A 60,948-nucleotide genomic window follows, 5' to 3' on the forward strand; every position below is an offset into this window, starting at 1 on the left:
CAGAGAGACAATTTTTAATGAGGTTGGAGGCGATATCAGATGCATAGCAACTCTGGCAGGGTCTGCAAGATATTGCTTCCTACAAAGCGAAACCCAATAGTGTGAATGGCGGCGAAACCCGGTAGTATGAATGGCCAGATGAACTCATGCCTTCTATGCACGCTTCGAAAGGGAGAACACAACTACAGCTGTGAAGATCCCTGCTGCACCTGATGACCCTGTGATCTCTGTCTCAGAGGCCAATGTCAGAATATCTTTAAAGAGAGTGAACCCTCGCAAGGCAGAAGGTCCTGATGGAGTACCAGGTATGGCTCTGAAAACCTATGCCAACCAACTAGCAGGAATATTCAAGGACATTTTCAACCTCTCTCTGCTACGGGCAGAAGCTCCCACTTGCTTAAAAAAGGCAACAATTAGACCAGTGCCCAAGTAGAATAATGTGGGCTGCCTTAGCGACTATTACCTGGTAGCACTCACATCGACAGTGATGAAATGCTTTGAGAAGTTGGTTATTACTAGACTGAACTCCTGCCTCAGCAAGGACCTGGACGCGTTGCAATTTGCCTGTCGCTACAATAGGTCAATGGCAGATGCAATCTCAATGACTCTCCACACGGCTTTAGACCACTTGGACAACACAAACACCTATGTCAAGATGCTGTTCATCGACTATAGCTCAGCATTTAATACCATCATTCTCACAGTCCTGATTGAGAAGTTGCAGAATCTGGGCCTCTGTACCTCCCTCTGCAATTGGATCCTCGACTTCCTAACCGGAAGACCACAGTCTGTACGGATCGGTGATAAAATATCCTCCTCGCTGACAATCAACGCTGGCGCACCTCAGGGGTGTGTGCTTAGCCCACTGCTCTACTCTCTATATACACATGACTGTGTGGCTAGGCATAGCTCGAACACCATCTACAAATTTGCTGACGATACAACCATTGCTGGTAGAATCTCAGGTGGTGATGAGAGGGTGTACAGGAGTGAGATATGCCAACTAGTGGAATTGTGCCGCAGCAACAACCTGGCACTCAACGTCAGTCAGACGAAAGAGCTGATTGTGGACTTCAGGAAGGGTAAGACGAAGGACCACATACCAATCCTCACAGATGGAGCAGAAGTGAAGAGAGTGAGCAGCTTCGAGTTCCTGGGTGTCAAGATCTCTGAGGATCTAACCTGGTCCCAACACATCAATGTAATCATAAAGAAGGCAAGACAGTGGCTATACTTTACTAGGAGTTTGAAGAGATTTGACATGTCAACAAATACATTCAAAAACTTCTATAGTTGTACCGTGGAGAGTATTCTGACAGGCTGCATCACTGTCTGGTATGGAGGGGCTACTGCACAGGACCGAAAGAACCTGCAGAAGGTTGTAAACCTAGTCAGTTCCATCTTGGGAACTAGCCTACAAAGTACCCAGGACATCTTTAGGAAGCGGTGTCTCAGAAAGGCAGCGTCCATTATTAAGGACCTCCAGCACCCACGCATGCCCTTTTCTCACTGTTACAATCAGGTAGGAGGTACAGAAGCCTGAAGGCACACACTCAGTGATTCAGGAACAGCTTCTTCCCCTCTGCCATCCAATTCCTAAATGGATGTTGAAGCTTTGGACACCACCTCACTTTTTTAATATACAATATTTCTGTTTTTGCACTTTAAAAAAAATCTATTCAATATACATAATTGATTTACTTGTTTATTTATTATTATGTTTTATTTTATTTTTTTTCTCTCTCTCTGCTAGAATATGTATTGCATTGAACTGGTGCTGCTAACTAAGTTAACAAATTTCACGTCACATGCCGGTGATAATAAAGCTGCTTCTGATTCTGAAGCACAGTGCCATACATATGGACTCTTTGAGCAATATATCTGCATGTGTTCATGGGACTGTTGCAGAAGATCTAGAGCTTCAATCCACAGAGGTGGCAGGGCCTTCCTCAAAATCCTTTGCGATAGTTTCACCAAGCTTTAGTACTCCCCCTATCAAGTGTTCCTGCTACCTGGAATGTGTCAGGCATCAGCATTTACTTATCACCAAGATATGTTTTTCACAAATTGATAAGCTCCCGGAAGAACTTGAAGATTGTTTCAGTGTGCATCCCTGGGAAGAACCTGTAGACGAGAGTTCTCTGTTATGCAGCTGCTCTGGGTGAATTTTAACAAGAAGCTATGCATTATTTACCCGTCTTCCTTTGTGTAAATATCATCAACAATTTGTCCCTAATGATTCTAACCAATATAGAGAGGTACTATAGAAAGCACCCTATCTTGATATATCTTCATTTGGTTTGGCAAATGCTCTGCCAACACTGGAAAAAAAATTGCAGAGTTGTAATCAGTAGTGTTCTGCAGCAGTCAGTATAGGGACCACTTCTTTTCACATTACATGTCAATAATCTAGATGATGGAATTGATGACCTTATCGCCAAGTTTCTGATGATACAAAGGTAGGTGGAGGGGCAGGTAGTATTGAGAAATCTCAGAGTCTGTAGAAGAACTTGGATTGATTAAGAGAGTTGGCAAAAAAGTAGCAGATGGAAAACCATGTAGGGAAGTGTATGTTCATGTACTTTGATAGGAGGAATAAGGTGTAGACTATTTTCCAAACTAGTAGTGAATTCAATGACAGAAAGTGTAAACACGAGGAAATCTGCAGATGCTGGAATTTCAAGCAACACACATAAAAGTTGCTGGTGAACGCAGCAGGCCAGGCAGCATCTCTAGGAAGAGGTACAGTCAACGTTTCGGGCTGAGACCCTTCGTTTGTCTTGACGAAGGGTCTCGGCCCGAAATGTCGACTGTACCTCTTCCTAGAGATGCTGCCTGGCCTGCTGCATTCACCAGCAACTTTCATGTGTGTTAACAGAAAGTGTAAATTGGTTTGGTGGTGCTCGTGCAGGATTCCCTAAGGATAGCTTGCAGATTGAGTCGGTGGTAAGGAAGGCAAATGCAATGTAAGCATTCATTTCCAGAGGAATAGAATAGAAAAGCAAGAGTGTAATCTGAGGCATTGGTCAGTCCACACTTGGAGTATTGGAGTATTGGGCCCCTTATCTAAAAAAGGCATTGAGAGGGTCCAGAGGAGGCTCACAAGAATGACTCCAGAAATGAAAGGGTTAATAATGTATGAGGAGTGTCTGATGGCCCTGGGCCTGTGTTTGGTGAAGTTTAAAAGAATGAGGGGGGAATCTCATTGAAACGCACTGAATATTGAAAGGCCTAGAGTGGACATGGTGAAGGTGTTTCCAATAGTGGGGAGTCTAGGATCCATGGACACAGCCTCAGAATACAAACCCTTAAAGCAGAGAGGAGAAGGAATTTCTATAGCTAAACCGTGGGGAATTTGTGGAACTAATCACCACAGATGGCAATGGAGACCAAGTCATTGAGTATATGTTAAGCAGAGGTTGGTAGTTTCTTGATTAGTAAAGGCATTATCGGGGGAATAGGGTTGAGATGGATAACACATTAGCCACGATTGAATGGTGGAGCTGACTCCATGGCCTAATTCTGCTCCAGTGTCTTATGGTCTTAAGAAAGCAATTACAAGGCTTTAATTTCCCTCTTGCCAGAAGTGTGTTGGGCATTCTTAATTTTTTACCATCAGGGGAGTACTATTCTGAGGTCAGGATGCATTGGGAGTTTGACTTCAACCATGCAGGAACGATCACTGCCAGCCAAGAAATGCCTTTTCTTTTCAATTTCAACAATAAACTTTAATGATAAAAATACATATACACACAAAAGGTACTCTCTCTACAGTTGTAGTGTCATTCAGTTTGTACCTGACACTGTTTTCCAATCTCAACATAGGCAGTGTTCACACATTGTGCACAGAGCACCATTGCCACTTACATGAACTGGGATAATACAAACTTCAAATTTATTCTTTATACAAAAAGACAAAAAAAAATTTTAAATCTCAAACAAGAGAAAATTTGCAGATGCTGGAAATCCAAGCAAGACACACAAAATGTTGGAGGAACTCAGCAGGGCAGGCAGCAACTACAGTCCACACTTTGGGCCAAGACCCTTCAGCAGGACTGGAGAAAAAAAAGATGAGGAGTCAGAGTAGGAAGGTTGGGGTAGGGGAGGGAGAAACACAAGGTGATTGGTGAAACTGGGAGGAGGAGGGGTGAAGTAAAGAGCTGTGAAGTTGATTGGTGAAAGAGATACAGGTCTGGAGAAGGGGGAATCTAATAGGAAAGGACACAAAGCCATGGAAGAAAGAAAGAGTGGGAGGAATACCAGAGGAAGCAATGGGCACAGGAAAAGAGATAAGGTGAGAGAGGGAAATGGGGATGGGGAATGGAGAAGGGGGAGAAAACCATGACCGGAAGTTTGAAAAATCGCTGTTCATGCCATCAGATTGGAGGCTACCCAGATGGAATATCAGTTGTTGCTCCTCCAACTTGAATGTGGCTTCATTACAACAGGAGAGAAATGAAGCACCTTCAATTACTCCAAAAGATTGAGGTTTGGTAAAATACTGAAAGGCTTTTATTCGCTGTACAATACGACCTCCACAGTGAGTGTCTGCCCCCGGACTGAGGGGGAGGGGCAAGGTGAACACCTTTAACAGGATTCTGTGGGAGGAGCCACAGGGGCAGTCAGCAGAGGTGTGTGTCCAGACAGGTAACCGAGTTACAACATATATACATGGTTTACCACAAGAAAGTCATGGATGGACTTGTCAGAATGGGAATGGGAAGTGGAATTAAAATGGGTGGCCACTGGAAGATCCCACTTTTTCTGACTTACAGAGCATAAGTGCTCTGCAAAGCAGTCTCCTAATCTGTGTTGGGTCTCCCTGATACAGGAGGCCACACCGGGAACACTGGATGCAATAGATGACCTCCAATAGACTCACAGGTGAAGTGTCACCTCACCTGGAAGAACTGTTTGGGGCCCTGAGTGGTAGTCAGGGACACACTGCTAGCAAGGATGTACCAGGAGGGAGGGATGAATGGATCAGGGAGTCGCGTAGGAAATGACCCCTATGCAACGCAGAAAAGTGTGGGGGGGGGGAGAGAAAGATGTGCTTAATGTTGGGATACAATTGTAAAACTCTACATTTCTCGTGTCATTTAGTCAGTATGTTCAATGTATTAAAACATGGCAACATTGCCCCCCTCCACCCTCTCAATGTTTCAGAGATTTCTCTTGCACACTCGGCTCAGTAGCTGAAGGACGCCCCTACCCACACACACGCCAAACTCGGCAACTTTCCCAACAATAACGCCAGCGAAGAGCTCGTTTCGAGTTCTCAACCCCTGCCCCGTCCTCCCTCAAGTCTCGCGGGATCACAGTCCACCGGGGGCGGGGCGGGGCGGAGAAAGCGGCAGCGATCACGTGGTGCTGCCGGAAATGGCGGGCCTTAACGGTGATGATGGCTACAGGGACCGAGTTTGAGAAAATGAAAACACGCAGTACGTCGCTCTTCCGGTCGGACGCCTGATTGCGGCTCCCACCAGCCGAGGGGACAGTACGCTGCTGACCATGGAGCACATCATAACGCCAAAGGTAAAGCTGGCGGCAAGGAAATCAAAGCCGCCCATTTCCTCGATCCCTCCCCCTCTGCCCCCCTCTCCCTGATCCCGTCCTATCCCCAATCCCCTCTCCGAGTCCCATCTCATTCCCGATCTCCAGGATCTCACGTCCTATTCATTCTCCCACCCCATTCCCGCTACCGATCTCACGTCCTATTCCCCATCCCCGTAGCAATCCGGCTGATCCCGTCCTATTCCTCTCCTTCCTTCTCTCCGATCTCCCGTCCCATTCCTTCTACCGATCTCCTGTCCCGTTCCCCGTACAGATCTCCCGCCCCGTTCCCCCGCCCCATTCCCCGTACAGATCTCCCTCCCCGTTCCCCGTACCGTTCTCCCGCCCCGTTCCCCGTACAGATCTCCCTCCCCGTTCCCCGTACCGTTCTCCCGCCCCGTTCCCCGTACCGATCTCCCTCCCCGTTCCCCGTACCGTTCTCCCGTCCCGTTCCCCGTACCGATCTCCCGCCCCGTTCCCCGTACCGATCTCCCGTCCCGTTCCCCGTACCGTTCTCCGTGCCCCGTTCTCCCGCCCCGTTCCCCGTGCCCCGTTCTCCCGCCCCGTTCCCCGTACCGTTCTCCCGCCCCGTTCCCCGTACCGATCTCCCGCCCCGTTCCCCGTACCGATCTCCCGTCCCGTTCCCCGTACCGTTCTCCGTGCCCCGTTCTCCCGCCCCGTTCCCCGTGCCCCGTTCTCCCGCCCCGTTCCCCGTGCCCCGATCTCCCGCCCCGTTCCCCGATCTCCCGCCCCGTTACTCGTTCCCCGTGCCCCGATCTCCCGCCCCGTTCCCCGTGCCCCGTTCTCCCGCCCCGTTCCCTGTACCGATCTCCCACCCCATACGCACTCCCCGATCTTCCGCCCATTCCTCTCTCTGATCCCTCCCCATTTCATCTTTTGAGTCCGGTCCAAGAAGAGCTGGGTGAGCTGTCTCAGCACCTATCGCGTAGTGGCGCTCACATCGACTGCGAGGTTGGTCATGGCTATTATCAACTCCTGCTTAAGCAAGAACCTGGATTCGCTGCAATTTGCCCAAGGCCTCAATAGGTCTCCAGCGAATGCAATCTCACTTGCTCTCCACTGGTATCACCTGGTCAATAGCAGTACTGTACCTGCTGTTTATTGATTACAGCTCAACGTTCAGCACCATCATACCCTCAGTTCTAATCAACAGACACCAAATCCTGGGCCTCTGCAACTATTTCCTCACCAGGAGATCGCAGTCAATGCCAATGTGAAATAACATCTCCTGGCTGAAAATCAACACTGGCACACCACAGTGGATGGTTGTTTTGCCCACTGCTGCACTCCTTCTACCCTTACGATTGTGTGGCTAGGCGTAGTTCTAACTGCATCTATGCATCTGCCAACAACATGTTTTGTTGGATGGGGTCCAAAGGGGGAGGGTGATCAGCCAGAACTTAGTACATATTGGCCCCAATGATATAGGTAGGAAAAAGGAGGTGGTCCTGAAGAGAGAATTTAGAGATTTAGGTAGAAAGCTGAAGAGGACCTGGAGGGTAGTAATCTCTGGATCACTGCTTGTGCTAAGTGCCAGTGAGAGTAAGAATAGGATGATTTAGTACATAAATGCATGGTTGAGGAACTGGTGCAGAGGGCATGGTTTCAGATTTCCGAATCATTGGGGTCTGTCTGGGGAAGGTATAATCCAAAAGGGATGGGTTACACCTACACGAGAGAGCGTGCAGTTGCTGGAAATCCAGGCAACACGTACAGAATGCTGGAGGAACTCAGCAGGCCAGGCAGCGTCTATGGAAAAGAGTAAACGTTTGCTAGACCGGTTGGGGAGGGTTTAAAATGATTTAGTGGGGGAATGGGAACCCGAGTGATGGGGCTGACGATGGGGCAGTTGGTATACAACTGGAGGCAGTGTGCAGTGAGACTCAGGAAGGATAGGCAGATTATAGGGCAAAATTGCAGTCAGTGGCATGAATTATGGTGTAACATGGGGACAAAATCAAAAAAAGTGACAATACAAGACAAGATAGGTGATCTTGTCATGCAGTTTAGAGATTGGTAGGTATAATGTGGACATTATTGAATCATGGCTGAAAGAATATCATAGTTGGGATCTTAACATCTAAGGATACACAGTGTATCAAAAGTATAGGCAGAGGGGATGAGATGGCTTTGTTGGTAAAAAGTGAAATCAAATCCTTAGAAAGAAGTGACATGAGATCAGAAGATGTGGAATCCATTTGGGTAAACAGTCCCTAATGGGAGTTATATACAGGCCTCTGATCAGTGGGTGAGATGTGGGCTACAAATTCCAATGGGAGATAGAAGGACAATGTTACAATAGTTGTGGTGGATTTCAATATTCAGATGGATTGGAAAAATCAGGTTGGTGCTGGATTCCAAAAGAGAGAATTTGTAGAATGACTACAAGATGTCTTTTTAGAGCAGCTTGTGGTGGTTGAGCCCACTAGGGGAAAGGCAATTCTGGAATGGGTGTTGGGTAATAAAGTGGATTTGATTAGGAATGTAAGGAACCCTTAGGAGGCAGTGATCATTATATGACAGACCCCACCCTGCAATTTGAGAGGGAGAAGCTGAAGTCAGATGTATCAGTATTGCAGTGGAGTATAGGGTATAGTGGTCAGGTGGCTGTGTGACGTTGGCTTCACAAGGAGAGAGATCAAGTCAACCAGCAGGGTTGCAGCTGAGGCAGCAGAGAAAGGATCAGCATGGGTGTGGACCAAGTACGTCCAGAGGGGCATATAGCCTGACGGCGTATACATATCTTGCAAAACCTTCAGTAGTTGCATAGGCACCTGAAGAGCAGACTATCTGTTGGGTGGAAGTGACCAACAACTCTGACAGAGGCAGATGCCAAGTTTTTAAGCTCACCAGTGGGAGGTGGTGCTTTAGCACTGCTGGCCCACCACCTCGAGGGAATCTTGATCATAAGCAGGCCGAAACTCCTGAAGACAGGTGGCAGATCAACTGATGATCCCACTGGTGATAGCACAGGACAGTTAACATCTTAGTCCACGTGTTTTTTTTTTAACTTTCAACTAGAGGCATGAAAGAGGAGCTGGTCAAAGTTGAGTGGAAGTGAACATCAGCAGGGGTGATGGCAGAACGGCAATGGCCAGAGTTTGTGAGAAATTCAGAAGGTGCAAGAAATATTCTCAAGGCAAGGTGATGCAGCTGTGGTTGACAAGGGAAGTCAAAGACACCACAAATGCAAGAGAGAGTATATAATAGAACAAAAATTAGTGGGAAGGCAGAGGATTGGGAAACTTTAAGAAATTAATGGAAGGGACCTAAAAAACCGAAATGAGAGAAAAGATGAAATATGAAGGTAAGCTAACCGATAATAGCAAAGAGGTTACCAAAAAAAGCCTTTTCAGATATATCAAGAGTAAAAGAGAAAGTAGATACCAGACCACTAAAAAATGATGCTGGAGAGGTAGTAATGAGAGACAAAGAAATGGCGGATGAATTAATTAAGTATTTTGTATCTGTATTCACGTGGAATACATTAGCAGTATGCCAGAAGTTAGAGAGTGTTGTGGGGCAGAAGTGAGTGCAATTGTTATTCCTGGGGAGGAGGTGCTTGGGAAGCTGAAAGGTCAGATGACAGATAAGTCACCTGGACCAAATGGACTGCAGCCCAGGGTTCTGAAAGAGGTAGCTGAAGTGATTGTGGAGCATTGGTAATGATTTTTCAACTATTCTAGCATGGGTTTGGAGGACTGGAAAATTGCAAATGTCACTCCACTTGGTAGTCAACGAGTAGCGCTGAAGGGGATGCTTGATGTCGAAAGAACAAGTAGTAAGCATTTGGAAAGTTATGGGGTAAGATTTTCTCGAGCCCGATAGGAAACGTATAAAATTCTGAAGGGATTGGACAGTCTAGATGCAGGAAGATTGTTCCCAGTGTTGGGGAAGTCCAGAAGGAGGGGTCACAGTTTGAGGATAAAGGGGAAGCCTTTTAGGACTGAGATTAGGAAAAACTTCTTCACACAGAGAGTGGTGAATCTGTGGAATTCTCTGCCACAGGAAACGGTTGAGGCCAGTTCATTGGCTATATTTAAGAGGGAGTTAGATATGGCCCTTGTGGCTAAAGGGATCAGGGGGGTATGGAGGGAAGGCTGGTACAGTGTTCTGAGTTGGATGGTCAGCCATGATCATACTGAATGGCGGTGCAGGCTCGAAGGGCCGAATGGCCTACTCCTGCACCTATTTTCTATGTTTCTATGTAAAAAGAAGTAGCACTGGAGGAGAAGAGTCAGTTTTCTCTCCTTTTCTTGAATAGTGGGGATAGATTAGCTTTTTTATGAACTACGGGATTTTGAAAGATGTCAACCACTGTTTCTATTGCTCTCACCTTTAAACCTGAAGATGCAGCTTTTCTCTTCCTGCGGATTTATTACTTCTCAGTCTCATTAATTTTTCTTATTTAATCCTAGACTAATGCTACTTTCTTTGAACTCTTCATTCATCCTTTGTACCTCACCACTATTTCCAGAAAGATTTTTATATCTTCTGTGATGGTGGATACAGAACTTTGTTTAAATTCTCTTCATTTCCTTATCTCTGGTATAATTTATCTTTTATCAATCTGTAAAGAACCACATTAACTTCAGCTAATCTTTTTCCTTTTCACAGTTCTGCAACAGCTCTTACTGTATTTTTCAATGTTTCTCAGAGTCAGCTTCATGTATTTAGTTCTCCCTTGTAAAGGTCTTTCTATGCTGAATCTGAGATTCTCTTTTTTTTGGCAAACTTTTAAGGGCTATGTTTTTTCCTGTAATCTTTTATTTCTCTTGACAGCCGTAACTGAGCCACTTTTCCTGTTTTGATCTTAGCTTACTCTGATACTGCAAATTGCTGACTCTTTAAGGGACTAGTGACTGCAAACTGCACATCAGAAGAGGTGTTTTTCAGAAAGACCGTCATCAGTGAATTATTTAACTCATACCCCAGAAATGTGGAACATGAGAGGAAGATTGTGACTCTGCACAAAGTGCATTTAGTTATTTTAGAGCTAGGAACTAAAGTCCTGAAGTCATAGTTTACTTCTGAAAGCTCAAATTTCTGCTGGCAGCGGAGGAAACATGCTAACTTGTATCATTAGCTGTGTGACTAGATTCAGGCAAATGATAGCTGCTGTGAATTGACTTGGGGTGATTTTCCATTGGTCACTAATTGCCCTGGAAATGATCACTGGTGAGATCTAACATGGGCTAATATGAGGTGGTATAAATTTAAGGTGTTTGATGGAAAGTATAGAGGGGATGTTAGGTAGATTTTCTACACAGAATGTGGTAGGTGCATGCAATATTTTGCTAGTGGTTGTGGTAGAGGCAGATGCATTAGGGACATTTAAGAGACTTTTAGATAGACACATGGATGAAGGAAAAATGGCGAGCTATGTGGGAGGGCAGCGTTAGATTGATGTTAGGGTTGGTCAAGAGTTGGCACAATATCTCGGGCTGAAGGACCTGTTCTGTTCTATGTTCTAGATACCTTTTAGTGGGTGAGATAAAAATGATGCAAATGGCTTGATTTGAAGACACTTGATTTTAAAATGTTTCCTTTTAAAACATTTTTATAATATCTGTCTGTATAGCCTCTGATTAGGCTGCACTGAAAAGGCTGAGTTGGATAAACTATGCTGTAAGAAGAACAAGGAGGCAGTATTTAAATGGTTGGGGTCAGAACTGAAAGATTACAGCTGCAGGAACGATTGAAGGGGTAGGGGACTTGTTTTTTTATCAAGTAATAAAGGAACTAGAAGTGAACTGTAGTAGATTTTTAGAATTCAGGATCCATTGGTCAGGGTGGCAGAAGCAAGGATTGTACTGGGCCAGAAATTTTTGGTTTAGTCCGCTTGTGTAAACATGGCACCCGAGACCTTCCCAATTCGTAACTAGCTGACCCATAAGCAGACGGCTGTTTTTACTGGCCCTTAACATACAGGACCTCAGAATCAGTGGGGCTTCCAGTAATCTCTGCTTCAAAGATTCTCTGAATGTTTTGACAGCTGGCAAAACCTGACTGTTAACTTGATCAGCTCTGTTGCCTGGAAAAATTGACGTTTTTAAAAAATCTGTCAATGTCCCTTTTTCAGTAAGTTTCAAAAAATATTAAAGTTTTAAGTAAATAAAAAATACAAAGGATTTATTAAACTTTAGATTCACAGTATCTTACTTTTGGAACTGGAAATACATTGCTTTGTTTGGTAATTTAATATGCTAGTAATGAAAAAAAAATGCAAATATCACTGTTTCTTTTTGGTTGTTAATGCTTGCAAGAGTCCCTTAAACAATAAAGTTAAAATCTCTAACATAGTAATCTTTTTTTTAAACCCCAATACATTTTATTTTATTGAAATAACCTTTGTTGCTGCGCAACAATTTGTAACTTAAGTATAATACATTTACCGTGGTTAAGTACATACCATACACTTTCACTTTCATATATGTTATAAATGCACCAACAAGGGCACCATGGTAGCATAACAGTTAGTGTGAGCTATTACAGTTTGGGACATTGGAGTTCATTTCCACTGTCACCTGAAAGGAGTCTGCGTTCTCCTTGTGGAACATTTTGGGTGTTCTCCGGTCTGGGTGCTCTGGTTTGCTCCCACGGTCCAAGGACGTACTGGTTGGTACGTAAATTGTTTCATGATTAGGCGAGGGTTAAATCGGAGGTTGCTGGGTGGCGTGGCTGGAAGGGTTTATTCCATGCTGCATCCCTCGCAATCAATAAATAAATAGTGTCCTACAAATGCATCTTCTTATTTCTCAGTGGTTGTTGATTAAGAACAATTGTTCAATGCAGTGAAGTTTGTTTTAAAGTGAGAGGCTATCCATACCTGTTGCACTTATTCAAATGTTTTAGAATTTAAAATGATTGTCTGCTTGTGCTTAGTTTCTTATTGATTCTATCAAATTTCTTTGTTCTACTGTGAATGCCTGCAAGGAAATGAATCTCAGGGTAGTATATGGTAAAAATTATAAATTTACTTTGAACTCTGAACCTTGAAAACGAGTGTATCCTGAAAGTTCTTATGTAGGTAGTGTGATTTTTAAAAGTGTCAATGAACTTAAAGCATTTTTCTAATCTGTTGTTATTGTGGCATGGTATCATTGGGAGTGGGATATTAACTTGTTTCGTATTCTGATGAATTAGGAGCATGCCTAATCATTGGACGAAGAGCGATTAAAAGGAAGACAATTGCGTACATTATTTAGTTGAAAATAATTTGTTCTGATTACATGTTTGTGAAATGTTTCCTGTGACACATTTATAATATGTGACATGTTTAAAAATGTTTGTGCCTATCTACCACTATTAACACCACAATGCCTCCAGTAGTAAGTAATGTATTGCAGCATGAGAAATTTGCATCAGTTGTTTTGGATATAAATGTGAACATTAGGAATTTTGAAAGCAGTGTCATGTTAAGGCCCAGTATGGCTGTTTCATTCTACATAAATAACATTGTGTTTTTTTTCCAGCCCGGTGGCTTTTATTTGCCCTGAGTTAATCACCGTTTGACTCTGCTGTGTCTTCATCTGGTTTTCTAATGTCCCAGTGAAAGGCAAATAATTCATCTACTGTGAATATAAATATTGAGGAAATTTAATTTTCATTTGCCTTTGTATTTCCTGCAGGTGGAATATGTGAAGTTGCTTGACCGGTTTACTTCCAAGAAACCAACACTGGGAACACTTTACTTGACTGCAACACATTTGATATTTGTAGAATCTTCATCAGAGGTCCGAAAAGAGACATGGGTGTGTAATTGCATATTATTGTACACTGCGAGAGTAAAAAATGCTTATTTTGATGTTTGGGTTTTATATACCTGTTGTAGCGTGGATGAAATCACCGGAGGGATGGAGTCACTGGTAGATAAAAGCAGCTTCTTTATTCGACACAACAAGGTACAGCAGGCATCATACGGATGGAGATTCTTTCGATAGAAAGGTCTGCTAGCCCAATGTGGGCTCGATATTTATATGCTAAACACAAAGGGCAATCGCTATTACAAAGTTATAGACAATGCTTCCTTTTGAAGCTACATACAAAACATCACACCTTCTGACCTCATCCTTTCCTCCCGACGCCAACATGTCTGGGTTGGTACTCACAGCCTTTAGGAGTGCAAGTCAAATCCACAATACATTTATTTGGTATTTTACGTGCTAACATAGAGGACAATTAATATTATAAAGTATAGATAAGGCTGTCTTCGAAACTACCTGTAAACTTCCCACTTCCATCCGTAGCATCTGGCTAGTATTCCGATATTCACAGCTTTTAGGAAATGCATTGTTGTGAACTTAGTCCACAGTACTTTGTCAAACAGAAGACTGGTGGCCAGAGTCACTTAAGTGGAAATGAATCATCTACCCAAAAACTCACTCTAACAATACCTTCGACTTCAAAGAATTGCTATATTTGAAGCAGTGTAAAACTGGCCTCTGATAGAAATAAAATTAGTTTTCTTTCTTTTTAAATCTTTTTATTGAATAAGTATACAAAAAGGTAAGCCATATAAACATTAATACAATGCTAAAATATAATAAAATTACAGAAGGTATCAATACCAAAAAAGAATACTACAAATAATGTAATTTAAACATAAGAAACCAAGATAACATAATAGTATACTAAATTTTATATATATATCAATAGAAAAAAAGAAAAAAAAAACCCAAAAAAAAACCCACCGTGCAACTAACTAAAAGCAAAGCAAAGCAATGGGCTAACTTGAAACCAAACAGAGTTAAACTTAAAATCACGTCCTCAATCCCGACCTCCATTAAAAACAGTGAAAAAAAACAAGAAGGGTATATATTACATTAAATGAAAATATCGAATAAAAGATCCCCAAGTCTGTTCAAATTTAAATGAAGAATCATAAAGGTTACTTCTAATTTTCTCCAGATTCAAACATAATATCGTCTGAGAGAACCAAAAAAAGGTAGTTGGAGCATTAAGCTCTTTCCAATATTGTAAAATACATCTTTTCGCCATTAAAGTAAGAAATGCAATCATTCTACGGGCTGAAGGGGAAAGATTACTAGAAATTTTAGGTAGTCCAAAGATAGCAGTAATAGGGTGAGGAGAGATATCTATATTTAATACCTTAGAAATAATATTAAAAATGTCTCTCCAAAAAGTTTCCAAAGTAGGGCAAGACCAAAACATATGAGTTAAAGAGGCTATCTGCCCCGAACATCTATCACAAAAAGGATTAATATGCAAGTAAAAACGCGCTAACTTATCTTTGGACATATGTGCTCTATGAACAACTTTAAATTGAATTAGGGAATGTTTAGCACAAATAGAGGAAGTATTAACTAATTGTAAAATCTGCCCCCAATCATCCACAGAAATGGTAAGCCCCAATTCCTGTTCCCAATCTACCCTAATCTTATCAAATGGAGCTTTCCTAAGTTTCATAATAATATTATAACTCATAGCCGATGCACCTTTCTGACATGGACTAAGGTTAATTATCGAATCTAAAATATATGTAGGAGGAAGCATTGGAAAGGAAGAAAGTATAGTACTTAGGAAATTTCTAACTTGTAAATATCTAAAAAAATGTATTCTTGATAAGTTATATTTATTAGATAATTGTTCAAAAGACATAAGGGACCCATCTAAAAATAAATCCAAAAACCGTAAAATACCCTTAGTCTTCCAAGTTTGAAAAGCGCGATCCGTAAAAGAGGGAGGAAAAAATATGTTACCTAAAATAGGAATCGCTAACCCGAATTGATTAAGATCAAAAAATTTTCTGAATTGAAACCAAATACGCAAAGCATATTTAACTATCGGGTTAGACACTTGCTTAAGGCGTTTCGAATCAAAAGGGAGAGAGGAACCTAAAATAGAGCCAAGTGTATAGCCCTGAACAGATTGTAGTTCCAGTGCTACCCATTTAGGAATAGATAGTATATCCTGGTCAAGTAACCAAAATTTCATATGTCGAATATTAATTGCCCAATAATAGAATCTAAAGTTAGGTAATGCTAAACCTCCATCTCTCTTAGCTTTCTGTAAATGTATTTTACCCAGTCTCGGATTTTTATTCTGCCAAATAAATGAAGAAATTTTAGAGTCAACTTTATCAAAGAAAGATTTTGGAACAAAAATTGGTAATGCCTGAAACACATATAAAAATTTTGGCAAAAAAAACATCTTAACTACATTAATACGACCAATCAAAGTTAAATATAAAGGAAACCATTTAGATGAAAGTTGAGTAAGAAATAAAATTAGTGAAAAATTTTAAGCAAGTGATTAGAAAATGACAAGGTTAATACCTAAGATTTTAGTTTCTGTTTATGCCTAATTTTTCCTGGTTTTCTAGAATCTGCTGTAAGTTTGTGTGCCTGCTCGGTATCCTTAACCCAGTGAGTGATTTAAAGTGGAAGTTAGTTACTAGTGGGCGTCAGCAATATGAATTGTCTTTTGTTTCTCATTTTCACAATCTATTTGGATTCCTAGTGGGTAACATTGGTATTTTGTTTCAGTTTTCATTTGATTAGTCATAGTCATACTTCATTGATCCTGGGGGTAATTGGTTTTCGTTACAGTTGCACCATAAATAATTAAATAGTAATATGTAAATTATGCCAGGAAATAAGTCCAGGACCAGCCTATTGGCTCAGGGTGTCTGACCCTCCAAGGGAGCAGTTGTAAAGTTTGATGGCCACAGGCAGGAATGACTTCCTATGACGCTCTGTGTTGCATCTTGGTGGAATGAGTCTCTGGCTGAATGTACTCCTGTGCCCAACCAGTCCATTATGTAGTGGATGGGAGACATTGTCCAAGATGGCGTGCAACTTGGACAGCATCCTCTTTTCAGACACCACCGCCAGAGAGTCCAGTTCCATCCCTACAACATCACTGACCTTACGAATGAGTTTGTTGATTCTGTTGGTGTCTGCTACCCTCAGCCTGCTGCCCCAGCACACAACAGCAAACATGATCGCACTGGCCACCACAGACCACTACTTTATTTACAAGAGGTTTGAGAACACTGCAATTGAAACTGTTGTTGCCAAATGAAAAAATACAGAGTTCATGGCCAGAAATTGAAACTAATTTATTTTATTTCTTCTTATAGATCTTGCACCATCATATTTCAACAATAGAGAAGCTTCCCCTTACTTCTGCAGGATGTCCATTGTTAATCCATTGCAAGAACTTCAGAGTTGCACACTTTGTTATTTGCCGGGAGCGTGATTGCCATGATGTTTACAGTTCACTTCTCAGACTGTCACAGCCAGGTACAATACACCCTTTGTAAACCGCCATGTGTATTTCTTAAGTTTATTGGCATTCTCTCTTGCCTTAATTCTGTTCAATAGTTGATGCATTGTTAAGGTATCTGATCACATATTTTCAAAGTTTGCATATTATTTGTTACTTCAAAGTGATTGTTGTGAATGCCGAGCTGCTTTATGCCCAGCATAATTACAAACAGGAAATCTATGATGATGAAGCAAAATTTTCCTACTAGTTAAGTTGATTAGAAATCACTAGGGCTGTTTGATAAAACCTAAATTTAAATGGGGTAGCAGTGTTTTTGCTGGCTTTGATGATCCAGAGTGAGGTTCCTAATTGACTCGACTCCACTGTTCGTATTGTTTTTAATTCTGACAATTTCCCACAGATCAAATGAATTTGCTAAAAACAGACCATTATGTTGTTGCTTTAGAGGTTGACAGACATTGTTATCACTCCATATTGTGTCAGTGTTGGATGATAAACAGGAAATATTAGAGAAAATCACAAATTAATAAATAACTTGCATTTATTTGTCCCTCAAGCATCATAATATTTCTGGCTGCTTCATAGATACATAGGGCAAAGTTATCGGTGAATCAAAGAAAAAGATATTAAGCGTGATTAAGATCTTGGCTACAAGGAATTTCGGAGCTTGAAACAAACAAAAACATTCTAAATGCTCAACAAGTAGACATCGGAGGATGTTTCTCCTGGCTGAGAGTCTAGAATGAGGGTCACAATCTGAAAGTAAGGACTGCACCATTTAAGATCAAAATGAGGAGAAAAGTAGCGAATCTTTGAAATTCTCTGCCCCCGAAGTCTGATGGCTCAGTCATGACTACATTCAACATCAAAATTGATTGATTTTTGCTATTAGGACAATTATCAGTATGGAGATGGGTTAGGAAAATCGTGTTGAGCTTGAGGTCAACATGATTTTCCTAACCCATCTCCATACTGATAATTGTTCAGTGAGTTTCTATTGATGCAGTTTCTTCTGACCAAAGTTAACAACGACATAGCTGCCAGTTTTGCAGTGAAAAGAATCAGGATGTGAAAGAGCTTGGAGTTCAAGGGACATAGTTTTTTTTTGGAGGTTGACAGTATAGGATGTGAAAAGTTATGGTAAAAGGATAGATGATGAACATTAAGGGATTTCAGTTTTAGAAAAGGAACTTAGAATTCAAGGTCTTGAGGACTTGGGAACAGAAGTATATAAGAAAGGAGAAGACTACATGTGATTGGAACGAAGTAGCAAAGTTCTGGATAAGTTAACGTTTATGATGATAGGAGGCTGGCCACGGAAGCATTAAAATGGACCTTGTAATTGCCAAGAATATGCACAAGTATTTCAACAATATTGGCAAGAACAGGGATAAATTACTGAACTGGAATGATGGATATTTTTTGGATTGTAGAGGACGTGGGATGAGAATGTCAAGAAATCTGTTGGGATTTTGATGCTAGAATGTTGGTTCTGGAAAAAAATGGACAAGAATCTGTTTTAATTATAAAGTGAAGCAACAGGTACTTGTATACGAGTGTGTTCTTCTAGGGGCTGAATCACACACTCATTCTTTGCACGGATTTTCAAGTCTGTTTTTAGTGAATATCCAGTTGTACTTTAATGTGTCAAAAATTGAGGCAACAATTGTACTTTTATGTAGCAATTCTATGTTTGGAAATTATATACAGTGCAAGAAAAATAAGAGAACTCTATAAAGAATTGCTTTGATTCTCTCCTAATTTGCAGTGCCTTCTCACAAACTATCTTTGTTAGCTCATTTCATTATGGGGAACTTCTGTCAGCATTTTAGTTACTTTTTTAATATTTTAGAAGTTTGAAACTGCAAAATTTCCAAAGGGTGCTTACCTAAAAGGATAGCATTGTGTAGTACCGTAACATTTCGTTTGATGCAATAGAAACGATTTTGAGAAAAAGCATTTGGTTAAACACACTGCAGGCCAATTCTAGATTATGAACGGGTTCCATTTTTATAGACATCCATAAGTTGGTTTTGTCTGTAAGTCAGAAAATACACAAGAACACTCGATTAGTTAACCATTTCTCCACGGTATTTTAATGAATGATGTTGATTAGGGAAAATTAACATTTATTTGTTTAATACCTTCTCCTGCCTTCTTTCAGTGGTACAAAATCAGTGTCCCACAAAATGGCTGGTTTCATTGGGCTTGAAGTATCAGTGGCTATTGAATTGTTTAATAAAGTATCATTGTGGAAGTACCAATAGAAGCGATTGCTTCTCATTTGCCTTGGGGAAGTTGCAAGTAAGCAGGTATTTTTTCATGGTTGGTCTTTTTGAATTTAAGAATATTTATGGGAGTTCTGATGAAGAGTCTCAGCTTGAAATGTCGACCGTATATTCCCCTCCGTAGATGCTGCCTGACCAGTATCTCCAGCATTTTGTATGTGTTGCTCAAAATTTCCGGCGTCTGCAGAATCTCTTGTGTTTAATGTCATCGCTGGGATATTTTGAATGCAATATTATGGAATTACATATTTCAGGGAATCTGAGACATTGATTTCAAGGTGCTTAGTTTATGAGTCTTGTTAAACTCAGGGGTTCTGGTGCATGTGAACTGTAATCTGTATTTTTGTGGTAGTATTGAGAAGACTACTTTGATCTATTTTTTGTGGTAGTAAAGTTTGACTGCAGATTCAACTATGCTTAGAAGATTTGCATTAAGAATTACTTTCATGGTATTGATGTCTTGGACACATCTAGATGGCATTTTATTCATCTCACAAATGAGTTAGGCAAAAAAGTGTTGCTACAAGGGACAGATCTATCTGCTAAATTGTGTGTAAAACTTAATTGTCCTGAACTTAGTCTGGATTCAAATGAGTATGTGTTCCTACACAATATACAGAATATTGTTAACCAGAGACTGTCTCCTTCTTTTCTGTTAGCTGCATGGATTTAGCAAGACTTCAGTGCATCTCTGCACACTTAGGCACTGCCCCATTTGGCCTGGATCTTACAATCTGCACTAGGATGCTGTTTATTTTGTTTGTGGGATGTGTTCACTTAAGGGAACAGCATAATTTAAAAACCTCGTTGATAGTTAGGGATATCGCGCTTATAAACCTATCATGAATTTGATAATGTTCCATTCAGTAACAAACTCATTTAACAAACTCATTCGTAAGGCCAGTGATGTTGTGGGGATGGAACTGGACTTTCTCACTGTGGTGTCTGAAAAGAGGATGCTGTCTAAGTTGCATGCCATCTTGGTCAATGTCTCCCATCCACTACATAATGTACTGGGTGGGCACAGGAGTACATTCAGCCAGAGACTCATTCCTCCGAGATGCAACACAGAGTGTCATAGGAAGTCATTCCTGCCTGTGGCCATCAAACTTTACAACTCCTCCCTTGGAGGGTCAGACACCCTGAGCCGATAGGCTGGTCCTGGACTTATTTCATAATTTACTGGCATAATTTACATATTACTATTTAACTATTTATGGTTCTATTACTATTTATTATTTATGGTACAACTGTAACGAAAACCAATTTCCCCTGGGATCAATAAAGTATGACTATGACTATAGTAACATATTGGCAGATCAGGACAAATATGAAACAGAATTCAGTATTTATTATTATGGTTTATATATAGATTTTTTATTGCTGATTGTTACGGGTGTTCCTTTTATACATGGGCAGTTTTATATTTATTAACTTTGCAACATATTTGATTACATTTCAGTGGAGTATGAGGAACTCTATGCTTTCTCATACAACCCTAAACAGAAGGAAATGGAGAGAGACATTGGCTGGAAAATGATAGATTTAAGGGAAGAATTTCAGCGAATGGGAGTACCTAATGGACACTGGGAGCAGACTGATGTCAATGAAAATTACCAGGTGAGCAGTTCTTTTGTACTTTTTTATAAGCCAGGTATGCCCATTTTTTGGTGGGATCACAGTTCCCAGGTAGTTATCACAACAACTAATGATCTTAGTTTAATTGAATATAGTTTGTGAATATGAACCAGCAGATCCTTGAATTTGTGCTTAGATAAGGGTCTCTGTTAATTTAGCTGATTTTGGCCACAGCAAAGGTTTGGTTGTTATGTATGAATCTATAAAGGAGGAAAAGGGTAAACAGTGGTTACAGTTTCACTCTCTATTTCTTGTTTATTCATGCTGGAAAGTGTGCATATGAGAATCTGAAATTCTCTCTCCAGTCACTTTGTAACACTGTCCACATTGATATCTGAAAAAACTCCATTTCATTCAAGGTTCCAAAGTCAGTCTACCTAAACCCATAACAGAACAAGAATTTGCATCTCTGGAGGGACAATGGGATCATACAGATCCAAATTTCACTTGAAATATTTTTCCAGCACAGGTACAAAATAAACCCAATTCTAAATGTTACAGTATTTTCATCTCATACTTTTTATGTTGTTTTTGCCAATGTTCTGTATTCCCAGAACCTTGAATTTGAACCTGCCTTCCTTATTTATAAGAGCTGAATCAATATCCTATTTAGTTTCTTTTTTTGGTGGATTTCCAACATCACCAGCAAAGATCACTGCTGGAATTTCACTTTCCTACAGGCAGCGACAAGTTCATTTTAAGAAAACTTACACTGAGTTTGACTACCTTGTTTAAATTTACCTTGTTATTTCTGCTAATATTGACATTGAATAGGTTTCAAAAGGATAGGAATTAATTTAAATTGTCTTATAAAGTGATGGAATCTGATCTGGAGTGGGAAAAATACAGAATTAATTGCTTAGATTTTTAACAGTTTTTGCATGGAAACACTGAGGTGAATGGTCGGTTTCTATGACTAATGGCTGGATTATGTTAAAATAGACCTATCGTAAAATCTGTTTGTTATGCTTGTCAGTATACTTTGCTGGTTCACTTTCCTGAACCAGCCAAACTACTCGTTGACTCTGTGGTGAAAAATGTCTTTGAACTTTCCAGTAGGTGACATCCCTGATGTGAGAATAAAACTTTCAGAGTTCATTAGGTTGATGTATTTAGTCTTAAATACGATTATTCATGATTTCATCAAAATCTGGCCTGCTTCTAAAGTCTGAACTTCAGTTTAGTTTTCCAGGGAATATCTAGACTAAAGTTCAAAACATATCTGCAGCTTGTTAAATTTTAAGGCTTTGTAAAACATTTCTTCTATTCCTAGCATTAGTGACCAATCTTAAGTATTGCTTCATTCCTTTTGAAAAGATTTTGTAAATATGAAAAATTGCATTGCAGTGTAATCCAAAGATGAACAGAAAAATAGCTATTACTGTAGTTGGAATAATTAATTGATGTAATTATTCATGTCTGTGTAATTTTTTAGATGTCGGGAAAATAAATGTTCAAAACCTTGCCTAACAGTTCTAGTCATAGAGTGAGAACCTGGAAGCAATTCCTCTGGCCCAACGCATCTGTGGCGACCATCAGGCACTCGTTTTTACACTAACATATGCTGTTGTATAAATCCCATTTAGTAAAAGATACATTTTTAGTTGATGAAAAAGATGTTAGAAATAAAATTAATGAACTGCTTTGTTAACTCAATATTATTAAAATTGATCCAGCAGCATTTTTCATGGATTTATTAAATCATTTAGACCTTCCAGTGTTGTGAAGTGCATTGTTAAATATGAAACTCAAATGTCCATGTTAGCTGAAAGGCAACCATGCTTCTGACTTCATTGGAGTTCACTCCTACAATATTACATCAGTATGGCAGTGACAATGAAAACAGAAGGGAGCAAAGATTGTCACGCGGACAGAAATGGTTGCTGGATGTTCTGGATTTACACATTTCAAAAGTGATAGAGAGAGAGTGGCATTACTTATCAGAGATAGCATCACAGCTGCAGAAGAGATGTCTTCTGAATCAGTGTGGATGGAAGTCAAAAACAGGAAGGGAGCAATCACTTGAGAGTAATCTATGTACCCCCTCCCCCCGAATAACAACAGAATAAGAAAGTGAGGGGGATTGGAAGGAGGACAAGGTAAAGTGTGATAGGTGAAGCCACATGGGTGGGGGAGGGGGGAATGGAGTAAGAAGCTGGGAGGTGATAGGTGGAAAAGGCAAAAGACTGGAAAAGAATGAATCTGACAGGAGAAGAGAGTGGGACCATGGGAGAAAGGGAAGGAGGAGGGGAACCAGGTGATAGGCTGGTGAGGAGAAGAGGTAAGAGGCCAGAGTGGGGAATGGGGGAAGGGGGAGAAATTATCAGAAGTTGGAGAAATCAATGTTCATGCCATCGGGTTGGAGGCTATCAAGATGGAATATGAGATGTTGCTTCTCCAACCTGAGAGTGGCCTCATCATGGCAGAAGAGGATGTCATGGACTGACATGTTGGAATGGAAATAGAGATAGGAATTAAAATGGTTGGCCACTGGGAAATCCTGCTTTTTGCAGATGAACTGGAGGTGCTCGATAAAGCGGTCTCCTAATCTACGTAGTTCGTCTCTGTATCTACGTGGACCTGCTAACTTTTTGTGATTCATACATAAGAACCTAGATACAAATGAACTTAACACATTTACAGTCTGACCCTCCTCCATATCATTAATCTAAATAGTACACAGTTGAAGGCCAGCAGCTGATTGCTGGTTTCTCCACTAGTTACACACTTCTGAACTAAAAACTGTACTTATTAAAAATCTGCTTTCTTGTAATAAAATTTCAACTCTTGTTAATTTACTACTTTCTATATAATAATATTTGTATACCAGCCTTTTATGTGACATCTTATCAAATGCCTTTTGGAAATCTTAATACACCCAGTCGCCACTGTTTAGTACACTCTGTGCTTAATCAAGTAGCCACTGAATGTGTGTTTGTGGTTTTCTGCTGCTGCAGCTTATGTACTTCAAGATTTGATGAGCTGTGCATTGCATTCAGAGATGCTTTTCTTCACACCACTGTTGTAACACGTGGTTATTTGAGTTACTGTCACTTTCTCCTGTCAGCTTGAAATACTCTGGCCATACTATAACCTCTCATCAACAAGATTTTTGTCCACAGAACTGCCACTCACTGCAGGTCTTTTTTTTTGTTTTTCGCACCATTCCCAGTAAACTCTAGAGACTGTTGTGCATGAAAATCCCAGGAGATCAGTCGTTTCTAAAGTACTTAAACCTTCCCATCTGGCACCATCATTCCATGGTCAAAGTCACTTAGATCACATTTCTTCCCCATTCTGTTGTTTGGTCTGGACAACAACTGAACCGTGACCATATCTGCATGCTTTCACGCATTAAGTTGTCACATGATCGGCTAATTAGCTATTTGCATTAATGGGCAGCTGTACCTACTAAAGTGGCCACTGAGTGTACCCAACAACAATGGTTCCCACCTACCAATTCTGCTTGTTAAATCCTCAGAGATTTAAATTATCAAACATAATTTACCTTTCATGAAACTGTGTTGATACAGTTTGTCCTAATTAAGCTTTCTTTAATGATGGGTTATTTCTTCTTTAATTATTGACCCTGGTATCTTGCCAACAATAAATATCAAGCTAATTGGCGATAATTTTCAGCCACTTGTCTCTCTCATGTTAAAGTAGTTCAATAACCTTGTCAAAATAATGAGGTCATCAGCAGATTTGGAAATGACATAGCTAATAAAGTTGGTACCTCACAGAGCCAGTGATCTGGGTTTAGTTTTGACCCTTGCTGCTATCTGTCTGCCTGGAGTGCACATTTTCCCTGTGAACTGCATGGGTTTCCTTCTGGTGTTCCATTTTTCTCCCACGCCTCAGTGCATGCGAGTTGGTGGAATAATTTGTCATTGTAAATTGCTGCCAATGTGTAGATGAGTGGTAGAAAACGGGGGTTTAAGTGAGATGATTAAAATGGAATTAGTGCAGAATTAGTTTAAGTAGGTGCTTGATTGTCATGTTGACTCATTGTGTCAATGGATCTGTTTCTTTCCTCTTTAACTTCAGGTTTCTATTCACTTTTAATATTGTACACCTCAAAAACTGACTTCAGTCCAGAAACATATGTGATTTCTAAATGATGCTATATCCAAAATTAACACACTTAAGTACTAATTCAAGTTTACCCAAGACTATTTCAGTAAGTTCTTTTTAATCCTAGTTTGAAATTTAAATTAGAACATAGAAAACCTACAGCACAATACAGCACTTCAGCCCTTAAAGCTGTGCCGAACATGTCCTGTCCTGAGAAATAACCTAGGGTTACCCAGAGCCCTCTATTTTCATGAGCTCCATATACCTGTCCAGGAGTCTCTTAAAAGACCCTATCGTATCTGCCTCCACCAGCATCGCCAGCAGCCCATTCCACGCACTCACCACTCTCTGCGTAAAAAATTTACCCCTGATATCTCCTATGTACCTATTTCCAAGCACCTTAAAACTGCCCTCTCGTGCTAGCCATTTCAGCCCTGGGGAAAAGCCTCTGACTATCCACACGTTCAATGCCTCTCATCATCTTATACACCTCTATCAGGTCACCTCTCATCCTCCGTCGCTCCAAGGAGAAAAGGCCGAGTTCACTCGACTTATTCTCTTAAGGAACGCTCCCCAATCCAGGTAACATCCTTGTAAATCTCCTCTACACTCTTTCTATGGTTTCCGCATCCTTCTTATAGTGAGGAGACCAGAACTGAGCACAGTACTCCAAGTGGGGTCTGGCCAAGGTCCTATATAGCTGCAACATTACCTCTCGGCTCCTAAACTCAATCCCACGATTGATGAAGGCCAACGCAATGTATGCTTTCTTAAGCACGGAGTCAATGTGCACAGCTGCTTTGAGTGTCCTATGGACTCGGACCCTCTGATCCATATACACTACATCTACTGCTCTACCTTCATCAATGTGTTTAGTCACATCAAAAAATTCAATCAGGCTCGTAAGGCATGACATGCCTTCCACAAAGCCATGCTGACTATTCCTAATCATATTATGCCTCTCCAAATGTTCATAAATCCTGCTTCTCAGGATCTTCTCCATCAACTTACCAACCACTGAAGTAAGACTCACTGGTCTATAATTTCCTGGGCTATCCCTACTCCCTTTCTTGAATAATGGAACAACATCCGCAAGCCTCCAATCCTCCGGAACCTCTCATCATTGATGATGCAAAGATCATCGCCAGAGACAAGGCAATCTCCTCCCTCACCTCCGACAGTAGCCTGGGATACATCTCGTCTGGTCCCAGTGACTTATCCAACTTGATGCTTTCCAAAAGCTCCTGCACATCCTCTTTCTTAATATCTACATGCTCAAGCTTTTCAGTCCGCTGCAAGTCATCCCTACAATTGCTGAACATTTGCCACATTTCTGCAGTACATTTCCCTGAGAACATCTGTTTCCAATTTATGCTTCCAAGTTCCTGCCTGATAGCCTCGTAGTTCCCCTTACCTCCCATTAAATGTTTTCCTAACTTGTCTGTTCCTATCCCTCGCCAATGCTATGGTAAAGGAAATAGAGTTGTGATCACTATCTCCAAAATGCTCTCCCACTGAGAAATCTGACATCTGACCAGGTTCATTTCTGAATACCAGGTCAAGTACAGCCTCTCCTCTTGTAGGCTTATCTACATATTTTGTCAAGAAGCCTTCTTGAACACACCTAACAAACTGCACCCCATCTAAACCCCTTGCTCTAGGGACATGCCAATCGATATTTGGGAAAGTAAAATCTCTCGCCACGACAACCCTGTTATTATTGCACCTTCCAGAATCTGTCTCCCTATCTGCTCCTCGATGTCATTGTTACTATTGGGTGGTATATAAAAAACACCCAGTAGAGTTATTGACCCCTTCCCATTCCTAACTTCCACCCACAGAGACTCCGTAGACAATCCCTCCATGTCTTCCTCCTTTTCTGCAGCTGTGACACTATCTCTGATCAGCAGTGCCACGCTCCACCTCTTTTGCCTCCATCCCTGTCCTTTCTGAAACATCTAAAGCCTGGCAGTCGAAGTAACCATTCCTGCCCCTGAGCCATCCAAGTCTTTGTTACGGCCACAACATCATAGCTGCAAGTACTGATCCACGCTCTAAACTCATCTGCTTTGTTCATGATACTTATTGCATTAAAATAGACACATCTCAAACCATCGGTCTGAGCCGTCCCTTCTCGATCACCTGCCTATCCTCCCTCTTGCACTCTCTTCAAGCTTTCTCTATTTGTGAGACAATCGCCTGTTCTTCTGTCTCTTCAGTTCGGTTCCCACCCCCCAGCAATTCTAGTTTAAATTCTCCCCAATAGCCTTAGCAAACCTCCCCACCAGGATATTGGTCCCCCTCGGATTCAAGTGCCACCCGTCCTTTTTGTACAGGTCACTTCTGCCCCAAAAGAGGTCCCAATGATCCAGAAATCTGAATCCTTGACCCCTGCTCCAATCTCTCAGCCATGCATTTATCCTCCAGCTCACTCTATTTCTGTACTCACTGTTGCGAGGCACAGGCAGTAATCCGGAGATGACTACCTTTGTGGTCCTGCTTCTCAACTTCCTTCCTGAATCCCTGTAGTCTGCTCTCAGGACCTCCTCCCTTTTCCTGCCTATGTCGTTGGTACCAATGTGTACCACAACCTCTGGCTGTTCACCTTCCCACTTCAGGATATCTTGGACATGATCAGAAACATCTCTGACCCTGGCACCTGGGAGGCAAACTACCATCCGTGCTTCTTTCCTGTGTCCACAGGATCACCTGTCTGACCCCCTAACTATAGAGTCCCCTGTCACTGCTGCCATCCACTTCCTTTCCCTACCTTTCTCAGCCACAAGGCCAGACTCTGTGCCAGAGGCGCAGCCACTGTTGCTTCCCCCAGGTAGTCCCCCCGCCCCCCCAACAGTACTCAAGCAGGAGTACTTATTGTCAAGGGGTACAGCCTCAGGGGGGCTCTCTAGCCTCTGACTCCTGCCCTTCCCTCTCCTGACTGTTACCCACTTATCTGTCTCCCCAGGCCCCGGTATGACTACTTGCCTATAGTTCCTCTCTATCACCTCCTCACTCTCCCTGACCAGATGAAGGTCATCGAGCTTTATCTCCAGTTCCCTAACACCGTCCCTCAGGAGCTGCAACTCGACGCATCTGGTGCAGAAGTGGCGATCTGGGAGGCTGGGAGTCTCTGGAGTCTCCTGGACCCCCCCACATCTGACACCGAGCACAGAAGACCGGCCTCACACACATACTTCCTGTCTGTATTCTACTCAGGCAACCTACCTTGCCTCGATCCGTTAACAATGAAGCCCCGTTGAGCCAAAGCCTTCCTACTCTGTATCCCTGTCCTCTGTAGTCTGCTCCTCTGACCCCCGCTCTATAAGGTGTCTCCTTTTAAACTCTTCTCGTTGTTTTCACTGGCTGACGTCCACGCGCTTGGGCAGTCATGCCCCAATCAAACTGCTGAAGAAATAACCATCTCCCTTTAAACTCTTCTCGCTGTTCTCACTGGCTGATGTCCACGCGTTTGCGCAGTCGTGCCCCGATCAAACCGCTGAAGAAATAACCGTCTCCCTTTAAACTCTTCTCACTGTTCTCACTGGCTGACGTTCATGCGCTTGCGCAGTCGTGCCCCGATCAAACTGCTGAAGAAAAAAAATTGTCCAAAAGATTGCAGATGCTGGAATCTGAATCAACAACCCTAAGTCCTGATGCAGTGTAATTCCTTTCCTCACAGATGCTGTTCCTTCAGCAGATTGTTGCTTTAAATTGTCTAAGTGAAGTGTTGTTCAGTTTTCTTTAGTTTCATGTTTTGATAGTAAAGCACTCATTTTGTTGAATTGCTGATGAGTTTTATTAAACTAATTGGGTATAGCTCTATTTGTATTTGTCATATTTTATTATGGAATTTTGTTTTGATTTCTTCTAGACCTGTAATACTTATTCATCTATTCTCTACGTACCAAGAGAAGTCACCAAGCCAACAATAGTAGGCAGCTCAAAGTTCAGAAGTAGAGGACGATTTCCTGTTCTTTCTTACTTTTACAAGAAAAACAATGTAGGTATTTTTACCGATGAGTGTCCTTTGCTGACTTTTCTTCTTAATTCCGACCCTCTCCCTTGATAATTAAGTGTTTTATTTTTAAACAGGCTGCCATTTGCAGGTGTAGTCAGCCATTGTCAGGATTCAGTGCCAGGTGTGTGGAAGACGAACAAATGCTACAAGCCATCAGCAGGTCCAATCCTGGAAGTTCTTTTGTATATGTGGTAGATACTAGACCAAAGGTAATTTAGTTTCCCAAATGTTGAATCAAGATTACTTACAAGAGTCAGCGGGTTGAAACGCATTCTGATTTTCTGATTTTTACAATTATTTCTGAATTAAAGATCATCTAAAATATCATTTCAGAGAATGAGGGCAGGATGAAATAGATTTCATTGTTATCATAAAAGAACATATTAATTATATCATTTAACTGTGATGTATAGATTTATGCATCAGTTGTTTTTATTGATGAGTGGCCTGACATATGCATCTCAGGACTGCTCATTACACCATATGAATGCTGAGTCAGTGAGAAAACTCCTTTTAAGTGATATAGAGGCAAATAAAACAAGTTTATAGAAAATACTTGACATGTAGAGCAGCATCTGTGGGAAATGAGTTAATGCTCCTCCAGGGTTCCCAGTTAGTCACCAGTCTGAAGCATTTAACTATTTATACAATCTGCCCATTTTACTGAGTACTTCTGAGATTTTATCCATATATGAAAATTATTAAGCTGTGTGTTCTTAATATTATTTTTTGATAGCTGAATGCCATGGCAAATAGAGCTGCTGGGAAGGGGTATGAAAATGAAGATAATTACTCCAATATTAGGTTCCAGTTTGTTGGTATTGAGAACATACATGTGATGAGGAACAGTTTGCAAAAACTTTTAGAAGGTAATATACCTTTACTAGTTCTGCCTGTGTTTATTAAAAAACTAGTAACATTTGAAACTTGGTTTAAAAATTATTAAGAAAAATTAAAAATAAAATTATTGTTGGTTGATAGGCATTGGTGTTTTAACTGCTGACATACTATTGATGAAAGTTCTTGCCTCAGCATTTTCTGGTTTAGCTTAACTTTTGTGAACCCTGCACATACCTTGGGCCTTTTTGTCTGATTTTGCAATTTACTGGATGATAACTCCAGGTTGTCTGGATGATGGCAAATTTTGTCATGTTCATTTGAAAAGAACTTTAATGTGGCTATGTAATTAATTTTGCTCTCTATCTATTAGAGCAAAGTGAAAAATGATCTGATATATCATTTTTCACAGTGTGGGTGAAATGAGCCTTTAAGGGAACAGCTTTTCCTACAATGTTATAAATTCTGTACGTTGGATAGAAATAGAATAATCTTGTCTTTTAACCAGCTGCATCATTCTTCCAAAGAAATTAAATGGAAGAGGGATGGGGAAATGGCAATTTTAGCTTAAAAAATCAATGTAATGATTTGGTGCATGGATTAGAGGAGCCAAATTAATAAATTAGGGTTAACAAACATTGTACTTTCAGAAAATGGTTGATATTTTATGAGATATTTTCTCCCCATTATTAAATGTATGCAAATTACCCTGATAACAGTAATGTTTAGTGAAAAATATTCTCATTATTTAACTTTTATGTACAAATATTACCCTTGGATATTAATTTTGAAGGATTGGATTAGTTTTCATTAGAAAAGACAGGGTAAAATTGGAGGAAATATTATAAAGGAGATGAAATAGTATAGCTCTGTCAATAACACTGATGACGTGCCTTTAAGTGTGATGTCTTCAAACTTGTGTTTTCACTTGTATCAGTAGGCAAGGGAAAATAAAACAATGTTGAAATATAAATAAAGAATATTATTTTACTTTTTAGTATGTGAGTTGAAAACGCCATCAATGAGTGATTTTCTTACGGGCTTGGAAAATTCTGGCTGGCTGCGACATATCAAAGCTGTCATGGATGCTGGTTTCTTCCTATCAAAGGTAGTGGCGTGAGCATTTTTGTTTGAGAGTATTCGTCATTTTTTTGAATCCCTATTTAATGATTCAGTAACTGAGCCACATAATTCTGATAAATCTTTTTATAAAGGCTTTGATTATTGTAAAATTTCATTGTTGTAAAATTTCAGACTTTACCTCTGATTTTACAGACTGTTCTAATCACTTCACATGCAAATAGAGTTTGGTATTCAACCTCGTTTGAATCACTTCATCATTTTGTCTAAATAGTTACATTTTTCACTTAATTAATGCCTGGAGAAACTTAAACTGAATTCTAACAATTGTGAAATAACTCTCAAAGTAGTACTTCCCATACGTAGTCTCCCTCCCACCATAACTAGTATAACAAACTAATAACATTTATGATTAGTTTTCAAATTGGTCTAAAACAAAGCATTACTTTTGAAGTTATTGTTATGTAGGAAATTTTTCTATGAATGTTTATACAAAATACATATAAAGAACTTTCTGTTTAAAATAATGTTATTGTTCACAACTGCCTCTAGGCTGTGGCTGAAGAAAATGCCAGTGTATTGGTCCACTGTTCTGATGGCTGGGATCGTACTGTTCAAGTTTGCTCATTAGCTGGCGTTCTCTTGGATTCCTACTATCGAACAATAAAGGGATTTATGGTAAGAGTTTATGTGGCACATTACAGTTTCGGGATTTTGATAACTTTGTTTACAGACTCAACCAGCTGAACTTAGTTTTTATATTCTATTGAATAAAATATATTGTAATATTAATTAAAATTAGTTTGCAGGCTGAGCAGGTAAAGGCATTGGTTTAAATGGCAACACGCTCAAAATGCTGAAGGAACTCAGCAGGTCAGACAGTATCTTTGGAAATGAATAAACAGTCGATGTTTTGGGCCAGGACCCTTCAACAGGACTAATGTGGCCTGTATATTTGAGTATGTGGCAGTACGTCGTGCAGGCTAAAACTGTATAGTCAGTTCAGTCAAATTATTAGTCCACATTGTGTGGCTAGTTGCTGCTGAGATGATAAAGAAGTAATGAGACAGCAGGAGCCTACAATAAAGCCATTCCTGAAGAAGTGAAGAAGAAACATGGACTATGTATGTGCTAATATTATTTTGCATGAATTCTTCTTATACCATTGAAATAATGAGTGTTATGATAAACAAGGCATAAATTTATTTTGGTTTTATTGCTATATACCTATAATTCAAAACCTGAGCATCGCATGTTCTGAATGTTTCAGTGGCTGTGTCTCATTTTTATACTATCTGGAAGAGTAGGGCAAGTTGGTCAGCAACTTCTTAATTTCCACATCTAATTGTGCATACATCGTTGCTAGAATTTGGTTTTCTAACTCTAGTAATGGTGACTGCTTATACCGCCACTGAATCTTGCCCCCACCCCCACCCCAGTAAAATCCTGGCTAACATTTTATACATTGAGAAGATTTCTAAAATACCTAAATGTTTCAGGTGGTCTCTGTCAAAGAACCACGAAAAAGCCTCCCAACTCAAGCATTGTTGATGAAATAGAATGATGAATAAAAACAAGAAATTTCTACCTGCTCTGTATTCTGACAACCACATCCTTTTTAAAATAAAGCTTCAAATAAAATGTCAATATGCCCTGAATCAAGCAACAATTGAAATATCGTAAGAATGGAAGGATGCAGTTGGAATTATTTGTGTGAGGTAGAATTCAGATTTTGGAATGAAGAGAAGGATCTCAGAGCAGAGGCAAAACCCAGCCTTGATGCTGTTATATAACTATAGACTTCAACAATGTCTCCAGAGCGGTTCTCTAGAGAGTGAAAGGATATTCCTGACAATTGAATTATTGTGAAAGTGACTTGACCTACAATTGAACAGATTTCACAATTCTGAATAAGATCAATGGGATGATAGAAGTTGGGACCTGTGTAAATAGAACAATTTTTTTCCCGTAAAGAAAAGGAAAAGTGTTCAGTACTTCAGAAGAGTATTAGATCATGGAAATACAAAATAATGATAAAGGTTTTATTTAGATCCAAAAGGAATTGCACATTTTTCATTGCTGATGTATTAGAAATTTTTGTTTGCAAATGATGTCATAAAGTATTATTTCTAATAACTTATCCTCATGATCAAAATGTGCTGTTTTTTCAAGGTTCTTATAGAAAAAGAATGGATCTCTATGGGACACAAATTTTCCCAAAGGTAATTGTGTGCACTTCTAGGTAATTGGGGGATGCATCAAGTACACTTTATCATTGTTGCTTTCATATCCTTTTTCCCCTCTTGAATACCGCAAATGAATATATGAGCAATGACACTGGGTCCCTGAAATTTGCTCTGTCATTCAATAAGAGAATATCTGCTTAATCTCAAATCTGCATTCCCAGCTTCCTGTGGTAATTTTTCAGCTATTGCTTATTAAGTATCTGCTTTAAGATGCTCCAAAACCACAACATTTTGAGGAAGTAATTTCTGAGGGCTCAGTATGCATTGAGAGAATACATTTCATGACATAATTTTAAATAGGGACTACTTGTTCTGATTTCTTACCATTCCATCTTCTCAAGACGCCTCAAGATCTTATATGTTTCAATCATATCTAAATTCCAAATAACATAATAGCCTGTCCCTTTCCCTGATAAAGCAATCTGCTCACTCTTATGTTTTTGTTTATAAAATCTCTGTTGAACAGTTTCCAACTCTTTAACATCATTTGGGAAAGAGTGGTACTCTAGATGTTGATTCATAACCTCCCTTCTTCTGTCTTCAGTTCCCCTATCGATAAATACTTACATTCTGCTACCCTTTCTGAATTAATTGCTTTAGCTACTTGAAGCTATTTGTGAATCTTACGTGAGGACAGAAAACCAGAACAGAATGCTACAGACACTCAGTATGTCAGTTAGCCTCCTGTAAAGAACAAAAGTTAACACTTCAAATCAGACTCGTCATCATAGCTGGAGAAATGAGAAAACAAATCAGCTTTACATTATTGAGAGAGTGAGGCGAAATAGATAAGGTAAAAGGAATAATTCTGAAAGCGTGAGGACAAATTAGCTTTCATATCATACTTGATGAAGCTATTGGGTTGATAGAGCAGTTAGAGAGGAAACATACAAAGGAACCTGTAAAAGCTGTGGCATGCAGATGAATACCCTACATCAAAATTGGTCATTTCTGATACAACAGGAAAGTGAGTTACCGAGACTAGATCTGAGTACAGCAGGCTGCGATGTTACCAATTAATATATAACTAAAAGTGACTTCCAGAAAGCAGTCAAAATGTGGTTTTCTCACGGTGACTTGGGTTTCTTCCAATCTAATGTATTGCATTTTCTACTCACAAAACAGCCTTCCAAACTCTATATCAACTTCAGCAGTTTTGGGAATTTGCTGTCTCTCTGTATCAGTTTGGCCAGGTCTATGGTAACCATCTGTTCACATTTCACAACTTTTACAAGTTCCCTTGTTTGCTTTTACTCTTTTCGGGCAACGGAAAGTGACCGAATGCAAGCGCTATGCATGACATTCATTTAATATACACTTATTTTCCCCAACATGATGTACACTTCTTCCATTCTAGTATACCGCACCTGGAGGAAACTCAAGTGGTCGTACAGGGAATATGCACCAGCACCTTAGGACTGCATTGAACCCAGGTGTATGGTAGTGTAATGGGACCACTGGCAACAGCACCATTCTACCATTTATATCCTAGGGCAAGAGAAATAAAAGCAAAAACACTGCAGATACCGGCAATCTGAAATAAAAACAAAACATGCTGGGAATGATCAGTAGATAAAAAGAGAAAATAATTTAATATTGCTGATGAAAAACCCATTTTCTCATTTGGGAAATGTGTTTTTCGTGTGCAGATGGTGGTAGAATAGAGGAGGAATTGATGTTAGTGTGAGGAGAATAAACGTTAGGATTAATGTCGGATTTGTGTCAGTAAGTGTTTAACAAGGACACAGTGGGCAGAAAGGCCTGCTTACATACCGTTTGCCTCTATAGATATGGATCTCTGCATCTCAGATTAGTACAATCTTCTCATCATTTAAATAATATGCTTTTTAAATTTTCCTGCCAAAATGGACAGTTTCAGAATTCCCCACCTTCTGCCTAATAACTAAGAAGTCTCTGTTCTTTTATTCAGTTCAATGTATGCCTTTTCGTTATTTCTGCATTGATAGTTATATTTTCAGCAGCCAAGTCCTGAGATTGATTTCCTATGATTCATTCCTAAAAGCTCTTTCCCTTGCTTCAGAGCTCCTTGATGCTTAATCCTCTGAACAGATTTTTAATTACCTCTCCTTGTAACATCCTATCTGGATCTGTCCACCATAGGATGATTTATGTTAAAGTTATTATAAAAGTTGTTGGGAATAGCAAGGAAAGTAATGAAGCAGCTAGGGTCACTACTCCTGGATACATCAACATCTCTGTAAGGAAAAGTGTATGGACAGTGACAAAACATAGCTGAGCAAAATATGCAGGCCTGCATGGAAAAAAGAGCATCTGGGGCAAAATGCCTACTGGTGCCTTCAGATCAGAAATAAAGTAAATGAAGGAGATAATATTTTAAAGAAATATCATTTCAATTTAAAGTTTAGTTTTAAAGAACATTTTTATTCATTTTCTGCTTTAATTTTCACAGATGTGGCCATCTAGAAGGTGACCCCAAAGAAGTTTCACCTGTGTTTACTCAGTTTATTGAATGTATCTGGCATCTGATGGAACAGTTTCCATGTGCTTTTGAGTTTAATGAGAATTATCTGCTGGAGATCCACGACCACATATATTCTTGCCAATTTGGTAATTTTATTGGAAACTCCCAAAAAGAACGTCAAGAGTTGAAGTAAGTTTCATTTAAACATTAATGCCATGAAGGAAATAGACCAGGACCATTTGATGCTCTTTGATTATTATGTTGTATTGAATCATCTTTGAATCCTGGCATTGTATCTTTAACTATCTTGCCAGTGAAGTGTAGCTTAAGCCAAATATAACAAATGTCCTGACTAATATTAATTGTTTTGCAGTGGAAGCATAGAGACAATAATAAAAAAGGCTTTTCTGTAAACGCTGTTGTATGGAGAAGTGCTGTTGAGCTGTAGGAATCAGAACTCATAGTTTGTGTAACATTAACTGTCATCAGTCATAGCAACAAAGCAGCTGCAGATCTCCTCAGTATTGAGAAAATGAAAATCCATTCCTAAATTCTCTGAAGTTCATCACTTGTGGATTAGATCTGTGTACTACCAGGCGAGGTTGGAATTCATCATGTCTTTGATGCGCTCTGTAATTAAATTAGAGCATTTACTGAATGGCTAGTTGAATGAAATAAACAGGAAGTAATGAAAGTGCACATAACACATGTTCTTCATTGAAACTTGATCTCTTGAGAAGAGTAAAATTTGATGTAAAAGCAGTGGCAATTACTAATTCCTCATTGTTACTAGGTGTGATTTAAAAACAATTTAACCATCCCCTTGAATATTATGATTGCTTATATAATTTGGAATACTTTTCTTATAAAAATATAGAATACAAGAAAGGACTCATTCCTTGTGGCCGTTTCTATTGGGAAAGCAATATCTGTACCGGAATCCCCTGTATAAACCCAGTGCAATAAATACGGTGTTAAAGCCCAATACTGCCCCTTTTAATTTCAGGTAAGTGTGAATCTGGAAGTTGAATTCATTTTTTTTGGTTTTGGCTTGGTTATAACTCTTTTGAAAAAGTTCTGTAAAATATTTTTATGACAAGATTTCTTGATGTATAAAGTCATCAGAAATGACAGGCATCAATGCAGAGAGGGAACAGTTAATCCTCAAGATCTCTCAATAGGACTGGGAAAAGTAAAGTAAACAGGATTTTAGATGCAGGGAAGCGTGAGAGGGGAAGGGAGAACAAAGATGGAAATTAGGATAATTTACTGACTAAGGGACAGTGGTGAAAAAGGGTAGTATTGGGGTAAGCAAGTGAACAAGAGGTCTGTCTAGAGGAGGTGTAAATGGGGAAGGTGATTATTTGAAATAATCAAAACAAATTCTGATTCTGGAAATCTCAAAGTGCTGACTACTTTCCTATTTTGCTGTCTGGAAAGTTGTAATGGGCTGGTGGCGTACTTGCTATTGTGACAACAGGAAATGTTGGAAATGCCTAGCAGATCAGCCAACGTTGTAGAGAGAGCATCAGAATTAACACTTCATGTTGATGAGTGGAAGGTCTTCTCAGCAATCCAGCTTTGCTAGTATTTGTATTTCAACCATCTGTAATTTATGCTTTTTGATTAATGGCCCATGAGCTTAAATTGGCCTTTGTTAATAAAATGTTAGAAGACAAAAGCTTGAAGGGGTGGGATAGAGGATTACTCTCCAGTATCTACAAGCTTGGATCATGCTTGTTGTCTGTGTAAAGGAGACCCTGACTCTGCATTTGATCTTCTAAGTCAGGGGTCCCCAACCTTTTTTGCACTGCGGACCGGTTTAATATTGACAATATTCTTGTGGACCGGCCAACCTGGGGGGGGCGGAGGGGGGGGTGAGGTTGCAATCGGACAAGGGGGTAGCAGTCGAATACGTTGTGGTTACCAGGAAAAGACTACAATGACCATGAAGCCTTGCGTGGGCACCAGTGCGCATGCATGTACCTGCCGATTTTTTTTCTGCAAATTGTTTTTGGCGATTCTGTTCGGGGGGGGGGGCAGGTGTTAATCATGACCGGAATATAGGTGATAAGTGGCTAATACACTCAATTTCGTTTCTAAAAGGGTTTATCTAACGAATTTAATATTAAACACACAGCGCATATTTTCCTCGTGTGAATATAGTGCTAAGTCAATTATCAGGGGAGCTTGAAGTAAATGTTGAACGAACTTCCAGTGGAAGTGGTAGAGGCAGGTTTGATATTTTCATTTAAAGAAAAATTGGATAGGTATATGGACAAGAAAGGAATGGAGGGTTATGGGCTGAGTGCAGGTCGGTGGGACTGGGTGAGAGTAGCATTCGGCACAGACTAGAAGGGCCGAGATGGCCTGTTTCCGTGCTGTAATTGTTATATGGTTATATAAGTAAGTCAATAGCATCATAACATTTTAAGTAACATTTGGATAATAAACACACAGCACATATTTTCCCCGTATGAACATATAAAATCATTGGAACACACCAATATTGCTGAATTAGTGGGAGCCCTGGGCTTGTATCCCTGCAATGAGACGGTCCTATCGAGGGGTGATGGGAGACAGCAATACTCGAAGGGGGTTCCTTATGTCCAGTCTATTCCACAATTTAGTTTTCGTTGCATTCATTGCAGAAAAGCCCGCTTCGCAGCGATATGATGTTGAAAATGGAAGCAACGTTTTCAATGCTTTCGTGGCTATCTCAGGATATTTAGCCTTGACTTTGATCCAGTATGCCGGCAGAGATGTTATGTCAAACACTTTTCAGCCTGCCGTTATTTGCAAGCTCGAGGAGTTAATCTCCTTCCCGCACTGACATGGATGACGCGCGGATAATGACTTCGCATGCGTAATGTCTCAACAGTGGGCGTGACAGGGAATGTGGAAAGGTGCCGCTGAGCCCTATCGTCAAATCTTATCGTTTCCACGCGGACTGGTAGCACATGCTTTGCGGCCCGGCACCGGTCCACGGCCCGGTGGTTGGGGACCACTGTTCTAAGTGAACGGGAGCCCAGATTTTAGGTAGTTAATATCGTATATTGAAAGAAGTATAAACAAATCTCAAATAATTAATCTGCGTTTGCATGACTGCATCTCTCGCAACTTCTGCTTCCGAATTCTACCCGCCACCTTCTCTGCTATGCAGAGATGTCTGTAAGCCCAGATTCAGTCTCTGCCACAGGTCCTGGCCTCACTCTCCTCTGTCTGCCATGGACCTCTCTGACATTTCATCTCCACTGGATCCACACCTTCAACTGCTAGTTCTTCAGCTTCATTATGTCCAGGAAGGATCAGCAGATTGCCCATCTTCAGACTGCGGCCCCTGCCGACCCCCACTCGGATATTGACTTGATCGGATGTCTCCAGACTGCTGATCCCGCTGTCTCCAACTCCAGTTCTGATAGCCCTGGACGCTTCCAGATTGCAGGCACCAGCATCGGCAATTCGAGCTCCAACAAATCTGGATGCCTTCAGCAACAAATTACACAGCCTGTAGCTTTGGCTGCAGCCCCGACCTCAGCCGCCTCCACCTCCAGTCTGAGAATTCCCTCGCTCCTGTTGGGCCCCCTGGCTCCCTGTTCCCCCACCACCACTCTCCAACCCCTTCAGGCTCCTCTGTCACCACCCTGCCTTCCCTGAACACCCCAGCCCTCCCATCTCCTCTGATGTCACTATCTCTCCTCTCCCCTCCTCTTCAATCCCTGTGTATCTCTGACCTTTTCTTGGAGGCAGAACGTTTTGTCCTCAGCAAGGGCCTTGTCTTTTCCCCCTCCACCAGCACCTCAGTGAATTCCTCCCCCCTCCCCCGCCCCCCCCCCCACCATGACACCAAGTTCTTCTGTTGCCTCTGTCTCTGAGCCCACTTCTTTGACAAGAATTCCCCACCCCACACCAATGATCCCTTCTGGCTTCAATCCTCCCTCTTCTTGAACACATTGCTCTGGTCCTCTGCCTGCTCTGGAACCGTTCATCTCCAATTGCCAATGGGACATCAATGGGCACAACTTCATTTCCGCAGAAACGCCAACCTCACCATTAAACCTGCAGATAAAGAGGGTGCTGTTGTAGTGTGGCAGACTGACCTCTACCTTGCTGAGGCCAGATGGCAACTCTCAGGCACCTCCTCTTACTTAACCCTTGAGAAGGACCCCACTCTAGACCATCAGGCCACTGTCTGCTGCACCATCATTAACCTTATCAACTCTGGAAATCTCCAGTCCGCTGCCACCAACCCCATAGTTCCCTTACCCTGCATTGTTCATTTCTACTTCCTACTCAAGATCCACAAACCGAACTGTCCGGATGGGTCCATTGTTCCTGCCTGCTCCTGCCCCACTGAACTCATGTCTGCATACCCCATGTCCTTTCCATCCCCGTGGTTCAGTCCCCTCCCACCTATATTGGCAAAACTTCATATGCTCTTGATCTCTTTAACAAATTTACTGGTCCTGATCACGTCATTTTCACCATGGATGTCCAGTCCCATTATATTCCCTATCAAGAAAGCCTTAAATCTCTCCAATTCTTTCTCGACTACAGAACTAACTAGTGCTCCTCCACCACCCTCCTTTGTATGACGGATCTGATCCTCACCCTCAACAATTTCTCCTTTGGCTCCTCCCACTTTCCCAAAATTCAAGAGGTAGCCATGGGTATCTGCATGGCCTCAAGCGATGCCTGCTTTTTTGTAGGCTACGTGGAACAGTTCATGTTCCAAGCCTTCTCTGGTAAAGTTCCCCAACTATTTCTGCGCTACATTGATAACTGAGTAGTGCTGTTTCATGCACCCATGCTGAGCTCATCAGTTTCATCAACTTTGCTTCCAACTTCCACCCTGCCCTAAATTCACTTCCAATTCTGACACCTGTCTTTCTTTTCTCAATCTCTCTGTCACCATCTCTAGAGACAAGCTGTCAACCAAAAGGTTTTATAACGTACTATTTCCCATGCATCTTGACTATACATCTTTCCAATCTGTCTCCTGTAAAATTGCTATTCCCTTTTTTTAAGTTCCTTCGTTTCTGCTGCATTTCTTCCCGGGATGAGGCTTTCCAGGACTTCAGAAATTTTGACTTCTTCCACTCTAAGAAGGGAGGGAAACAAAAGAGAGGAAATTATAGGCCAGTTAGCCTGACCTCAGTAGTTGGGAAAGCACTGGAGTCTGTTATTAAAGATGGGGTTTTGAGGTACTTGGAGACTAATGATAAAATAAATCAAAGTGAGCATGGTTTCTGTAACGGAAAATCCAGCCTAACAGACCTGTTAGAATTCTTCGAGGAAGTAACAAGCAGGGTGGACAAAGGAGAGGCAATGGGTGTCAATTACTTAGATTTTCAGGAGACATTTGATAAGGTGTCTCACAGGAGGCTTCTTAACAAGATAAAATCCTGTGGTGTTACAGGAAAGATACTGGCATGGATAGAGGAATGGCTGACAGGCAAGAGGTAGCGAGTGGGAATAAAGGGGCCCTTTTCTGGTTGGATGCCAGTAACTAGTGCTGTTCCTCAGAGGTCAGTATTGGGACTGCTACTTTTCACATTGTTTGTCAATGATTTAGATAATGGAATTGATGGCTTTGTGGCAAAGTTTGCAGGTACAAAGATAGGTGGAGGAATAGGCAGTGCTGAGGAAGTGATTGAGCAGGACTTAAACAAGTTGGAAAAATAGACAAAAAAGTGGCAGACGGAATGCACAATAATACATTTTGGTAAAAGGAACAATAGTATGGACTATTATCTAAATGGGGAGAAGGTTCAAACATCAGAGGTGCAGAGGGACCAAGTAGTCTTCGTGCAAGACTCCCAGAAGGTTAATTTACATGCTGAGTCTGTGGTAAAGAAGGCAAATGCACTGTTGGCATTTATTTCAAGGGAATAGAATATAAAAACAAGGAGATAATGCTGAAGCTTTATAAAACACTAGTCAGGCTGCACTTAGAATATTGTCATCAGTTTTGGGTCCCATATCTCAGAAAGGATGTATTGTCATTGGAGAGAGTCCAAAGGAGATTCTCGAGGATTATTTTGGGAATGAAGGGGGTTAACATATGAGGAGCATTTGGCAGCTTTGGGCCTGTACTCACTGGAATTTAGAAGAATGTGTGGGGATCACATTGAAACTTACCGAATGTTGGAAGGACTAGATAAGCTGGATATGGAGAGGATGTTCCCTCTGGTGGGGGTATCCAGATCTAGAGGGCACAGCCTCAATACTGAGGGACGACCTTTTAGAACAGAAGTAAGGAGGAATTTTATTCAGCAAAGAGTGGTGAATCTGTGGAATACTCTGCCACAGACTGCAGAGGAGGCGAAGTCCGTGGGTATATTCAAAGCGGAAGAACGTCCTGCAGAAGGTTCTTGGCCCGGAATGTCAACTGTACTTTTTTCCATAGATGCTGCCTGGCTTGCTGAGTTAGTCCAGCATTCTGTGTGTGTTGCTTGGATTTCCAGCATCTGCAAGTTTTCTTTTGTTGTTGATAGATTCAGGATTGGTTGGGGCATCAAGGGAGATGGTGAGAGGGCAGGTGTATGGGGTTGAATGGGATCCGGGAATAGCCATGATTAAATAGCAGAGCGGACTTGATGAGCTGAATGGCATAATCCTGCTCCAGTGTCTTATGGTCTTGTATCCTCCTTCAAAGAACAGGTATTCCCCCTCCTCACCATTGACGCTGACCTCACTCACATCTCCTCCCATTTCCTGGTCATCCGTGCTCACCTCATCTCCCCACTGCCTTAATAGGGATAGAGTTCCTCTTGTCCGTACCTACCACCCCATGATCCTCCACATCCAACGCATTGTTCTCTGCAATTTTCGCCATCTTCAACAGAATTCCACCACCAAACACATCTTTACTTCTCCCCCACAGTCTGCTTTCTGCAAGGATTGCTCCCTGCATGATTCCCTTGGCCAATCATCCCTCCCCATTTATCTCCCTTCTGGCACCTGCCCATTCACCTCCACTCAAGGCCCCAAACAGTCCTTCCAGGTGAGGCAACACTTCACCTGTGAATCTGTTGGCATTGTCTGCTATATCCGGTGCCCACAATGCGGCCCCTTCTACACAGGGGACTGCTCTGTTGAGTACCTCCATTCCATCTGCAAAAATTTCCCGGTGGTCAATCATATCTCCCTTCCTGCTCCAACATGTTGGTCCATGGCCTCTTCTTCTGCCATGATAATGGCTACTCTCAGGTTACAGGAGCAACACCTCATATTCCGTTGTAGTAGCCTCCAACCTGATGACATGAACATCATAGAACATAGAACATAGAATAGTACAGCACAGTACAGGCCTTTCGGTCCACAATGTTGTGCCGACCCTCAAACCCTGCCTCCCATATAAGCCCCCACCTTAAATTCCTCCATATACCTGTCTAGTAGTCTCTTAAATTTCACTAGTGTATCTGCCTCCACCACTGACTCAGGCAGTGCATTCCACACACCAACCACTCTCTGAGTAAAAAACCTTCTTGTAATATCCCCCTTGAACTTCCCACCCCTTACCTTAAATCCATGTCCTCTTGTATTGAGCAGTAGTGCCCTGGGGAAGAGGTGCTGGCTATCCACTCTATCTATTCCTCTTATTATCTTGTACACCTCTATCATGTCTCCTCTCATCCTCCTTCTCTCCAAAGAGTAAAGCCCTAGCTCCCTTAATCTCTGATCATAATGCATACTTTCTAAACCAGGCAGCATCCTGGTAAATCTCCTCTGTACCCTTTCCAATGCTTCCACATCCTTCCTGTAGTGAGATGACCAGAACTGGACACAGTACTCCAAGTGTGGCCTAACCAGAGATTTATAGAGCTACATCATTAAATCGTGACTCTTAAACTCTATCCCTCAACTTATGAAAGCTAACACCCCATATGCTTTCTTAACTACCCTATCCACCTGTGAGGCAACTTTCAGGGATCTGTGGACATGTACCCCGAGATCCCTCTGCTCCTCCACACTACCAAGTATCCTGCCATTTACTTTGTACTTTGCCTTTGAGTTTGTCCTTCCAAAGTGTACCACCTCACACTTCTCCGGGTTGAACTCCATCTGCCACTTCTCAGCCCCCTCCTGCATCCTGTCAATGTCCCTCTGCAATCTTTGACAATCCTCTACACTATCTACAACACCACCAACCTTTGTGTGGGCTGCAAACTTGCCAACCCACCCTTCTACCCCAACATCCAGATCGTTAATAAAAATCACGAAATGTAGAGGTCCCAGAACAGATCCTTGTGGGACACCACTAGTCACAATCCTCCAATCTGAATGTACTCCCTCCACCACCACCCTCTGCCTTCTGCAGGCAAGCCAATTCTGAATCCACCTGGCCAAACTTCCCTGGACCCCATGCCTTCTAACTTTCTGAATAAGCCTACCATGTGGAACCTTGTCAAATGCCTTACTAAAATCCATATAGATCACATCCACTGCACTACCCTCATCTATATGCCTGGTCACCTCCTCAAAGAACTCTATCAGGCTTGTTAGACATGATCTGCCCTTCACAAAGCCATGCTGACTGTCCCTGATCAGACCATGATTCTCTAAATGCCTATAGATCCTATCTCTAAGAATCTTTTCCAGCAGCTTTCCCACCACAGATATAAGGGTCACTGGTCTATAATTACCGGACTATCCCTACTACCTTTTTCGAACAAGGGGATAACATTCGCCTCCCTCCAATCCTCTGGTTCCATTCCCGTGGACAACGAGGACATAAAGATCCTAGCCGGAGGCTCAGTAATCTCTTCTCTCTCCTCATGGAGCAGCCTGGGGAATATTTCGTCAGGCCCCAGGGACTTATCTGTCCTAATGTATTTTAACAACTCCAACACCTCCTCTCCCTTAATATCAACATGCTCCAGAACATCAACCTCACTCATATTGTCCTCACCATCATCAAGTTCCCTCTCATTGGTGAATACTGAAGAGAAGTATTCATTGAGGACCTCGCTGACTTCCACAGCCTCCAGGCACATCTTCCCACCTTCATCCCTAATCAGTCCTACCTTCACTCCTGCATCCTTTTTTTCTTCATATAGTTGAACAATGCCTTGGGGTTTTCCTTTACCCTACTCACCAAGGCCTTCTCATGCCCCCTTCTTGCTCTTCTCAGCCCCTTCTTAAGCTCCTTTCTTGCTTCCCTATATTCCTCAATAGACCCATCTGATCCTTGCTTCCTAAACCTCATGTACGCTGCCTTCTTCCACCTGACTAGATTTTCCACCTCACTTGTCACCCATGGTTCCTTCACCCTACCATTCTTTATCTTCCTCACCGGGACAAATTTATCCCTAACATCCCGCAAGAGATCTCTAAACATCGACCACATGTCCATAGTACATTTCCCTGCAAAAACATCATCCCAATTCATACCCGCAAGTTCTAGCCTCATAATTTGCCTTTCCCCAATTAAAAATTTTCCTGTCCTCTCTGATTCTATCCTTTTCCATGATAATGCTAAAGGCCAGGGAGCGGTGGTCACTGTCCCCCAGATGCTCACCCACTGAGAGATCTGTGACCTGACCCGGTTCATTACCTAGTACTAGATCTAGTATGGCATTCCCCCGGTCGGCCTGTCCACATACTGTGACAGGAATCCGTCCTGGACACACTTAACAAACTCTGCCCCATCTAAACCCTTGGAACTAATCAGGTGCCAATCAATATTAGGGAAGTTAAAGTCACCCATGATAACATCCGTGTTATTTTTGCACCTTTCCAAAATCTGCCTCCCAATCTGCTCCTCTGTATCTCTGCTGCTACCAGGGGGCCTCTAGAATACCCCCAGTAGAGTAACTGCTCCCTTCCTGTTCCTGACTTCCACCCATATTGACTCAAAAGAGGATCCTGCTACATTACGCACCCTTTCTGTAGCTGTAATAGTATCCCTGACCAGTAATGCCACCCCTCCTCCCCTTTTTCTGCCCTCTCTATCCCCTTGAAATCCAGGAATATTGAGAATCCATTCCTGCCCTGGTGCCAGCCAAGTCTCTGTAATGGCCACTACTTCATAATTCCATGTATGTATCCAGCTCTCAGTTCATCACCTTTGTTCCTGATGCTTCTTGCATTGAGGTACACACATTTCAGCCCTTCTACCTTACTGTCTTTACACCATTTATTCTGCTTCTCTTTCCTCAAAGCCTCTCTGTATGTTAGATCTGGCTTTACTCCATGCACTTCTTTCACTGCTCTATCGCTCTGGGTCCCATCCCCCTCGCAAATTAGTTTAAACCCTCCCGAACCATGCTACGTGCAAGGATATTGCTCCCCCTCGAGTTCAGGTGCAACCCATCCAATCGTGTACAGGTCCCACCTTCCCCAGAACAGATTCCAATGATCTAAAAATCTAAAACCCTGCTCCCTGCACCATCTCCTCAGCCACGCATTCAACTGCCATCTCCTCCAATTCTTACCATCACTGTCACGTAGCACTGGCAGCAATCCTGAGGACGCCACCCTTGAGGTCCTGTTCTTCAGCCTTCTGCCTAGTTCCCGAAACTTACACTTCAGGACCTCATCCCTCTTCCTGCCTATGTCGTTGGTCCGAACATGTATCACGACTTCTGGTTGCTTTCCCTCTCGTACCAGGATGTCGTGCACCCGGTCAGAGACATCCCGGACCCTGGCACCCGGGAGGCAACAAACCATCATTTTCTCCTTCCGGTATTTTGATACTTCCCCCTTCTTCTATTCCCCACTCTGGCCTCTTACTACTTCTCTTGGCTATCACCTCCCCCTGGTGCCCCTCCTCCTTCCCTTTCGCCCATGGTCTACACTCCTCTCCTGCCGGATACCTTCTTCAGCCTGTTTCCTTTTCCACTAATCATCTCCCAACTTTTTTATTCTGGCATCTTTCCCCTTCCTTTCCAGTCCCATTGAAGGGCATTGGCCCGAAACATCGGCTGTTTATTCATTTCCTTAGATGTCGCCTGGCCTGCTGAGTTCCTCCAGCATCTGCAGAATCTCTTGTGTTTATAAATAAATCTCTCTTTCCTCTGGGAAGTGTGTTTGGTCACAGATGGTCGGAAGGAGAACAGATGTTGCATGCAAAGGCTCTGTGAAAAGTGGAATGAATTTGATGGGGTTATAAGAGTGAACCAGAGTGTCTCTTGCCTCTGAAGCAACCTCTGATAGGATAGTAGAGAAGAAGATGTGTTAGTGGCAAAATGTAGATGAAGATGATGCCTTGTGTAAAGATAGAAAGTTGGGCTGCGCTTTTTTGTTGATTTTGTTGATTATGACCTGGTCTGTACGAGGAGCGTTAAAAGTAATCTTGTGTAGAAGTAATTGGTGTACAGTTAGCATGGGGACACCAACCAGCCAGTCTTGTGGCTGCCAGAGTTCCCACTGCAAGTAATTCAGGGACCTTTACCTGCAAATGGTTGTAAGAAAACAAAACATTTTAAAACTTAAACTTTTCTCTAAGCCCTTTAGTTCTTGTGAGATTTGTGGGATGAGTGATAGGCCCACACTCAGATACAGGTAGGGCTCAGAGGACTTGGGTGTGGATGTGATCATGTCCTTAAGAGGTGGGCAATGGAGGAGATGTTGATTGGTTGTGGGAGGTAAGAAGGATGAGTAGTGCGTGTGATCATAACCAGCTCTTGGGAAGCAATTTCTTAATATTTAAGAATGCCATTTAAAAGAATATTTCCACCTTGCTTTAGATTAAAAGAATTGATAAATATCTCCCTTTCTTTGTAATGCTTTTAAGCAAACACTGTGAGAATATTCCTCACTATTTACGTGTTTTTAAATTTTCTCCTCTATGGGATAACTAAGACTGGTTGTGGTAAAAAAAAGTCTTGCATTTTTTCATTTGCTGAATCAGAGCATCAGTAAAGTGACTTAACAGCAATTGTCAGTTCCATGTAAAATAATTAGTATTCTTGCTGTCATGCATTTGGAGGGGAAAAGTAATAATTTTGAGATTCCTTTTGTAAGTTTCTGTTTGTTCCATTCTCAGACACTTTGAATTCAGGTGGCATAGTTCTTTTCATTTTTAAAGATGTACATGCAAATTTTTAAAAAATAAACATTCCTCCTGTTCTCCTGTCTAGGTTCTGGTGTGGAATGTATAATCGTTTTGATCGAGGAATGCAACCAAAACAATCAGTTCTAGATTCTCTGCAAACTGCAGCAAAACAAAAAGCCAAGCTAGAAGAAACTGTAGAAGATTTGAATGAGGTAAAAATATTTAAAGTTGCCATGCAGGAGTTCCATAATAAAAAAAAAGTACCGTGTAGTCTGTGAGACCATAAATTTCATATTGCAATCTACTTCCTTCAAGAGAAGAAATTAATGGTTGATGTTTGCACTTGTGATGCAGACGTTTACCTCTGTTGCTTGTGCACAGATTTCCTTCGTGAATCTCATCTATAGTACTTCCTTCTGCATACAGCAGGATTATAAAATCTCCAAGCTCACTCACTGTTGGCAGACTATACAATTGTCTTTATATGGTATATTCCATTGTATTTTTAGTAGGGCATTGTGGCATACCAATCCAACTAATCTTTCTGAGGCGTGGAAACCCTAGGATTAAAGTAATATTCCTACCATTGTGTATGGGGCAGTGTTCACTGAATAGAGTTCACGGAATATTAATAGTAGCAGTCACAATAACCTTTTCATTTTACATTTCAATCTCATTGAGAATCATTGGGGCATGTCTATGAACAACTTCCAAATATCAAGAAAGCTAGTTTCTCTTGAATTTTGTTTTGGTCTTGTGTAGGACCGTTGTCATTGAGAATGCTTATTAATGAATGAGCATTTAAATTTTTGTCAGTCCGTAACTCAGGTCTCCATGATTACACCAGAAGTACAATAGAGTAGTTGGATCCATTTATGTAGCCAATTAAGTTGCTGAGTGTCAAACTCCATGATCTTAGATCTATTATTGCAGCTCTATCCCCTTTGTCCAACGGTTTGAATATAAAATTGACAAACTGGCATTAGTGCTACACACAGAGAACTGGAGGAACTCAGCTGGACAGGCAGCATATATGGAAGGAAATGGATATTCAGCATTTCAGGTCAAGACCTTTCATCTGGAGTCCAACATCCGCTGTTTTTACCTCCAAACATGCTCGTGGTGCTTTCGAGAAATGTGAAAATATATTTTATTATATAAATTATTTAATGTCCTTTTATAATTGATTTAATGTATAGCTGGAGCTGATGTATATACCTTTGTTTTTAAATTTATTTTCACACAGGAACTTCTTCATGTAAATGAATCACACTCTGGTGCTTCTTTTACCTTATCAATGAAGCTTTCAACTGAGGAACACGCTCCCCAGATTCAAGTATTTAATGCTTCTCAGGACGATACAGAAAAAAGTAAAGTTCCACTAGCAAATGGCATGGAGGATTTAGTAGAAACTATTTCTGATGGGAGTGAAGAAAGGGAAAATGTACTGGATTCTTCATTTACGCACGAGTCCACTTCAAATTACACGGACACCCTTTCATTAGTCAAAATGAGCATACAAGGAGATGAAGAACATCACGAAATCTTTCAGGATAAGGTTGAAAAATAGTTACTCATTTTGAAACAAATTGTTTTTGTGTTTGTTCCCAAGCATATTTTGTCTTAATATTTTCATATTATTCTGCAAAAGTGTCAAAAAAGGAAAATGCCAAGAGATAGCTGTGCAATAGAAATATATTCCAGGTTTAGAAAAGGAATCTCGCTGCTTAAATCACAATTTACTTCAGAGAGACAATTTGATCAAAAGCACACTCTTGGTGTTAATACTTATCCATTAGGAGGCCCTGGTGGATATTTGGTGAATGTCCATAATGGATGGGAAATCGTCGTTACTTTGGCCCTGAATTCTTCTGACAAGGCTTCTGAGTTCCTGATATGCCCCTAGTGATGAGGCTCAGATGTTATAATCTGTCCCGTTATTGCAGATGTATTTTATTGTATTTGTCAACTTTTAAAGTTCCAATCTTCGTAAGTAGCTTCATTGTAGTATTTCTGAGTTTTACTACTGAAGAAACCAGCTTTGGATATGGTAAAGCATTTTAGAAACCCAAACTGGCTGCTTTGTATATATTGAGTTTAACCAATATGTTTTCTAAAATTGGAAATTATTAAGTTTTAGATGTAATACTTAATAAACTGATGATGATTGTTTTCCTCTTTAATTATCTTCAGTTTTTCCCCTCAGCTATCTTTCTATTCCAGATCTTTTGATATGGCTTTTCTGCTGTCACCAGCTTTGTGATATATTAGCTAACTAGCTGTTTTTATGTAAACTTGTAAGACAAATTATTCTCCAGTTATATTCAAATCTAATTGTGTTCTTAACATGTCTACAACTTGCATTTCCCATCTAAAGTATAAGAAATAAGAACTTGAGCAGCTGAAGTGTTATCATTAACTAACTGTGAATATCTAGCTTTAGAGATGGTCCCTTGGCTCAGGCCAGCTACAATCTTATCAATGATCTAGTAACTCAGAACAAGAAAGGGAATCTATTCAGGCTTTGGTGTGGAAAGACCCTTATGGGATGTGTCCTTGGGAGTAGCTACAATTCAATTATTTTCACTGAATGCCTTGTGAACAGGTTATACTATCATTCTGCTTATTATGAAAGTTTTCACAATTCTTTCAATGTGATTTGAGATGTTGTCACCTGATACTGCCTGTTGAAAAGTAATTCTGTTGCTATATTTGTTGCACTGTTAGTGCTGATGTCTTATTTCATTTGAGCTTTAGAAATATGAAATCTTTTTCATGAGATATAACAAAAAGTTTATTTTCTAATCATTAAAGAGTTATCATTTGTATTTTTAATGTTGGCTTATTGTTTTCCAGTTTATTCAAATTCTGAACTTTTGTTATTATTTGCTGTGTCTCCAGATTCAGTTATCTAATCTAGTCTAGACTACCCAGTACCACTTCCTAATACCAAACCCAATGCAGTGCCCCGGAAGGTCATTCGGAGTCTATTTTCTTCAATTCTTTTGGGGATTTGTGATCTGCAGAATACTTTGCCAAATTTGCAGTGTTCTTGTCCACTGGTTTTGCTTGCTGTCAGTAGCAGATTTTCTCTTAGGATCCCATCAGAAGCAAATGAGTAAATATTAACTGCAAGTGTCATTAAACTTCAACTTCTCTAAAGCCTTTATTTCATGACCATTTGTCACCCACTTTATTTTTGCAGCAATTTGGTTACTTTCAATATGGATCACACAGTGTGTATTTGTGTAAGACGAGATATTTGTTTCACGCTAACAGAAAGTAGGACACACAAATGAATAATTACTGTGGTTCATATTTAGGAATGCATTTATTTGTTAAACCAGGTTCTGCTCTCCTTGCCTTCTCTGTCAGCTCTCTTGCACCCGATCACATTTCTGAAAGTGAGATAAATTTGCGCTATTGTAACTTTTGTTACAGTGGAGAAGATTTTTTTTAAGTGAGGTTTGATTTGTTCTTTTTGGATCCATACCACAACCATAGGTGGAAAATGGTAGCATTATAGTTAAGTCAATAGAAGATTGGTAAATTGAGCACTTCAGATGAGCTTGAAGCCCACAATGGCAGTGTGGATTGAAATTAAGTAATTAAATAAGATCTATTATTAAAAGTTATTATCAAATTTTCACATGAAGTCCCTTTATGTCCTTAAGGAAATCTTGACAACTGTCCTCAGCGTTGGCTAAATGTGGTTGAAAACACATTGTAATATGGTTAACTGTCCTTTGAAGTGATTTATTAAACTACTCTGTCCAGGGCAATTAGTGCTGGTTGTGAATGCTGGCCTAACCAGTGACACCAATAAATAAAATAAGGAGAAAGGAACTTATTTATTTTGCTAGATTATTTCAATACTTTGGAAACAGTTATAATGTAAGTTAAGAATATAGTAAATATGCAAAAGTAGTCTGAATACAAGAATGTATGGGATGTGTGATTTAGATATGGTTTTACTTATACAGACTTATACACTTATACAGACAAACATTTTGTCAGTTGCACCTTGAAAATCGAAGGAAAACCTGTGAAATACCTGAAAATCTTGTTATAAAATAGCTCCGATTTTCTTTGCTCATTTATTCAAACTACAAACCAGTATTCTGTTTCATATGAATGCAAATATCTGCTTTGGCAATACCTTCAACCAGGGTTTAGGATTCCAGATGAAGTTCATGATCTGTTCGACTGCTGGTGGGGATGAGCCAGATTCTGTACTCATCTGACATACAGACACATTCACTTCCTCAGAGTGCCAAAGGATTTTACAGCATATTACAACCAATCTAGATTAAATAATACAATACAGAAAAGACTTGGAATTAGCCCAAGATCTTGTGCTATTAATGGTTCATTTAGCTATCTATCTTGTCATAGGTACTTCTTTCTTAAGCATTTAATGACTGTGCCACACTTGAATTTTAGTTAGTTTTGAACAGTATTTTTAAAATAAATTAAGGTACCTTGTAAGCAAAATGAAAGTAACCAGAAGAGATTTTAAAGAAAATAATTTCTGAAAATTTTTTCTTATTTGTGCAATACAATATGGATGCAGGACCGTCAGCTCACCCAGTTCATGCCTATCATGGTGCCTACCCAGCCAGTCCCAATATCTTGCATTCAGTCCCTCCACATGCTTCCTATCCAAGTGCTTCTTGAATTATACCATTGTACCTGCCTCAACAACTACTTCTGGCAGCTAGTTGCATATTCTCACCACCCTCTGTGTGGAAAAGTTGACCCTCAGGTTCCTTTTAAAGCATTTGCCTCTCACCCTAAATCTATGCCTCATGGTTAGGGCCACACTTACCCTTGGGGAAAGATTGTTACCATCCACCTTAACTATCCTTCTCATAATCTTAAACATTTCGATTTGGTCATGTCTCATTCTGCATTCCAAGGAATAAAGACTTGGACCAACTGCTGCCTATAACTTGGGCCATCTAATCCTGGCGACATCCTTGAAAACCTTTTAGAGATCATCTTTAGATCAAAATTGATCAGTAAGCTCGTCTATTTCTGCCTAGGAATCAATTTAAAACTGTCAGCTTTCATTTGTAATTAAATTGCAGACCACCATTTCATTTGTGCTGCCTTTGTTGTGTGTCATGTGCCATTGGAGAATTGATGAAGGCTATGACTTGAACTAAAATATTGATGTACAGTGTTTTATCTCAGATCTTCAAGATTGATGTTTTTCCTCTGTTTTATTGTAGAGGTTGATGTTGGATATTATTTAAAAAATGAAACCTTGCTGGTTGCTGTTCAAATGTATCCATTTATTAAGTAAATAAACAAGTGCCCTCTAGGTTTGTACAGCACTTTTCAGATTGGCACATTGAATAATTTAATAACTGGTTCAAAAATGTATGTTTCTATTAGTGCAGTTGGATAATTGTGTTATTTATCTCTAACACAACACTGAAATACCTATCTCACCTGGCATGAATGCTTTGGAATTCATTATTCAGCTATTTTACATTCTTTTTGTCTATACCTTCTTAACTTTAACCTTCTACAAAAGGAGTACGTAATTCTTTTAATTATTAAACTTAATATTCAATTTTGAATACTTTTCAAAAATATTGCCAAATAACATTCAGAAAATAAAATACAAATATTAGGTTGAATTTTGCTATATAGAAATCAAGGTTAGTTGTTTCCTAAGTATCCTAATATCTTTCCAATTTTACCCCATCCTTTCCTTTCCTGTTGATTTCTTGACAGCTTAGATCCAGGAGCACCGGATATCTTCTGCTATCATGAATAAGAATTTGATTTGATACCGGTACAACATCGTTGGTCGAAGGGCCTGTATCATGCTGTAATCTATGATCATATTTGAACAATGTATTCTTAGTAGTTGTTGTGATCAGCTATATTTCAGAACTTATTCTTGTGTTTTTTTCCAGTAGGAACTAAGATATTGATCATAGAAGAAACTGATTTTTGCCATTTGAAATTAGACTGTACAAGGTATAATGTCATTTATACAAATCAATAATGACAACTTAAATGAAAAAGGGCTGAGATTTGTTTTTGAATTGCATGGGGATTTACAACAAAATGGAGTTGAGGCCAAAATCAGATTATCTATCATCTAATTGAAAGACAAAGTGGGCTTGAGAGGCTATATGGACTCTTTATTCTGTTTCTTATGTTCTGTACACATTTTATGGGTATTAAACACTAAGTTCAAGCAAGAATTTTTTTCCCATTATAAATACCACTATTGAGGAAAGTCTGTTTGCTTTAAACGGTTCTCTTTTTCATTTTCCTTTGACAACTCCTCCTCTCCTAACCTGATAATAGACTTTTTGGGATATTTTTTCCAGATTCCTTCTGGTGCTCTTTATTTGCCTTGTGTTATCAATGTGTTTTAAGCTAGCTGAATTTCTGATATGCCCTCATGCCCAGTTCTTTAGCCACAACCTTTGTTTTCCCCTGGAGGCGAACCTTTTCCCTTCAGATCTTCATACTTTTTGTTCAAATTGAATTCTTTCTTCAGATGTTTTTTTTATCCTCTCTGGATAGTGTCTTTAAGAGCTAATGGGGTGGCAATGGGGGTATCAATTTTTCTGCTTCCTATTCTGATTTAATATCTTCCTGACCTTGCAGCAATCTGTTCTTTCCTTTGTATTGTCAATAAACATGCTAATTGGGGCTATATTATTTCTGCTTACCCAGCATTTGTCATTACCCACCTCCTATTAACTCACACGAGATCATTGCCTTACCAGCAAACACCAAACATTACTCTCCATTCCATCTAGCAATCTCCATCCACCCCTTCCACACCCAAAAAAGACTCTCCTATGGTCTTCCTGACTACTACCAACTACACAATCCCACGTGATTCATATGCAGGATGTCCTAGCAGACCCTTATTACAATCATTTCTTCATATGATCTATATATACCAATCAAGTGACACACATTACTATTAAAAAACTTGTTCCTGTACTTAACACTCATTTATTTCACTACAGATAATCCATACCATATCTCAACAGCTTCATCTGCCACAGCATGACGTTATATTCTATCCGTTGTCATTGCCAGGCTGAAATTATTTTAAAATTGAGCATCTTGTCTCTACTTGCCTTTTCCAAATAAATGTAATCATTGGTCTTTGGTATGTTTGCCTTTTTGTGGGATTAGTGGAACATTCTATCTGGAACCTTCCCTTGAATCATAATGATATCATCTTGCGTTACATTGTGTATTTTGAACTGGAAAATTTCATCAATAGTTTTAAATTTCTGTCTGGGCCTTGGGATTAAGATCAGTCTCTTAATTCTTTTCCCTACTTGTTGCATTCCATTTCCAGGAGATGGATACTCAGCCAATGAATACGATAATCCTGTCAATAGCTTGATTAAAATTAGCCCACCTTACTTCCTTTAAGGATTCCTCCCTTTTATTTTACTTCTCCTGCATCATATCAGTTCCAATAGCTCCTACACCAGTACTTCTGATGCCATTCAGGTCTTTCTAAGTCTGTTTCATCATGCAGCTGGATTCTGGCAGATATGCATCTTAACTTTGTCTACCCATGTTAGTCCCAAACCCAAAAGGCACTTGTCTTACAACAAACCAATATTGTCAGTCAACTTAGATACCATTGCTTTTCAGGAAATAGTATATCACCTTGTCATGGATCTTCAAGAAAGTAGTTCTTACGTAACCCCTGAATATCTTTCTGGATTCTTCCATTATGAGTCACACACACAAGTTTATGAAACTGTGGGAACTCAATTTTAGACCCTAGATTTGACTATGCAATAACCTTAATTTTATGGATGTGGACTTAACCCCTTACTTACGCTTACCCCTTATCTGTTGTAAATATACAGTGGACCTTTGTATCCTCTGGCCCACCAACTTCCTAACTGTGGTGTTTAACTAGAAGTAATATTTTTAGCGAGGAGGGAAGGCAAGGCAATCCTATTTGATTTTGTATTGGAAACTAATTTCAGAATAAGATTTATAACAAAAATTTTCACAAAGACTGAAGTATTCTATCATAGATATTGTTGGCAGTCCAAGTTTCCTTATGCAGAAATATAGGAGAAAGAGGACTGCAAGCTAGTTAATCATTTCTGACCACTCCCTCCCACCACCAACCATGTGCATGCACAGGTGCTCACACACATTTGAGAATTTGGGAAAGCAATACTGCCTGTTAAAGTTTTTATTTCTTCTTAAGGGTTTTGGTATCACATATAATCTGCTGAGATCATCTTATTCAGTGCAAAACAGAATTAGATCCCAGCATATGCCTTTACCAACTAACCCTGAGAGAAGATCTGTACAATGTTGAGAAATTTACTATAATGTCATTTCAAGCCAATATTTTTTTCATATCTGTGCCCTGAAAAGGAATGTTATAAAGTTGCTCAATATATTTCAGGAATGTTTTGTAAATCAAGTCATTGAATATATTGTGTAAGACTTAATTTATCTCAGACTCATCTTTGTAAGCAGTGAAATATTCTTTTTGTAATTGTATTTAAAAGTATATAGTGTGTATCAAACCTGTGTGTCATTTTCTTGTGCTTTGGTCAGACATCCTTAATCATAACTTATTTTGGGTCTGTATTAGTTAGCAGTTCCTCAAGCATTTTTAAAAAGGATTTTAATGTTCTGAAGCTACATACATATCCATCGTGTTGGTTTGAATAATATTTATTTTATTTAACAGTAGTGAACATAAATGTTCTTTGTTTTTAACCATTATTGAAAGTGTCAGGGTGTAAATTAAACAGCTTTTAAAATTTCACAGATCTTCAGCTTTGATAATGAGAAGTAAAAGTTAAAAGGAGGGATGCAATATTAAATATTTTTAATATTAAAAGATGTCACAATTTAGGAAGAACATTAAGGGCCTTGAGAAGTTTCAGTAGGAATATGCAGGAATGGTACCAGCAATATAAGGTTTAGTTTTTTCTGAAGGTCTGGAGCAGCTGGGAGTCTGAGAGCAAAAAGAAATAAAATGAGATGGAAATAGTCTTCAAAATCATTAAGTTTAGAGAAAATCGTAAGAAACAGTATTCTGTTGTTGGAGGATTGGTAACCAAAGGGCAACAACTTCTAGACAGTTGACTAATGAACCAGAGGTGACTTAAAATAATCTTCAGTAAGTTACTGTGATGTGGACTGCATTTCATGAAATAGCACCTGAACAGGATTGTTGAAATGGCATTTGGAAAATAATCATATACATTTTAAAGATATAAAATATAAGGCTGAGGAATGATCAGAGTTTTGGAACTAACTGGGTAGTTCCTACAAAGTGCTGGCAATGGGTTGATAATATTCCTTGACCCTGTACGTCACAATTATGAATGATGACAGGAACCTGTAACTAAGTGCAAATTAAAGTCTGAAATAGTTGCAACAATGCTCAGTTAGAAGGGCTTCACTTTATCCCCACTATCACGGAAGCCAATTTTCAACCAATTTAAATAATCCACGTGATAAGGCTGAGAACAGTGGGCACGGCAAAGACTGAGACATCCCATCTATAACTGAAGATCAGAGGTCAAAACTAGGTAACTTATTTCATACATTTAGCCAACCAGTGGAAAACTCCCCAGATGTTACTGGTCCAAAAAACGCAGGGTAAATCCAGCCTGTTACCTCCCACTTATCCTATTCCTGATCAGTAAGGTTAATGTAGAATATGCTAGCTAGCAGCATGAATAATGTTTAGTTTGGATTTTGCTGAGATTGCTGGGTTCTTCACAGCATGGTCCATACCAAAGAGCTGTCTGGAGATAAGATGACAATGGTAGTCCTTGATCTCAAAAAGTCCTTGTTAAGCTGAAATATATGGACGTCAAGAGGAAAGCAACTCCAAACAGTTAGTATCATACCTTGTAAAAAAATAGTTATAGTTGATGGACACCCATCATTATAAGCCCAGGGCAATGATACAGGAATGCCCTAGGCTCAACCATCTTCAGCTCTTCATAAATAATCTTGTTTCCATGGTAAATCCAAAAGTGGTAACCGCTGATGATTTCACAATGTCAGTTCCATTATCAATTCCTCAAGAAATAAAGCAGTTCATCTATTCATGCAATAAGATCTAGGCAACATTCAGACATGACTGATTAGTGCTAAATAAGTCATGCTACAGAAATCCCAATCGATGATCATCTTAAACCAAAGAGTATGGGCAGTCCCTGCGATATGGGAAACTCACAGAATTTTGTGACAAAAGTAAATAAACACGAAATTGAGCAGACACTGAAATACAAAATGCTGGAAGAACTCAGGTCAGGCAGCTTCCAAAGAAAGGGATAAGCAGTAAATGTTTCAGCCTAAGACCCTTCATCAGGACAGCAAAGGAAGGGGGAAGAAGCCAGAATAAGAAGGTGGGGAGGGGAAGGAGTACAAACTAGAAGGAGGTAGATGAAGGTAGGTGGGTGAAATGAGAAGCTGGGCAGTAGTACATGTGAAAGGTAAAGGGCTGAAGAAGGAACCTGATAGGAGAGGAGAGTAGGCACAGGTGGAGGGGAGATGTAATAGGCGGGCGAGAAGAGAGAAGAGGGGAGCTAGAATGGGGAATGGAAGAAGAGGGAGATAAAATTACCAGAAGGTGAAATTGATGTTCATGCCATCAAGTTGGAGACTACCCGGACAGAATGTGAGGTGTTGCTCCTCCACCCTGAAGGTGGCCTCATCATGGACATGTCAGGGTGGGAATGGGGATTGAAATAAAAATAACTGGCCCCTGGGAAATCTGATTTGTTCCAGGTGGAGCAAAAATGCTGGACAAAGTGGTCCCCCAATCTATGTCATGTCTCACTGATATAGAGGAGGCTGCATCAGGAGCACCAGATACAGCAGACTTGTAGGTGAAGTGTTGCCTCACCTGCAAAGACTGGGGTTCTGAATGGAGATGAGGGAAGAGATGTAGCATTTCTGTTGCTTGATAAGTGCCAGGAGGGAGATTACTGGGGAGTGATGAATCAACAAGAGCATTGGGGTAAAGATGTACTTGGTGATACAATCCTGTAGAAGATGGCGGAAGTTGCAGAGAATGAGGTGGTAGGTAAGGACAAGAGGAATGCTTTCTCTGTTAAAGTAGCAGGAAGGTGGGTGAGGGCAAAGGGGGAGGAAATGGAGAAGATTAATGGTGAAGGAAGGGAAAGCCAATTCTTTGAAAAGTGAGGACATCACAGATGTTCTGGAAAGGGAAGCCTCACCCAGGGAACAGATGCGGAGGAGACAGAATAACTTATAAAAGGGAATAACATTTTGACAGCTGACAGGTTGGGAAGAAGTATAGTCAAGAAAGCTGTGAGAATCAGTAGATTTACAAAAGATATTGTTAGACAGTTTGTCTCCAGAGATGGAGACAGAAAGATTGACACATCAGTCTTTGCAAAAAATGCAAGTTGCAAACACATCAGTGATTAACTCAAGTGCAGATGACACAGCCTTATGTTACAGGAAATCATGGTACAGGCCATTTTCTAGCAACATAACTACACCCCCTTAGTGTTAGTAATGTGGTGCTGCATTGGTCTATCCTCTGCCATCATCCTAGGTATCACCATTGGCCAGATATATACAGCTACATAAATACTGTAGTTACAATAACAAATCAGAGGTTGAGTATTCTACAACAAATAGCTCTTCCCCTGACACCCCAAAGTCTCTTTACCATCCAAGAATGCAGCTTGAAGAATACACAAGAAACTCCGCACAATCCCAATACCAAGACACTTGTTGGTCATCATTGCACTGTTAGGGCACCATGGCAATTCCTACATCATCACTGAGTCTAAAGCCTGTAACTTTCTACCCAGCAACACCATGGTAGTATCTTCACCAGGATTTCATGAAGGTGGCTTAATCGTCCCCTTCACAAGAGCAATTAGGCATGGATTATTGTAGCTATCCTTTCCAGCACTACCCATTCCTGAAAATAATGGCATATATTAAAAAGTGTTGCAACAGAATAACTTGTCAGTTCAAAGCAAAGATTGAATCTTAACATCTGACTGGGAAGTTTTCATCCAAACGAAAAGATCTTGACAGAAGGCTTGAACTAGAAATGCTTAAGTCCTACCGTTTGTGAAGGGAAAAAACTTTTAAAGCAGTATTGTTATTAGGTTATATTCACAACAGAAAAAGAATATCCATAAGAAGACCTTAATTGTAGACAGCTGCAAATGGCTTTAATGCATCAGTTTTAACAAAATACTTACATAAATTAATCTGGACTTGATTAATATGAATATTATCAGTATAAAAAATAGACCAGGACCTCCATATAAACATCTGAAATTACTTTTTCCTTTCCCAGAATATATTACTGTCCTTACTCACCAAAAGAATCAGAAATTGCAGAAGTTGCTATTTTGTTTACTGTGTTTGTGCCTTCATTTCACCTATAAAGGATCCAGTTAATGATACTATATAGTACTAAGGCCATAAGATGTCTGAGCAGAATTAGGCCATTCAGCCCATCGAGTCTGCTCCACCATTCCATCATGCTGATTTCTTATCCCTCTCAACCCCATTCTCTTGACTTCTCCCCAGAACCTTTGATGTTCTTATTAATCGAGAACTTATCACGCTCCACTTTAAATATATCAAATAACTTGGCCTTAACAGTTGTCTGTGGCAATGAATTCCACAAATTCACCACCACTGGTTAAAGAAATTCCATTCCATTCTCATTTCACAGGTCATGATTCGAATCTTTACCCTTCCCCAGAAGTGTCTGACTTAAGGAATATTTGGCTGTTGAAACAAAGGAAAAAGATGACTGGCTTAATGCTGGAATTTTGTGAGAGTTCATAAGAACACATGCAGATTTCTGGAGGTAAGAAAATAAATCTCAGCTCAATTGGGACTTTGATCTCGGAACCTGTAATACACACTGCCATATTATCTCAAATATGTGTAAAATAGCAGTGGGCTAAGCCTGGAAAGATATAATTGACAAATGGCTCATTGGATTGGGGCTCTGAAACTAGTAACACTGGTCATTGTCTGAGCCTCAGCAACTTGTACTAACATACTCATGTCACTCATCTGGGCCATTGCTGGCAGTCTACAGCAGCTGTTTCGGCAAGCTTTCAGAGTTGAAATAAAATGACAGGCAGGATGTCCATGTCAAGTTACCTTTTTTTAGCGCAAAGTACCTGAATTTTCTTGCACTCACCATGTAAGATTTCATTGATTAATTAGGCACTGGCCCTGAAAAATAGGAAAATACTGTCTATGAACCTGAACCAGCTGTATCAAAATTAAACTATGTAATAACAATATCTTGCATAATAATCTTGGTTAAAGGCTGATAATGGAGTCTAGGTTTATTGCTGCTAGAATGGCTGCTCCTAAGTAAGATGTGAGGGTTAAGTTTTTCATGCAGAAGGTGGTCAATGTCTAAAATGAGCTGACAGAGGAGAGAGTAGAGGCAGGTACAATGTTTAATAGTTGTATGGACAGGTGCA

At 40.4% G+C, this 60,948-nt stretch overlaps 1 protein-coding gene across 1 annotated transcript; it reads left to right on the plus strand.

Annotated features, from left to right (window-relative positions):
* The first annotated feature begins 5,508 nt into the window (after positions 1 to 5,508).
* mtmr8 (myotubularin related protein 8) lies at positions 5,509 to 51,377 on the plus strand. Its single transcript, XM_063060917.1, has 14 exons — positions 5,509 to 5,535; positions 13,206 to 13,328; positions 16,679 to 16,841; positions 20,578 to 20,735; positions 28,699 to 28,827; positions 28,920 to 29,054; positions 29,582 to 29,714; positions 30,681 to 30,790; positions 31,315 to 31,440; positions 32,935 to 32,984; positions 35,440 to 35,640; positions 36,329 to 36,457; positions 47,538 to 47,664; positions 48,699 to 51,377. The coding sequence occupies exons 1-14, from the start codon at positions 5,512 to 5,514 to the stop codon at positions 49,020 to 49,022; spliced, it is 1,932 nt and encodes a 643-aa protein (XP_062916987.1). The 5' UTR covers positions 5,509 to 5,511; the 3' UTR covers positions 49,023 to 51,377.
* The last annotated feature ends 9,571 nt before the right edge of the window (positions 51,378 to 60,948 follow it).

Source organism: Mobula hypostoma, chromosome 10, assembly GCF_963921235.1.
Source record: "Mobula hypostoma chromosome 10, sMobHyp1.1, whole genome shotgun sequence".
Lineage (NCBI taxonomy): Eukaryota > Metazoa > Chordata > Chondrichthyes > Myliobatiformes > Myliobatidae > Mobula > Mobula hypostoma.

Excerpts from the sequence above, each read along its gene's own strand:
- mtmr8 (XM_063060917.1), top strand. The coding sequence starts at position 5,512 with ATGGAGCACATCATAACGCCAAAG. Across the intron at positions 16,842-20,577 it reads TCTCAGACTGTCACAGCCAG|TGGAGTATGAGGAACTCTAT; the intron begins GTACAATACACC and ends ATTACATTTCAG. Across the intron at positions 28,828-28,919 it reads ACTTTTACAAGAAAAACAAT|GCTGCCATTTGCAGGTGTAG; the intron begins GTAGGTATTTTT and ends ATTTTTAAACAG.